Source organism: Eublepharis macularius, chromosome 3 (genome assembly GCF_028583425.1).
Source record: "Eublepharis macularius isolate TG4126 chromosome 3, MPM_Emac_v1.0, whole genome shotgun sequence".
Classification (NCBI taxonomy): domain Eukaryota; kingdom Metazoa; phylum Chordata; class Lepidosauria; order Squamata; family Eublepharidae; genus Eublepharis; species Eublepharis macularius.
Window position 1 is genome coordinate 187654121 of NC_072792.1, and position 70614 is coordinate 187724734.

General features: G+C 47.8%; 7 protein-coding genes across 7 annotated transcripts; 6 read left to right on the forward strand and 1 right to left on the reverse strand.

Annotated features, from left to right (window-relative positions):
- The first annotated feature begins 3757 nt into the window (after positions 1–3757).
- On the forward strand, positions 3758–4714 carry LOC129326138 (olfactory receptor 51H1-like). Its single transcript, XM_054974283.1, has one exon. It carries the CDS (start codon positions 3758–3760, stop codon positions 4712–4714), a length of 957 nt encoding a protein of 318 aa, XP_054830258.1.
- Positions 4715–13802: 9088 nt separating this feature from the next.
- LOC129326137 (olfactory receptor 51G1-like) lies at positions 13803–14762 on the reverse strand. Its single transcript, XM_054974282.1, has one exon. It carries the CDS (start codon positions 14760–14762, stop codon positions 13803–13805), a length of 960 nt encoding a protein of 319 aa, XP_054830257.1.
- Positions 14763–24171: 9409 nt separating this feature from the next.
- LOC129326387 (olfactory receptor 52K2-like) lies at positions 24172–25137 on the forward strand. Its single transcript, XM_054974544.1, has one exon. The coding sequence runs from the start codon at positions 24172–24174 to the stop codon at positions 25135–25137; it is 966 nt and encodes a 321-aa protein (XP_054830519.1).
- An 8929-nt stretch (positions 25138–34066) lies between these two features.
- Positions 34067–35014, forward strand: LOC129325923 (olfactory receptor 52K2-like). Its single transcript, XM_054973925.1, has one exon. It carries the CDS (start codon positions 34073–34075, stop codon positions 35012–35014), a length of 942 nt encoding a protein of 313 aa, XP_054829900.1. The 5' UTR covers positions 34067–34072.
- An 11115-nt stretch (positions 35015–46129) lies between these two features.
- On the forward strand, positions 46130–47182 carry LOC129326388 (olfactory receptor 52K2-like). The gene has a single exon (XM_054974545.1). It carries the CDS (start codon positions 46130–46132, stop codon positions 47180–47182), a length of 1053 nt encoding a protein of 350 aa, XP_054830520.1.
- An 11998-nt stretch (positions 47183–59180) lies between these two features.
- Positions 59181–60146, forward strand: LOC129326389 (olfactory receptor 52N4-like). Its single transcript, XM_054974546.1, has one exon. The coding sequence runs from the start codon at positions 59181–59183 to the stop codon at positions 60144–60146; it is 966 nt and encodes a 321-aa protein (XP_054830521.1).
- A 6640-nt stretch (positions 60147–66786) lies between these two features.
- On the forward strand, positions 66787–67737 carry LOC129326390 (olfactory receptor 52P1-like). The gene has a single exon (XM_054974547.1). It carries the CDS (start codon positions 66787–66789, stop codon positions 67735–67737), a length of 951 nt encoding a protein of 316 aa, XP_054830522.1.
- Positions 67738–70614: the final 2877 nt, after the last annotated feature.

Genomic DNA, 70614 nt, shown 5'->3' on the forward strand with positions numbered 1-70614 from the left:
CTAATTTGTGTCCAGGCCCAAATCAAAGTGCTGGTGTTAACCATTAAAGCCGTGTATGGGGCTTTTTGGAACAGCAGCAGTGAGAGTCAGCTGTGTTTGTGGAGGGCTCCTCAAGACAGCTGTTCTCTTCTGTCTGGAGGGAATCCAGACTTCTGGACTCCTAGCGGGGCTTTGGAGAAGACCCCTGAAACTTTGGATGCTATTTGGAAGAGATCCTGGGATGCAGCCGAGGAAAATCTCCCCGAATCAATCCTTCAGCTCAAGACGGAGGCAGAGCCATCATGGCATTTAGCTGCTAGCCCCCGATAAGTCACCTTATCTTTCTCTGCAAAGACTTTCTGCTTACAACTGCTACTGACAGCCTCCTCTGCGGGATGTATGAGTTTTGTTAATTGGTCGTGAATTGTTTACGAGATTGACTTTATGGCTTAGTTAGTAGATAATTCAAATTACATTGGGAAAAAAGAAGATTCTGGGAATGTTAATATAACAACTAACCAAAAATTGCTGAAGCTTGGTATGATTTTAAGGCGTATGAGCTCCTTCGTTATTGCTTCTGCTGTTATCTCCCCCATATGCTGTATGTGCAAATGAGTGCTGGAGGGAATTAATGACCTAGAGATATTGGAGACAGGAGTGTAAGGAAAATGGAATTTTAAGGACTGCTATAGAAGAAAATACAGGGAAAAAGGGAAATCATTTCTGTCTTTTCTTCTATGGAGAGAGTTCCAGCCCCCGCTTTCCTCATATCATTGGACTAGATAGCAACTTTCTAAACAGAAACTACGTATGTTGATTTATTTAACCAATATTAACCCCACCAGATTGGACTTTCTCTACTGACATCTGCTGGAAAAGGAGGGATAATGGAATTGATTTGCTATGTTCAAATGATGTACCAAGTTGAAAACTTAAAAATGGAAATAGTAGAGCTGAAGGTGATAATGAATGGTAAGAATTCCCAGCCTATTGAATTCCAAGAGGTAGCAGACCTGAAACAGGGGACTGGTATACAAACACAAAAAGAAAGAGCGCGTCAACAGAAATTTAAATGGAAATATGAAAAAGAACAGAAAATAAAAAGATTAACAAATAAACAAAGGCAACAAAAGGGATCCGGAAAACAAAGAAAAGGTATAGAGGCTAGGGCAGCCATGGGTCTCGCAGCTCAAAATCAACAGCAAACAGCAAACTTGTCTACAACTGCAGGGTACACGGTATACTCCTGCAGAGGTGAGGGGGGTCTCTACTGTCTTTTGCTGATCGTAGCATCTGTTGTATTTTTCTGGTGGGTCTGAATACCACTTGAAGGTTGTGCTTTTTCATAAGCTTTCCCATCTGATCAGTGATTTCTTTGATATATGGCAAAAACACTTTTCCTGTAGGAGACAGTTTTTCCCTGGTTGTTTGATTTATCCTTGGTTTAATTGCTCTTCTGATTTCATTTCTGGAATAGCCATTTGCTTGAAGTGCGTGGTTTAGATGATTAGTTTCCTCGTTGAGAAAGTGCGGTTCACATATCCGTCTTGCACCATCTACTAATGTTTTTATTATGCCTCTTTTCTGTCGAGGGTGGTGATTGGAGTTTTTGTGTAAGCACTGATCCGTGTGAGTTGGTTTCCTGTAGACCTTGTGACCTAACTGAAAGTTTGCTTTGCGGATGACCAAGGTATCTAGAAATGGAAGTTTACCCTCAATTTCTTTCTCCATGGTGAATTGTATGTTCAGGTGGATATTGTTGAGGTGGTTTAAAAACTCCATCAATTGTTCCTCACCGTGGCTCCATATGATAAAGGTATCATCCACAAACCGGAACCAGACTGTAGGTTTGTGGGGTGCTGATTCTACAGCTGTTTTTTCAAAATGTTCCATGTAGAAGTTTGCTATAACTGGGCTGAGCGGGCTTCCTATGGCCATCCCATCCATCTGTTCATAGAATTTGTTATCCCTGCCATCCCTGCCAAATTACCTGCCATCATCTTCTCCACACTGTGACACTGAGAGATCTCTGTCTTTTGGTGCTACACCTCTGAAGATGCCAGTCACAGCTGCTGGCGAAACGTCAGGAACTACAATGCCAAGACCACGGCAATACAGCCCGGAAAATCCACAAGAACCATAAACAGGTTTTATTTGCATATATACAACTTTTGCTCAGGGCTGCCACGAGGGGGTTACAGGAGCTCATGTGTACCAGATTCTCCAAACCCCCCTTTCTGTACTAGCCTCTTCCCTCAAGCACAGTGGCAGTCCAAGATCTTCTCCCCTGAGCCTAGTCTTCCTTCTCAAATGCAGGCTGGAGGACTTCCTGAGTGATCCATCCCTTTCGCGTGCTGCGCTTCCACTCTTCATTCAGTCCCCAACAGCAGGAACTGTTTCAGAACCAGGACAGATGCCTGGAGTCCTCTGCTCCCCCCAGGGAATTCTGGGAGCCCAGGGTGAAGAGCTGAGGGCTGCATCTCCCTTGTCTCTTGGTATGCAAAGATCCCAGTGTGCCGTTCCGAGGCCGGATCGCCTGGCTCTTCTGCCACAAGCTCCACAGAGATCCCCTAATAATTGCCGCTGGGACCTGCAGGACCTGCTCCCACCGGTTTGTTTCTCTTTCCACTTCAGCATTTGGGGCAGCCCTTCTCCGAGAAGTAAACATTAAAGCTCAAACACAGTATTAAGCACAGGCAGTAATCTCCCTTGCAAAACCTCAGACAGAGTCGCCCTCTGCAGCTGAGGAAAGCAAGACAGGTTCATGCTCCGCAGTGCTGTAAGGTAAGCACGAGAAACTGAGATGACAAGGATCTTTTGGTTTCCTGGACTGACTTCAGGAGCATGCCAAATCCTGAACTATCAGGACTCTTCATCAGCCAGAAAGCGAGGAAAAAGACAGCGTTGGGTGTGAGGGATGTCCCTCCTTGCTCATCCAAGAACTTTTACATGCTCCCATCAGTGTTGGACCCCTTATTGCATTCTTTAACAAAACCCCAAGTTCTTTTGCAGCATGTTTACCCCTTCTGTGCTTCCCCTTGGCATGTTCTAGTGGACATCTGGTCAAGGGAAACAGGATGGTTTATTAGAGGCACCCTTGGAACGATCTGGCAGGGCTCATCTTATCTTCTTGGCTTCCGAAGAGTGGATTTCTAAGTATAAAATGGACGTGGGTGTGTATGTGTATGTTCAAAACACAATCCTTCAGTACTGGTTTTGATGCTTGGGTAGAACTTTTAAGATCACAGGGCTGTGTTACAGGAACAGACACTTTTGCTCATTCGTGGATCTGTTGTGACAAAGGGACTGAACCCCGATGGCAACTAATTTATTTAGTTAGTGAATTATTTTATGGCTAAGCTAGCTTTCCGTTAAAATATTCATTAGAGGTTATAATAATAGCATATAGAACCAACATCTAAACCTAAGTAAGTGGTGTGTGTGTGTTTGTATGTCTTGTCAAGTCACAACCAACTTAGGGCGAACCCAGCAAGGGTCTTTCTAGGCAAGTGAGAAGGAGGGCTGGTTTGCCATCGCCTTCTCCTGCAGTGTTTTCCTTGGTGGTCTCCCATCCAAGTACGGACCCTGCTTAACTTGTGTGATCTGATGTGACCGGGCTATACCATGCCACCTTCCTTCCCCCAAAGCACTATACAGACCTAAAATGTATATAAACTGGGGAGAAGGGGGCTTAGGAACTGCTGCAAGTTTTCCTGTGGGACATTTTACGTCTACTCAGAATGATGGTGAATGTTTTACAGAACCTCACAGTACAAGAATGTCAATCATCAGCGTCAATGTCAGCGCAACGAACCACCAAACCTTTCTCCTAGTTGGCATTCCTGGCATGCGGGAGTATAATTCTTGGATGACCTTCCTTCTCTGTGTGCTCTACATCCTAACGCTATGTGGGAACTTCACTATTCTCTATGTCATCAAGACAGAGCAAAGCCTCCATGAGCCCATGTACATCTTCCTCTCCATCCTCGCCTGCTCAGATCTGGGCCTCTCCTTGTCCACCATGCCAACAATGCTGAGTGTTTATTGGTTTGACTCCAGAGAAATCTCATTCAATGCCTGCATTACTCAGATGTTCTTCATTCACACATTTGGAGTGGTAGAGTCTGGCATCCTTGTGGCGATGGCTTTTGACCGCTTCATTGCTATACGGGACCCCCTGAGATACACCTCTCTCCTCCAAAATCCAGTAATTGGAAGAATTGGACTAGCTGTCTTGGCCAGAGGGGTCTGTGTTTGCTTTCCTGTCCCCTTCCTTATTAAACGGCTACCCTTCTGTAGGTCCAATCTGCTCTCTCACTCTTACTGTCTCCACCAGGATGCAATGAAGTTGGCCTGTGCAGACACAAGAGTGAATGTGTTCTATGGACTGATCATAGTCGTTTGCACCTTGGGGTTAGATGCTGTGGTCATTCTGGTCTCGTACATTCTCATCCTGAAGATCGTTCTGAATATTGCTTCCCATGAAGAACGCCTGAAGGCTCTCAACACCTGCGTCTCCCACCTGTGCGCCATCCTGATTTTCTATGTTCCCCTGATAGGTGTCACTGTAGTCCATCGATTCGCAAGGCTCCTCCCTCCCATAGTTCATATGATGATGGCCAACATTTACATTGTGGTCCCTCCTGTTCTTAATCCCATTGTGTACAGTGTGAAAACTCAACAGATTCGACGAAGGATACGCAAAATGCTCCAGCAAAAGAAAATCAGAAGTTGATATTTCCATTAATCCAGTGTAGTGTGGTTAGAATATTGGACAGAGCACATTGAGGCTTCTCTCAGCTTAACCTACCTCACAGGGTTGTTGCGAGGATAAAATGGGGGAGAGGCAATCCATGTATGCTGACATAAGCTCTTTGGACAAAAGGCAGGACAAAAATTCACAAAATAAACAGACCTTTCTGCATTATTGGGATACTATTGTACTTTTTATTAGTTGGGCGCATTTGCTGTGTTCATTCTGCTTTTTCCAAACTCCACCTTGCAACTGGGGGAGGGTAAAGAAGGGGGAGTTGGTTGCTTAAAAACAGAAAGGATAATCCAGAGAGGAAGAAAGAGGCCTCCCCCTGGATCACAGGCAATGGAGATTATGGCCGATTCTGCACGTCTTGATAGAAACGCCAAAATCATGGTATTCTTGCGGCTTCTCCAAACAGTTCCACATGCCAGTGTTTGCCAGCCATGCATGTCCCGTCCATTTTATGCTTTACTTGCGCTCCTTCTGCGAACGCGTTTTTTCCATTTCTAAACTATTTGCGCTTGGGTTTCTCATGGATCCAGCTGTTCTCAGCGTGGGATAGAAAGTGCCTCGGAAGACAACACCCACACAGACAGCCACTCCTCCTTGCGTTATCTCCTCCCTCCATCACGGATGTTATCCAGGCACAGCAATAAAGGGACCACACTGGTCCTTTAAAAAAAAAAAGGTTTTCAACCTTGATAGCACTATTGCGCTGAGAACTCCTTCTTCAACAACCCATTTTCAAACGTATTTGTCAGTGTGTCCGTTTGTACACTTTTCAGAGCCTTTTTGTCTAACTCTGGAATGTGGATTTTTTTTAAAAAAAACCTTTTTTTGCGCAATAGCGATATTGTTACATTAAAACGCAATTTTAAAGGGTGATAATTTTTTGCACAGGCACATAACGGACATAGTACTTTTCTGCGCACGCACTTATTTCTCCATTCATGATTTCAAGAAAATACCGCCCATCCTTGGGTTTGCCAAGCAAATCTCACCACTGCTCATGTGCCAAAGTTTTTGGCACGTTGGCCGGTTTGGTGTAGTGGTTAAGAGCACGGGACTCTAATCTGGAGAGCCGGATTTGATTCCCCACTCCTCCACGAAGCCAGCTGGGTGACCTTGGGCGAGTCACAGTTCTCTGGAGCTCTCTCAGCCCCACCTACCTCACAGGGTGATTGTTGTGGGGTAATAATAACACTTTGTAAACCGCTCTGAGTGGGCATTAAGTTGTCCTGAAGGGCGGTATATAAATCAAATGTTGTTGTTCTTGTTATTTGGTGGCAATTTTGGATAGAGCAACGGTTGTCACCCCGCAAAGAGAGGAGGCCATCTTCATTTCGGAACTGTCTTTGGGCAACATGGCTGAATCAAGCAAGCACCCTGGGGTGAGAAGGGTTTCCTGGCGAGAGGAGGTTTTGGATCTCCTGTCCCTTTGCGGAGAGGAGAAAATACAGGAGGCACTGCATTCCTCTCACCGTCACTATGACTGCTTCAAGAAAATAGCTGAACGATGGCTGCTAGAGGACACAAGCGCTCTGCCCTTGAATGCAGGACAAAAACAAAGTCCCTGCGGCTGGAGTGTAAACGTGTGGTTTGCTCACAACTCAAGATCTGGTAATGCGCCAACAATATGGCCCCTACTACAGAGAGCTTAGCAGCATCCTCCGCGGGGACGCAAGTGTAAAGCTGAGACGTGTTTCCAGGAGCATCAACCTGGGTGTTGCGTTGGGGCGACCCACTAATCCATTGGTGCTGCAGGAGGGGTCTGAGGAACTGTTCTGCAATGACATGATCAGAATTGACTCTTCACAAATAATGACTTCTACTCCAAGCTCCCCGGGTAGGTGACCGTCCTTTTAGAGTATATCCAAGCACATGAATCGTGACACCTCAATTTTGAGCTAACATTTTTTCTAAGCTACTCTTTAAATCATCTTTTGACCATGCAGGCATGCTGGGGGATCTAACAGAGGACATACTGGTCGACCTTAATGTGGATTCTGATGAAACAAATATGGAAGGTCTGGGGGAGTCTGGTAAGCTTCGAACAACAGCTGCTGTCTCTGCACTAACTGGTTTGTTAATTGGAAGATCTATAGAAAATGAACATTGATTGTAGGTGTTTTTTTAAAGAGTGTATTGTTTTCAGGAGTCAGAGTTGTGTTAAGAAACCATATGGTGTCCTTGACAAAGAGGACTGCAAGACTGGGATGACTAAAGGGACACTTCAGATTTCGCAGAATTTCTTCCTCAGGAGCCTGGTGTAGGAGGACACTTATCATTGCTGTTACAAATCACTGCAGTAATGTTCCCGGATAGTGGCGGCTGTGTCTTCTTAGGCGCCCGAGGAAGAAATTCTGCGAAATCTGAGCTTTTCAGCCGGCCCCAGATTGGGCGTAGGGCTGTGATTTGCTAAGCTCCACAGCAGCTATTGTACAAACAACTAAAGAAGAAATAGGACACACTATTGCTTTTGGCACAGTCTTTATTTTGAAAGAAGCAACTGGACATAATAATTGCCTTTGGCAGAGACTTTGTTTTGGATAACGGGACCAATTACACCCAGAGAAGATACGGTGTGGTCTCCTTTTGTGACTCTCCCGGACTTTTGTTTCTTTGCTTGCTCATATGAATGTTTATACGAATGTTATATGAATACTTACGATATTGAGTTCTCTTGATATAATTTGGTCATCCTATTGGTTATATATGAAACAATAGAAGTGACTATTAGCATTTGTGCTTTAAACTGAACCAAGAGTTGTATTATTTTCTTTTCTCCCGTGAGGGTTTCCTTCTTTATCAGCAGTTTCACACGGGAGTTGCCACTGTTGTTTGCTCCAACCAATTTCGGCATCAACGATTCTGCCAGTGTGGTCCACGGTTCCTTGGAGAATGATGGAAGAAAAACGTTTTTGATTTCCATACTGGTCAGGGCAACCTTGAGGACTGCATAAAAGAATGTGTGTGTTCCGTCTATGGCCCCAATGCAGTGAGGAAAACCGAGGGATCCAAAACCATCCGTGATCTGCAAGTTTAAAATAAAAAATGAATCGATTACAAAAATTCACCAGAGCCACTGTCACAGATTAAAAAAAAACACTTCCACGTCTGATAAGTTTAAGTAATAAACATTGACCAACTTATTTTGAATGAAGGAATAACAAAATAAAGAAGGAATAATAAAAAAAAAATATATATATTTTTTTGGTAAGCCACTCACCTTCCTAATGTCTCTTCTAAAGCACACAATCTTCTGCAGCAGCTCCACCCCCATTGCCAAACAGACTCCTCTGTCTCTGTCTCTCCAACAGTTGACAGTCCGATTCTGAATTGGTCACGGACCCTTGTGTGGCCACTTCCATTGGCGGGGTACCACAGTACAGCAGCAGCTCTCTCCTCCACGGGTTTTGGGCTTCACATCGAGGTGGACTGCCGCTGTTGTCTCAGTCGAAACACCTCCACAAGCTCAATAAAAGTCTGTCTGGTCACATGGAAGCTCTCCAGCCACTGACTGTCGTCCCATATTTGAAGAGCAAACTTCTCCCACCACTCAGAGCTGCGGGGATAGACCCAGAATCGATGCGGTACATGCTGCTGAGCCATGGCATGCCAGCATGCGCGAAGTCGGTTGCGGCAAGAACATCCCAATACGGACTCATCACTGCTTCTCTGAAGGGAAGATCTTTTGAACTCGTACAGAGTCTTCCTTTTACTGTTAATGTACCGTTGGTACACAAGACAGAGAAAAATAGAGCTCTGGATCATAGCGATAACTGCCTGAGCCGTAAGCGCAAAGGTAGCGGCCTGCGGTGCCATGCTCGTAAACAACCTCCAGCACGCAATCACACCTCCAAATCTGTTTCCAGTGGTGGGGGGCATCTAACAACATCCAAATTTGCAGAAAAGAAGGCTACACCAATGAAATCGAATTATTTTTGGTGGAGAAACAAGTAGCCAATTATTACTTGTTTTGAGTGGGGGGTGGAGTCGGGAACCTTGATGATCATCGATATAGCGATATACTTTGTGCATCCAAAAAAAGGGGGGGGCAGGTCGTTGATGACGTGCTTCCTCCTGTTGTGTGGGAACGACTAGCAGGAGGAGTGCATTTGCTGTGCCATATGGAATCTCTGAAGCGCAAAACGCGCGCATGTGGTCGCAGTGTTTGAACGGTCCATGCTTATCGCGCAACTGACAGATTCAAGGCACACAAGATGCGTGAGATTGAGACTGTGCAGAATCAGCCAACATATCTTTCTTTCCCTCTCACATCTCTCCCCTCTCCGCTCTCTGGACTCTGTCTTTTTGGGGACTGCCGGCATGCTCTGGCAGTTGCTTTTGGAGTGCATCCAAAAGGTGCCCTAAAGACCTACCACAAAATCGGGGGGGGGGGCACCTGAGAGTCTCTCTCTAAAGGTGTTTACAATGGCGTTCAGGTCTCCTCTTCGAGCTATTTTTCCTGAGGAGTTAATAGCAGGGACAATTTGCCATTGATGAGAAAGAAGTTTGATCCAATCTACATCTGGAAAGTGCCACAGCTTGTGAGAACAGATGAAGCTTTTTTTCATCAAAGATGAGCAGACACAAGATCACCCCCCCCCCTTCTGCCTTCCCTGGCCTTCCCACCTCCAGCTCCCTCTCTCTGGCTTCCAGTGGTGTCACCAGAGCCAGCCTTTGGAGTGAAAGTTGAGGGGCTTCAGACGGAGCCCCCAAAGCCAGCCATAACTCAGATCTGCTAAGCTTTCACTTCTGAGGAAATATACACAGAATTAAGTTGCACCAGGCAAGGGAAACAGTAGGCTGGGATGACACAAGCTTGCTAAATGTTCAATCCGTGCATCCCATTTTGATTCATACACTTCCATCAAAAGGAGGGAGGCCCATAAGGCCATCAAGCCCAGAAGGCCAACTCTATGATTCTGTAAGTCCAGAACCAAACTTTAACTAAGAGCCAAACTAGAAGTGATGCCTGACACAGGTTGGACACATGTCAGCTTCCCTCAAGTTTTGATGGGAAATGTAGGCAGCTTGGCGGAATGTGGGACAAGTGACAGTTGAAAAGTCCATTGGACAGCAGTCAGAGAGCCAAGATGCAAGACCAGGATGCCTACATTTCCCATCAAAACTTGAGGGAAGCTGACAAGGGTCCAACCTGTGTCAGGCGTCACTTGTAGCTTGGCTCTCAGTGTACCACTACTGTCTCCCCATTCTGTTCTTATCACCTGGTAAACTAAGAGAAAGAGGGAGATTAATAAATAAATGAAGAAGACAAGCAGCCAAATCTGCAGTGAGGCTTACGGGAGTTCATTCATTTCTGTAGTGTGTGGGATAATGCTGTGTTGTAGAAACTGCAAGCTTGTGAACCTTGTGTCTGGGGTGGCTGATGCAGGCCAAAGGCAGGCTGCTAGCTCACTTCAATTGCTGTGGGTCCCAGAGGAGGGAGGAACACCAAGGCCCAACTCTACGGGCCTGCAGAGTAGCCCTGGGAGAAGCTGCCCTGGCTTTCGGGACTTCTGAAGGCCCTCCAGAGATGGTGAGAGGGGATTGTGGAGTCCCAGGCCTCCTTTCTCTCCCCAGTGCTTGTCTGCTGTTCATTGTTGTAACAAAGGCTGAGCGTTTGTCTTCTGCATCTCCAAGGTCAGCTGGTGGAGGGGTGGGGGGAGATACATGTAAGACGACGGCCCCTGAAGGGTTGCCAGGCCCCCTCTGGAACTGGCAGAGGGACTTACTGGGTTGGGGGGAGCTCACCAGTGCCATCGTTTGGTTGCCCAAATGACTGCCCACGTCCACCCCAGGAGAGGTCCCTGCGAGCATATCCAGAGTGCACACTGGCACCGAAAGGGTTAATGTACAAACCCAGGTGTACTTCTGCATGTATCAGGGTCTTGCGAGTGGTACTCACCCTGACTGTAACTCAATGGCAAGGAGAGAAGGGGGAGAGAAGAGAGAAGAGGGCCGTGATCGGCTGTCTCCTCTTCACCACCAAGTAAACGCAGTGCTCGTTTACACAGCACAGAATGCCTACAGTCTGGACCAGGGGTGAGCGAAGAGTTCAGGGATTGCCCGGAAGGCTGTGGAGCGATCTGTGGGGAGGGACAATTCAGGCCCCACTGGCAAATTTTGGTCCACAGAATGTCTCATAAATTGCGCTGGTGTTTTGAGAGTTTGCGTTCCTTTGGGATAAAGGATAACTTTGTACGTGAAACAGACACCGTCCATTTGGGGTGCAAATTGTGGGTGTGTCCATTCATTGGCGGGGATGAGAAGTCAGTCCTCTCCCACAGCTGCTCTTTCAAACCTATGTTGTCTCCTCTAATGCAACGTACTGCAAATGATGTCAGTCACTTGGCCTTTGAATCTTGTGCAAGGTTTGCCTCCATGCCCTGAAATGAAGACCTCAGACAAAATGCATGGGCTAAACTAGGGTTTATTCATTACAATATGAATTGCACAGTAAACTCACCCACCTCTGTTGTGTGGGCTACCTAAGCGGCTGCCCATTGGTTTGCTAGCATTTAGGCAACCCGCCCTGGCTCAGATCCTGATATGGACACAGACTTTGCCTGTTTTCCTCACCTGCATCAAACTTCTGCAGAGAGATTGCCTATCAACCCCATCCAAAAACACCATGGTGACCACACTTCTAGGCAGATTAGTGCCCGTTCAGAGCAGAGAACAAAGTTAGTGTTATTATTATCCCCATAATACAGATGGAGAGCTGCGGCTGATAGGAGCAGCTTCCTCAAGGCAACCTGCTGAGCTTACAGCAGGACTGGGAGTCGAACTGGCAGAGTGTCAATTCGCTGCCCAACTACATAACCCTATGCTACTGCAGCTCCCTTATAATAATAACTGCACTTGCATACCTCTCTTCTAGACAGATTAGTACCCCATTCAGAGCAGTGAACCGAGTGTTAACATTGTCTCCACAATACAGCTGGGGAGCTGGGCTGAGAGGAGGAGCTTCCCCAAGGCCACCTGCTGAGCTCATGGCAGGAGTGGGAGTTGAACCAGCACAGTGCGGAGCCACAGTCCAACCACTTTATCACTACGTTGCCATATAAAAGTCCAAGCACTGATGCACAGCCCCAAAGGATTAATCCGCATCAGCCCCCCCCTGCAAAAGCAACACGCTCCTCATCTGCACAAATCCTGTCACAGGAGGGGGCTAGCACGCTTAGCTCCTCTCTCCCCACACTGTGAGAAGAACCCAAACAGCAGCAGGCACAAGTCAGTAAAAGAGGGCATTGCCCGCATGAGACAGTGACTTCCATTCTGAAGAAATGAACTATTCACCCCTTGCATTGATAGTTTTTATTCTTTATTTTTATTTTGCAAAAAAATATGCTGGGTTGGTTTTACTGAATGGCCCAAAGGGGTCTGTCTGTCTGCTTCCTTGCTTGTGTGTCCTTCTGGAAGAAGCCCTGGGAGCTGGTAGGGGGGGGGGGGTTGCACAATCTGAGCACCCTGGACTCTGACCACATGCCATCTTTTCGACAATCTCAACCCCTACTCGTATAGTTGGCTCCCAAAAGTAACAGCCCGAGCCTAATTGATTTTCCATTCCATGACATTTTGCTCCTTCAGGTTTGCTTTGCTTTCATATGAACCAGTGACTCAACAACCTTAAGTAGCCATTTTTAATTTTTATTCCTTTAGCCCAAGAGGACATGATGGAATGGGTGGAAACGGGGGGGGGGCAGAATTTTAGAAGCCTGGAGTGTGTTTATGGGCCCTGAACACCTCTGAGAAGCAGCATAAAACTCACATAATAATATGTTCAGCATTACTTGACTTGTATAATGTATTTTGATGAGACTATTTGACATTTTAGTGGCGGGGGGGGGGGCTTGTTGAAAGCAAAGCTGGTTAAGAAAAGCAGAGCATCTCAGTGAGCGCCGCTTAGCATGTGCGTGCATGCTGATGAGGCAATAAACTTACACTGTCGACTTGCTTTAGAAAAGAAAATAAAGAGTCCTTTTATTTTAGAAACTCCACTCAGGATAGGAAAGAGGAGAGACCGAATCTATCTACTTAGTCAGGATTAGACATGGGCATGAACAGAACCCCCTCCCCCGAACATGGTGTTTGTTGTTCGTTGCCATCCACGAACAATGAACATTAATGAACATGCCCTGTTCACGAACATGTTCATTGTTCGTGGGGGCCAGCGGACTCTCCTCCAGCCATCAAGAGCCCTACCGCACCACTCCCAGAAACCCTACCTGAGCAGGCAGCAGGAAAGGTACCAGTAATAAATAATAGCTTGGCCCAGAGCCTGGCAGCAGCCCTGGAACTTGAAGAGGTAGATCCCTTTCCCACCACACACAAAGAAAATTCAAACTCCAATTCACTCTCCCTATCTCTCTCAAAATGCCAACAGCAACTGTCTCTCCCTCACTGCCTGCAAAACCAGAGCTGGGAGCTCCCCTCCCCCCTGCTCTTTGCTCCCTTGTAACAAATTTGGAGCTCCACACTTGAAAGGAAGACCTGCCTATCAAGCTAAATTGAGCTTAGATTGGGGTTTCCAGGGCAACAGCAGGAATTCAGACAGAGTTCAGACAATCCCTGCCTAAGTTGCCAAGGGAATTGATTGCCGGTGCCAGATTGTGTGGCTTGACGAACAGCAACGAATGAGGCTTGCAATGAACACCTGTTTGTTTAGAGTTCGTTTAGAATGGGGCCTCACGGACAGCTTGTTCGCGAACAGCTGATTTGGGCTGTTCGTGGCTTTTTAAAGTTCGTATTGCTGTTCATGCCCATCTCTAGTTAGGATGCTGGTGGGTGCAGGGAGCAAGCCCTGCGCCCTCCATGGTGGCAAGAAGGAGCAGATGTGAGTGTGCAAGCAAGCGAGGGAGAAAAAGGCATGGAAGTTCCCTGAGAGGAGCAATCTACAGATCAAAGGGATCGCATCAGACAGAGCAGTATAGCACGTCATCCTCCTCTCTCTCTATTCTCTATAGTAAGCCCCTCTTTAACCTAAGGCCAGGCACAAGGAACGGCATACAAGTAAATTCTTACACATGTAAAGGAAAAAAAACCAATTGGCCGTTTGTCCCTATAACCGGAGGGTCTTCCTGAGGCACAGCTTCTTGAATATGCGCTGCCGAATCTGCTTCGTCTTGATGCTGTACACAATCGGGTTCATCAGCGGTGGTGCCAGCAAGTAGACGTAAGACATGAGTATGTGGACGATGTGCGGGGCCCGTTCCCCAAAGCGATGGATCAAAGACAGGCCAATCATGGGTACATAGAACAAGAGAACGGCACAGATGTGGGAGACGCAAGTGTTGAAGGCCTTCAGGCGCCCCTCTTTGGAAGCGATGCCCAGAACTGTTTTCAGGATGAAGATGTAGGAGACGAGGATCAGGAGGGAGTCTGTTCCTACTGTGAAAGCAACCACCGTGAGTCCATAAATGTGGTTGACGATGATATCCGAGCAGGCCAGTTTCATGATTTCCAGGTGCAAGCAGTAAGAGTGGGAGAGGACATTTGTCCTGCAGTACTGGAAACGGCGGAGAAGGAAAGGCAGGGGGAAAATCAGAGCAAAGCTCCTGGAAACAAAAGTCAGTCCCATCTTCAAGATCCTCTGTGTGGTCAAGATCGAGCCATATCTCAGTGGGTTACAGATGGCCACGAAGCGGTCAAAGGCCATGGAGAGGAGCACAGAGGACTCCACGAGAGACAGCGAGTGAATGAAAAACAGCTGGGCAAAGCAGGCATTAAAGGGGATCTCGCGGGAATCGAACCAGTATATGCCCAGCACGGTGGGCAAGGTGCTGAGACACAATCCCAGGTCCGTCAGGGCCAGCATGGCCAAGAAATAGTACATGGGCTCGTGCAAGGTCGAGTCCGTTCTTATGACGTGGAGGATGGTGCAGTTCCCCAGGATCACGGTCAAGTAGATGAAGCAGAAGGGGAGAGAGATCCAGCGGTGGGCATATTCCAGCCCAGGGAAGCCCGTCAGAAGGAATGTTGTGGGACTGAAACTTGTGTTTCCCAAAGGCAAGGCGCTCATCGTGTTTCCAGGCAGGCTTTGTTGTGGAATCCTGGAGCGGGAGAAAAGGTCATGGCTGATCACTTGATACGTTAATCTGCCCTTGGCAGACATTTATGGCTCGTGTTTTATGGGGCTGTTTAATGCCTTTTATCTTTCTACGACGACTGTAGTGTGTATCCAGCCATCTGTGCAGGAATGCAGGTTCCCCCTGCTTTTCTCTCCAGCCCTGCAGCCCTTTCCGCCCTCCAGAAAGATCATTCCCAGGGTTGTGGGCCCCACATGGAGGAACAGCTACATGGGTTGGCAATCTGGGACAAGGGGATGAAACTGCTCCTCTGCCCTTTCACTTCCAGCTGCTGGGGTGAAAGTGATGTCAGCCCATTGCCCTCCTTCCTCCGTCTTCCTGACCTCAAGTGGCCAGTCCTCTGTAGGGGTTCCAGGATCCCAGGAATGATCTTTCTGGGGGTCGGAAGGGGCTGCGGGAAGAGAGAGGAACATGGCGAATGTTGGCATGCCTTCCCTACATGGATGGTTGGATGCAAGCCATGGATTTCTGGATTTATTGTACATCATCTTGGATTATCCTCCAAGAGCAAGTTGGCCTGTAGTTTTTTTTTTTTAAATGAAGAGATAAATCCCTCAGCAGTGTCAAAAAGGTCGCCAGCCCCCTTTGCTTTGGAGGATCCTCTTTCCATAGCAACTGAATGATTCAAAAGGCTCAAGCAACAGAGAGGCAGGTTGTTCATTCTCCAGAGAGGGGCTTCTAGGAAGGTTCCCGCTGGCTGCACGGCTTCTCTAGACAGCCTGCTGTATGCAAGGAGCCAGTGTGGTCTTGTCATGTCCTTTCTGCCCAGCAAGTGCCAACGCAGACTGTCCATGACTGATGCAAGAAGGGAGTCCTGGGATATCAGGAGGCAAAGAATGGGGGGAAGGCAGGGGGTGCGTTGGAAACGGGGACTGGGAATTCCAGCAAGTTCCCAGGTGGAGAAGTTCTGCCTTGCTGGCTGGGGCCACCAGACGTCTCCGTTCCTCTCCACCATTCCAAGATGCTGATGCCATGGGAGAGGGGGGAGAACGGGCAAGCCAGGTAGAGGCCTTTCCTGTCCTTTCTCGAGCTCCCTCCTCCTTACCTCGCTTCCTCCATCACTCAGCTCTTCCCCTGGGTCTGTTTCTTTCTGACCTCCTCCTCAGCCATCTGCTCCAGAAGGAGATCACAGACAAACTATTTGTATTGTTCTAATTGTTGTACATTTGCAAGTATACAAACTTCAAGGAGCCGGGTGTCTTTGTCCAACATTGTGGTAATTGGGCACTGTGCCCGTGAGTGCCTGCTGGGGTGTGCCCTCCCATCTCCAGCCCCTAAACGGTTGCTTCCAGCCTACTTGTACCTACCTTCAGTGGAGGGGCAGCTCCTCTGCCTCAAAGGAGCGACGAGGCTGCCCTGGTCTCCAGCCATGGCCAGTTCCTGACCTAGGTTCTCAGCCCCCAGGCTCCCCTCGCCCAGCATCTCCTCCTGACCCTCTTTGCTCCCACCAAGAGCAAGTGAGAGAGAGAGAGAGAGAGAGAGAGAGAGAGAGAGAGAGAGAGAGAGAGGCGGCTCCTCATGTAAAAAGTTAATATTATGTAGTGGTTAGGGTGCTGGACTAAGATTTGGAAGAGGATTTCAAATCCTCCCCCTAGGAAGCTTATGGAGTAACCTTAAGCAATACCTCTCAATCTCTCCCCCCACCCCCACCCCAAGACCCTTGAGCTAAAATATGAATATGGAATAGGAATAGGAACCTCTCTAAACTTTTGAGAGGAAGAATTAAAAGGAAACCCTGTCCTCAAGTCACAGCTGGGGTTTTCATGGTAAGAGACTAACAGAGGTGGTTGGCCATTGCCTGGCTCTGTGTAGCAGCCCTCGTCTTCCTTGGAGGTCTCCCATCCAATGGGTAACCCAGGCCGACCCTGCTTAGCTTCTGAGATCTGACGAGATCAGGCTCACCTGGGCTATCCAGGTCAGGGCTTTTGGAGGAAAGGGAGGATAAAAATGTCCCAGGGAGATGGGCAGCATGCTGTGCTGTGGGAGAACATGGGCAGAGACAGGGTGGCCACGATCTCTGCTTCCCCGTTTCCTTGTCCCTCATCACAGCCTGCAAATGCATTGATTTTTTTTTAAAAAATGGCTTCAATTGATTTACACAATAGGATTCTCCTTTCTGTCTGATGGGCCCCCAAAACAGCTTTGCAATGAAGTCTAACTAATAGAAGCAATAAATCGTAACACTAGAAATCAAGGCAGGAATAATAATTAAACTGAAGAACATCACACAAAAGTAAACAGTGATACATTGAAGAACATCCAGAGGAGTTCGCCGTGTTATTCTGTAGTTGCAAAATAGTAAAGAGTCCAGCAGCACCTCCAAGACCAACCAACTTTATTGCGGCATCTGACGATGCATCTGACGAAGAGAGCTGTGGTTCTCGAAAGCTTATGCTACAATAAATAAAGTTGGTTACTTGTAAAGGTCCAATCAGATAGGTTAGGCTGAAAAATGCTGAAAGCTGGAGGGGGTGTGTGTGCGTGCATTTCTCATCCTTTCACCCCTACATTTCAAGCTCGCGTCTCCTTTATACAAATCAAACCTGTGGTCATTTTTCTTCCATTTTCAATTTCCTGCCCTGAATTTCCCCCATAAAATGTATCGATTTTCAACATTACTGTGCCCACGAATCAGCCATGTTCATTTTATGTACGACTGATGTACACTGTTTATACATTGAATTAAAAAACCAAGCCTTCTGTGTTTGGTTCATTTGGCATCATCTTTTATTCTGCCTCTGCTACTGCCTGTGGGAGGGGGAGGGGGAAACAGCGCTGCAGACATACAGCCCTGCTCAGCGCCACTCAGGGGGTCCTAACCTACTCCTGCCCAAACCTGTTGGAATGCTTTTCATGCAGCACTAATTCCTGCACAGTTCCAAGCTAATCTATGTAGCCATGAGGTCTAGAAACTTGCCAGGGCTCTTGGGCTGCTCAGCTGTGCACCAGGAGACCCCTGCACTCAGAGCCTTCTGTGCACCGTATACAGCCTCTTTTGGCAAACAACCCAGCTGAGGAAGCGAGTGCCCATCCGCAGCCTTTCAGGAGGCCTGTCTAGCCCACTTACTCATGTCCAGGGGTGCGTGATGGGAGCCGCTGGCACCGAGATTCTTCCAAATGGAGGGGCACGAGAGCAAACAATTGGACTTATGAAGTCAGCTTTATAGAAATTGCAAGGCGTCTCTTGGGGGAAAGCAGGGCTGGAAGTGAGACTCTCGGTGCCAGTGGACAGGGGGCTTGGGGAATATTGTTGCTGTGCTTGCAGAACACAACAAAACACCACTGCTGTTTTGAGCAAAGGCAGATGAGCAAAGGCAGGCCTTCAAAATCCGGGAGGAGACCTGCTTAGAATCATAGGGCTGGAAGGGGCCTATGAGCAAAGGCAGGCCTTCAAAATCCGGGAGGAGACCTGCTTAGAATCATAGGGCTGGAAGGGGCCTCTGAGGCCATCTAGTCCAACCTCCTGCACACTGCAGGAAATTCACAACTACCTCCCTTCCACACACACCCAGAAGATGGCAAAACACCTCCAGGATCCCCAGTGAAACTGGCCTGGGGAAAAATGCGACCTGACCCCAAAGCGGCAATCGGCATTACCCTGGGTGTGTAAAAAGGGGCCATGAGAATAAGCACTGGTTTAACCCGTCCAGCCCTCCCTCTCATGATCTGCCCAGGTTCGTAGAATCAGCATGGACCTGAATCTTGCTCTTCTCTTACAGTGAAGAAGAAAGGGGGCTGCACCAAGGCCAAACAAAGGCAAAACAGCAAAGGGTGCAAAGGGAAGAATCATTAATAACAGTATAACCCCTACACGTTTCGCATACAGCTTCGTCAGGGATCTGTCAATTAAAACAGAGCATAAATTGACAATTAGCGCATCATCTTAAAAATAATAAAACTTGTTGTTAAAACACAGGAGAATTGTACAGAGCATGTACAAAGTGCAATTCACATTACATAGTATCTGGATACCTGAACCAACATGAGCACAATTTCAGATAAAGTTTCTATTCAGTGTCTTTTCTATAATTGTAAGGAGTCAGATGATGAAGAGAGCTGTGCTTCTCGAAAGCTTATGCTACAATAAAGTTGGTTAGTCTTAAAGGTGCTGCTGGACTCTTTACTATTTTGCAGCTACAGACTAACACAGCTAACTTCTTCTCTATAATTGCTCATAGATCCAGAGGAGTTAGCTGTGTTAGTCTGTAGTAGCAAAATTGAAAAGAGTCCAGTAGCACCTTTAAGACTAACCAATTTTACTGTAGCATAAGCTTTCAAGAACCACAGTTCTCTTCATCAGATGCATCTGACGAAGAGAGCTGTGATTCTCGAAAGCTCATGCTACAATAGTCTTAAAGGTGCTACTGGACTCTTTTCTGTAATTGTTATAGCTTATTTCTTCCAAGGCTTTATACAGAGGTTAAATAACACGGGAGATAAGATTGCACCTTGTGGACCCCCCCCCCCCAGGTAATCCCCACGCGGAAGATAGCTGCTCTCCACTAACAACCCTTTGAGTCCATTCCATAAGGAACAATTTAAACCATTCTAAGTCACGGTCCCTGATGCCTCCATCTGCCTCCAAACACTTCAAAAGGAGGGCATGGTCTACTGTGCTGAAGGCTGTCCGATAGATCCAGGAAGAGCAACGACAAAGCACAGCTTTGAAGGTTATCAACTAGAGCCAGCACAGCCATCTCTGACCTAAACCAGACTGACCTAAACCAGACTGAAAAAGGCCCAAGAGCTGCCCAAGAAGGCTCGAAGTTGGTCAGCTACTGCTCTGTCAACCACGTTGCCCAGAAAGGGCAGATTAGAAACTGGGCAATAATTGGCCACCTCATTTTTCTCCAAGGATTTTTTTAAAGATGTAGGCAGATGACTGCCTCTTTGACGGGCTGAGGGAAGATGCCTTGAGTTAGTAACCGATTTATGATAGACATCAAGGACTTCTGTATGTGGCCTTTACAGGATTTTAACAGCCAGGATGAGCAAGGACAGGATCAGCATCTGGCCTTCGCAGATGCTAATTCTGTCAATATCCATCACTGTGATTGGATCGAAATGACTCAGAAGTGGTCTGGACGGTGTGTTAAGCGTCGCTTATGGCTCATCTATATTAAAGGCGGCATCCAGATCAGAGCGTGTTTGAGCTACTTTATCAGCAAATAAAATGGCGAAGGTGATACAGCTAATTGTTTATTCCTGAACCAGAGAAGGTTCAGATTTAGGGGTCAAAAGATGTCAGGATATTTTATACAGTTGGGATGGACATGAACTGGCTGATGTAACGGTTGCAAGAAAGCGATGTTTCTTTGCTCCTATCACTACTTCTTCATAAGTCTTCCAAGGGCTCTGTAGCATATGCTCTCAGATTCTGCAGGAGTTTTCTGCCAGTGACTTTCCAAGTTTCCAGATGTCTTCTGGTCCTCTTTAGGGAGGCCAGTTTGATGTAGTGGTTGAGTGGCAGGACTCTAATCTGGAGAGCCGGGTTTGATTCCCCACTCCTCCACTTGAAGCCAGCTGGGGGACCATGGGCTAGTCACAGCTCTCTCAGAGCTCTCTCAGCCCCACCCAACTCACAGGGTGATTATTGTTGTGGGGATAATAATGACATACATTGTAACCCGCTCTGAGTGGACGTTAAGTTCTGAAGGGTAGTATATAAATTGAATGTTGTTAGTTAACAGTGGTTAAGAGCGCAGGACTCTAATCTGAAGAGCCGGGTTTGATTCCCCACTCCTCCACTTGAAACCAGCTGGGTGACCTTGACTCAGTCACAGCTCTCTCAGAGCTCTCTCAGCCCCACCCAACTCACAGGGCTGTTTTGTTGTTGTGGGGATAATAATAATATGCTTTGTAAACTGCTCTGAGTGGGCATTAAGTTGACCTGAAGGGCGGTATATAAATCGAATGTTGTTGTTGTTGTTAGATCATCCTGCTCCGTGGTGAACCCTAGGGCTGGTTTCCACTGCAAAGGAGGGAGGGGTTGGAGAAGAGCACTGCCCCAGCCGTGGGGCAGTCCGCATGGATGTTGAAGTCCCCCCGAACTATCAGTCTTGGTGTCTCCAGCACCATGCCCAAGAGCACCTCTGCCAGCTCAGAAAGGGTGCTTGTTGGGGATCTAGGTGGCTGGTAGACTAGCAGAATACCCATGCTGTCCTTAGTTCCCACTGTAAGGAGCATACGGTCAGTGCCTGCTATATGGTCAATGCCTGTGGAAATGCTGTGGAAATTGAAAGTATCATGGAGTACAATAGTAGCACCACCTCCCTGCCTGCTGGGGAAGGTGGTGGAGGACCACATAATCAGGTAGAGTTCGCTGGGACAGGGATACCACAGCGTTTTATTCCAACGATGTCTCGGTGATGCAAGCCAGGCCAGTTCTCTTCTTCTGCAACAACACGGTCAGGCGGGCAGATTTGTGCTTCACTGGTTTGGCCTTGCATACCATTAGAGGACAGGAGGGCCTCGCAGTGCCTACTCTAGGAATGCTACGGGGGTTGAGCAGCCAGCGCGCCACCTTGCCTGACATTGGCCATCTTGGATAAACTCCATCCCCATATCTACCAGCTCTCATCTGTACTGGAATAGTGTATGCACCACCACCACCACCACCATCATCACATTCAATTTATATACTACCCTTCAGGACAACTTAACGCCCACTCAGAGCGGTTTACAAAGAATGTTATTATTATCCCCACAACAAAACACCCTGTGAGGTGGGTGGGGCTGGGAGAGCTCTGAGAAGCTGTGATTGACCCGAGGTCACCCAGCTGGTTTCATGTGGGCAGAATGGGGAGGGCAGAATGGGTTATGTCAGGATGCTGGCTAGTTTAGCCCTGAGCTCACCGATGTATTTTGCTAAGGCACATTTCTCTTTCTCATCATAGTAATAACGTACCATGTGATCTCCCCCCTGTCCTAAGGTTATTGGAATAGTGTGGAAATCCAACCGTCCTGGGCAGTCGGGTGCCTGTGGAGTTTGAGGTAGCCTCAGCACCACTGAGTGCACTGCCTGTGGCATGTGTTCAACAGCAGACAAAGGAAGGCCTTTAGGCTGCAGGGGAGCCATGTGTTGTCACTGATGGACACTCCAACTGACTTCCTGACAGCCAGTTTCATTCCATGGAGACTCTTCTTCTCTCCCCTGTCGGCTATGCACATCTGCAGTCATGGGACGTGCGTGTGTGCATGGTGTGTGGCTATTCTTGACTGATTATGTCATCCTGATGGGAGTTCCTTTCCTTCCCAGCAAGAGGTATAAAACTCTCTACATGAGCCTGTCCCTTTCCCTTGACTCTCTCCTGCCATCTGTCTGGCCACGACCATGAGGAAACGTTCTCCTCTTCTGCGGACACAGAAGCAGGTATATGCGGGAGACGGACTGGCGTCCATGCCATCCTCGGATGAGGGGTGACCAGTTGGGACAGAGGAGGGGGGACTGTCCATGTTTACCAGGACATTTCTCTCACCCAGGGAAGGGGGTGGGTGTCCCAGAAATACTGCCCAGGGAATGAGGCAAAATCTCACGCAGGGGTCCCACATGTCTGAGGCATGGGTTAGAGCAGAAAGAATCTGCCCCCGAGAAGCCCTATGGAGCAGATGCAGCCGATTCCTCAGAAGGCAGGCATTCCTTGAACTCATTAACTGGTTGCTCAAACCGGGCAGGCCTGAGATCTGTTATGCCTGTCCAGAATATGTATTGATATTTTATTGTTTTATATAATTTTAAACTGTATTTTATTGTGTTTATATATATCCTCTTGAAATTGTGGTTTTATGATGATGTTGTGACCTGCCCTGAACCCACTTGCGGGGAGGGCGGAATATAAATCTAACTAATACATAAAGTAAGTGAATGGGCTGGCAAAATGTGATTACCAAAGGTAATTTATTGGCACTATAGAAAAGAAAAGGTGAGCATAAAGCAGGATCGTTTTTAATGCCACCGCCTCTGCCTCGCTACCCCTTTGCCAGCCAGTTTCTTGTGTACCTGCAGACCCTTGCCTTCTTCATGGTCTGATTTTTGTTTGTATGTAGTGCCCTGAGGTGGAAGAGCCCACCTAGCCGTTAGAACAAAGGCTTCCAACGGTCAGTTCCTGGGTTTGACAAAAGGTTCGATTACCTTGATTGGTAGCTGCCGGGGCGTGTGAAAGCAAATGTAAAATGTGCTCTAGCACTTTATGCTGATGAAGTCCACCGGAGCTAAAAATGAGTTTTGGTGGGGACTGTACTTTCCCAGGAAATACTGTATAAACTTATGAATGTCATTTGATTAGCTCCTCAGTCATGGATAGGAGATCTCATCACGGAAGAAGGAAAAGGAATGTTGTCGAAGGCTTTCACGGCCGGAGAACGATGGTTGTTGTGGATTTTCCGGGCTGTATTGCCGTGGTCTTGGCATCGTAGTTCCTGACGTTTCACCAACAGCTGTGACTGGCATCTTCAGAGGTGTAGCACCGAAAGACAGGGATCTCTCAGTGTCAAACTCTCTCTCTCTACAATGCCAAGACCACGGCAATACAGCCCGGAAAACCCACAACAACCAGGAAAGGAATGTGTTAAGTGGGAATGATTCTGCAAGACCTTTGTTGCGCTGGGCACCGGTGGGGCTGGGATGGCAGTAAATCCAATCAAGCCGCCATCCGCATTCCAGGGCAGCATTCCTTGCATGCCAAGTTCTCCCGGGCAGGTTTCAGCAACTGCTGGAGGTCCTCTGGTGGCCACACAGCAGCCATTTTACCTCCAGAGGCCTGAACATTTTTAATATTACAAGCAGCCATATATAAAGCTGCTATTGACATGGCGGAGGCCGGGCCGACTGCTTACATAGTGAATAACATCCCAGCTGGAAAAAAACAGTGACAGTATGCTGTTCCTTCAGAATCCCCAGATTTGAAACCGAAATGGAATTTTTTTCAGCATCCATCCCCATTTGCCATCCTTCCTTGCTGTGGGCTGTTGTTTGTTTGCTTTCACAATGTGCAGACCCTCTCCCCAGTCCTGTTTCCTCACAGCTTGGTTCTGAGGATGGAACAGGGAAGGGGAGAGAACCAGGCATTGTCAGCTGAAGCTCAATAAAGGAAAGGTGAAATAAAAATGTCCCAGTAGACGCTGAAATCAGATTTGCAATGTATGTCTGTTGTGATGTGATGCCTATGTTTGCATTGTGCCCTTTACCAAGGAGCTTGAACTAACTCCCTGTCATCTCTATGACACGATCTGGGGATAGATGGATGGAGACTAATATGGCTGCTCCTTCAGAAACGTCTCATCTGATCACTCTTCTAACTATATCCTTCTCTACAGGATTGAAGAGAACAGCCATCATTCATAATGTCTGCTGCTAACTGGACCTTCTTCCACCCCTCCGCTTTCATCCTCGTAGGCATTCCAGGACTGGAAGCCTTTCATGTCTGGATCTCCATTCCTTTCTGCTCCATCTACATTTTCTCTGTTCTTGGGAACTGCCTTCTTTTGGCAGTGATTAAGACCGAGCCAAGCCTCCATGAGCCCATGTACCTGTTCCTGTCCATGCTGGCCGTTGCTGACCTGGTTGTCTCCACCACTACCTTGCCCAAAATCTTGAGCATTTTCTGGTTTGCGGACAGAGGCATCCATGCCGATGCCTGCCTGGCCCAGGTTTTCCTGATCCATTCCTTTTCCACCATGGAGTCGGGGTTCTTTGCTGCCATGGCCTTTGACCGCTACGTGGCCATATGCAACCCGCTGAGACACTCCAGCCTCTTGACCAGCGCTGTTATTGCCAAGATAGGCCTGGTGGTCGTGATCCGTGGGGCCGTGCTTCTCTGCCCCCACCCCTTCCTGCTGAGGAGGCTCCCTTACTGCAGAGGCAACGTCATCGCTCACACCTACTGTGAGTTCATGGCCTTGGTGAAGCTGAGCTGTGCTGACACCCAGGGACTCAAAGCCTACAGCTTGACAGTAGCCTTTCTGACTGGAGGGCTGGACTTCATCCTCATCATCCTCTCCTATGTCCTGATCCTGCGGACTGTCTTCCAGCTTCCCTCCAAGGAGGCGCGGCTCAAATCCCTGGGCACCTGTGGCTCCCACGTCTGTGTGATCCTGGTGTCGTACACTCCCGCGTTCTTCTCTTTTCTGACGCACCGATTCGGTCACCATGTTGCTCCCTGCCTCCACATCATTGTGGCCAACATCTACGTGCTGATTCCACCCATGATGAACCCCGTTATCTATGGGGTGAGGACGAAAAAGATCCGGGAAGCCGTCCTCAGAGTCTTCCATCTCTCCTCTCCTGGTGATGCTAAAACGGGCAAGTAAAGGCCCGTTTAAAAGGATTTTGCCCCCTGCAGGGGCAGTTTGAACACGTGAATGTGAAAACAGTGATCTGGGAAAGACCTTTTATTTAACAGGAGAAAGTTTGGAATAAATGAAAATTCACAAAGAGAAAGAGATGAACAGATAGATACACAAAGTTTAACAGCTGTGGAGTCATCACGACTCTCTCTCTAGGAAGCTAACGAGTTGTCAGTGCCATACGCATTTTCAGCACACATTAAATACCTTTACAGATAAAACATGTAAGGACTGTGATAGATCACCGGGTTACGTTATCTCTTGAGCTAAGATCAAAACGGCAAGTTCACTTTCCTGGTTTTATCTAACCACTCTGTCTGATTAGAAACTCTATGTCTTGTTTAGGGGTGGACGTGACATTTGCAATCTCTGCTGTGACAAGCAACAGGACAAAGAACATATTACAAAGAAAGAGAAAATAAAGGGGCCACATCACCTGTTGTGCTCAGTGCACGCTGCACTTCTGTGGTCAGGATGCTGCCTTTCCCCACGCCCAGACCTCGAGGCTGCCTCCAGGAAAAATGTGACGGATCTTTTAGGCTTCCTCCTGCGTTCACCGCTTTCTCTATTGCTGTGTGTTAGTACATGGGCACCAAGTGGAGATGCTGTTTCTGTCTGATTCAAATGGTGATGAATTACGCCCCCCAACACACACATTTCTGTGAACATAGAATCATTGGGTTGGAAGGGATCTTTAGGGTCATCTAGTCCAACCCCCTGCACAATGCAGGAAATTCATAACTACCTCCCCACACACCCCCAGTGACCCTTGCTCCATGCCCAGAAGATGACAAAAAACCCTCCAGGATCTCTAGCCAAATTGTCCTGTGGAAAATTGCTTCCTGACCCCAAGGGGGCGATCAGCATTACCCTGGGCATGTAAAAAAGGGGCTGCAAAAACTAAGCATTGATGTAACCCTTCCTGCCCTCCCTCACGTGATCTGCCCAGGTTCACGGAATCTGCATTGCTGTCAGGTGGCCATCTAGCCCCTGCTTAAAAACCTCCAAAGAGGGAGAGCCCACCACCTCCCGAGGAAGCCTGTTCCACTGAGGGACTGCTCTGTCAGGAAGTTCTTCCTCATGTTTAGCCGAAAACTCTTTTTATTTAATTTCAGCCCATTTGTTCTGCTCCAATCTTCTGGGACAGCGGAAAACAACTCCGCACTATCTTCTCTATGGCAGCCCTTCAAGTTCTTGAAGAGGGTTATCCTATCCCCTCTCAGTCGTCTCTTCTCTAGGCTAAACATACCGAGCTCCTTCAACCTTTCCTCATGGGAAACCACATGAAATAGCTTTAATAAATGTGCTTAATATTTTCAGCAGACTTTCCTCTCCACCAATGTATAATCGCAGCGCAAGAATGCTTGACTTGAATTACATCCCTCAGTTCCTGTCGGTACTGATGGTGGCATGTCGTGTTCTAGGTGACTCAGGTCAACCCTGATTCAGATAATAAGTGTGCACTCAAGAGGGCCCAGATGTCTAGTTACCTTTTCTATATCAGCTCATTTATGGCGCAGCATGGTAAGTGGCAGTATTGCAGCCCAAGCTCTGCTCACGACCTGAGTTCGATCCCGGTGGAAGCCATGTTCAGGCTCGAGGTTGACTCAACCTTCCATACTTCCAAGGTGGGTAAAATGAGCCCCCAGTTTCCTGGGGGTAAAGTGTAGACGACTGGGGAAGGCAATGGCAGACCACCCCGTAACAAAAGTCTGCCAAGAAAACGTCGTGATGCGACGTCCCCCCATGGGTCAGTAATGACTCGGTGCTTGCACAGGGGACTACCTTTACCTAAGAGGTAAGCCCAATGACTTTTTAAAAGTTCATCGTCAGTATAGTGCACAAATAAAAATACTACTAGAGAATCCTTCTTTCATTCCATCCTTTTATAAAAACATAATTTTTAATTTTATTTTATTTATGCTATTTATTTCTCATTGAGAATCAAGGGAAGATTGCACAGTGTAACTCAATGCAAAACAGATGGTATGTTCTAATGTATATGTAAGAGGATCAAAACCTGAAACAAAGCTGAAATGAAGCATAATTATCAATACGATAGGAAATTTCAAAGTAGGGTGATACATATAGCCACAGAGAGTACATGCTACACACAGTAGTATAGTCCACAGTCCCTTTCTGACCATTCCATTATAATATAACCCTAACATCTGTGTAAAACTGTCCTGAATAATTCAGTTTTGCTTAGTTTGCAGAAAGCCAGTTGAGTGGGGAGCTGCCATAGCCATTCCATGAGGTGGGGGCTGCCATAGAAAAGGCACATAGATGGCCAATAGTTGATGTTGCCAACGTGCAGGGTGGTACGTGCAGCAAAGCTACACCCTGTGGAGCCCCACAAGATAAATCCCATGCTGAAGACAGCTGGTCTCCAACAGCAACTCTTTGAGTCCATTCCATGAGGAATGATTGAATGAGTCCGAGGTTGGTTCCTGGTGTGTGAGGGGGGCACTTCTTCCTTTGTGCTCCCACTGTGCAGCTTCCTGCCCTTCCAGTGTTATTTCTGGGTTTAACTGGAGGTGATGGGGTCTCACCTGGGCTGATACTTTGCTATGTGCACCAACCCGCTGCCCCGCACACACGCACATGGACTGGCATCCCTAGATTGGCAGTACAGATTTTTAAAAAATTGCTACAGAAACAGTGGACAGCACAGCCCAAGGATCCACTGCATTTAGGGTTTCCGGGTGGGCTCCAAGAAAATACTGGCCCCTGGGGAGGCGGGCACTCACCTCAAGAATGGAAGTGACATCATTGCCCCAGGCTGCGCAGCCCCCCCCCCAGCCCAAGTTTCTCAGTGGGAGGGACTTGTAGCCGGGGGAAGGCAGTGAGGTGCTGGCCTGGCTAGCGTAATCCTCCTGCTGGCACTCCTTGACAGGTAGTGGAGAGGAAGGGGCACTGTGGACCCGCCCTGTGAGCAGTGCAGCCCCCCGGGACAAGGGCTACATCAGTACTTAGTCTTTGTGGCCCCTTCTTACATTCCCAGGGTAATGCCAATCTCCACCTTGGGGTCAGGAAAAAAATTTCCCTAGGCCAGTTTGGCTAGGGATCCTGACAGTGTGTTGCTATCTTCTGGGCACGGAGCAGGGGTCACTGAGGGTGTGTGTGTGTGGGGGGGGAGGTATTTGTGTATTTCCTGCATTGTGCAGGGGGTTGGATTAGATAACCTTGGAGGGCCCTTCCAATCCTATGATTCTGTGATTCTAAGTCCAGCCTTTTCCGCAGCAGTTAGCCGACCAGCTTCCTCTGTGCTGCTCCGTTCTCTCCCCCTCCTCGTCTTTCTCTCCCCTTCCTCCTCTTCTCCTCTCTTCCTTCAGCCCAGTGTCCAGTATTTTTAGTACATTTTCCCCAGACAGTCCAGACTGCCCAGGTGCAAACCAGACACCTTGCGACCCTAAGTGCGTTACTGTTTGTGCACATGCAAGAAAATATGTTCATTATTAAAGGCATCATGTTAAACAGAGCTTTTGCCCGAAATGGTGAAGTGCTAATATTTATTTGATTATAAAAGTATACATAAACTTTTTTCATCGGTTTTATGTTGTCGCTACCTGGTTCAGTGGTGATCGATTCAATTGGTCTGGTCACGGACATAATGAGGAATGTTGGGTTGGCAACCAGTGCCCTGGAGATCTCCCAGAATTACAACTGATCTCCAGACTACAGAGATCGGTTTCCCTGGAGGAAACGGCAGCTTCAGAAGGTGGACTGTATGACATCACACCCCTTTCAAACTCCCTCTGCTCCTCAAAAGTCTGTTCTCTGCAGGCTCCACCCCCAAATCTCCAGGAATTTCCCATCCCAAGCTTGGCAATCATATTAGAATGGCAGGAATTTTTCAGGTTTCTGCAGTGCGAGAAAGGAAACGGGTGACTACCTGAAGGCAATTGAAGATGTAGAATTGTTGATGAGGCAGGTCCACCGTTAAGTGGAGATGGCAGGAGGTTTGAGGAGGGAATGCCTTTGGTTCTGAGCATCATCATCATCATCAACAACAACAACATTCGATTTATCAACCCAAACCTTCGCTGCTGGAGCTCCACATGCAGGGTGGGAGAGGGGTACCAACTCTTGCCATTGTTTTTTGTCCAAGCTGGGATAAAGTGGGAAGCCAGTGGGAACGCAGGCCGTGTTTGAAGCTGGAGTGGGTCTGCTCAAAATGCTGGTAGCAACAACTGCTTACTTGTTAGTCAGCAAACAGCATTCAGATTTATGGGATTTATTATCGATGCAAATGAGCCATTAATAAATACTAGTTACTTTAACCCAGATATTCATGCCTAATTTCTTCCCTTTGGGTGCTCCACAATATTGTGATATATATGATAAGGAACCATATATGGGACGAGAAATGCCAGGTGTTCAAGCTGGATTCAGAAAAGGAAGAGGCACCAGAGATCACATTGTGAATTTGCAATGGCTAATGGAACATTCCAGGGAATTTCAGAAGAAAATCAGCCTGTGTTTTATAGATTTCATCAACACTTTTGTTTTGACTGTGTGGATCATGAAAAGCTATGGAGAGTCTTAAAAGAAATGGGGATGCTGCAACATCTTATTGTTTTGATGTGCAACCTGTACTCTGGACAAGAGGCTACTGTCAGGACAGAATATGGGGAAACAGAATGGTTTCCAACTGGCAAAGGTGTCAGACAAGGATGCATATTGATGGTTGTTGTGGGTTTTCCAGGCTGTATTGCTGTGGTCTTGGCATTGTAGTTCCTGACGTTTCGCCAGCAGCTGTGGCTGGCATCTTCAGAGGTGTAGCACCGAAAGACAGGGATCTCTCAGTGTCACAGTGTGGAAAAGGTGTTGGCAGGTCATTTATGTCTACTCAGGAGGGGTGGGGTTGAGCTGAGTCATCCTGTAAGAGTTTCCCAGGGTGTGGAATGCTAATGGCGGGAGGCTTCACTGTATCCTGAGGAGGTTCTTTTGCATATGGATTGGTGCTTGATGTGCTAATCTTCTCTGCAGGGCTATTGTCGGGGATAGAATGTTTTGTTAGCCTGGTGTTTTTCAGAACTGGAAACCATGCTCTATTCATTCTTAAGGTTTCTTCTTTCCTGTTGAAGTTTTGCTTATGCTTGTGAATTTCAATGGCTTCCCTGTGCAGTCTGACAAAGTAGTTGGAAGTGTTGTCCAGTATTTTGGTGTCCTGGAATAAGATACTGTGCCCTGTTTGAGTTAGGCTATGTTCAGCCACTGCTGATTTTTCAGGTTGTCCAAGTCTGCAGTGTCTTTCATGTTCTTTTATTCTTGTCTGGATGCTACGCTTTGTGATCCCGATGTAAACTTGTCCACAGCTGCAGGGTATACGGTATACTCCTGCAGAGGTGAGGGGGTCTCTACTGTCTTTTGCTGATCGTAGCATCTGTTGTATTTTTCGGGTGGGTCTGAATACTGCTTGCAGGTTATGCTTTTTCATAAGCTTTCCCATCTGATCAGTAATTCCTTTGATATATGGCAAAAACACTTTTCCTGTAGGAGACTGTTTTTCCTTGGTTGTTTGATTCATCCTGGGTTTGATTGCTCTTCGGATTTCATTTCTGGAGTAGCCATTTGCCTGAAGTGCGTGGTTTAGATGATTAATTTCCTCATTGAGAAAGTGCGGCTCACATATCCGTCTTGCACGATCCACTAATGTTTTCATTATGCCTCTTTTCTGTCGGGGGTGGTGATTGGAGTTTTTGTGTAAGTACCGATCAGTGTGAGTTGGTTTCCTGTAGACCTTGTAACCTAACTGAAAGTTTGCTTTGCGGATGACCAAGGTATCCAGGAATGGGAGTTTTCCCTCGATTTCTTTCTCCATTGTGAATTGTATGTTCCTGTGGATGTAGTTGAGATGATTCAGAAACCCCATCAATTCTTCCTCCCCATGGCTCCAAATGATAAATGTATCATCCACAAACTGGAACCATACACTAGGTTTGTGGGGTGCTGATTCTAGAGCTGTTTTTTCAAAATGTTCCATGTAGAAGTTTGCTATAACTGGGCTGAGAGGGCTCCCCATGGCCACCCCATCCATCTGTTCATAGAATTCGTTATCCCATTGGAAGTAACTGGTAACTTTTGGTGCTACACCTCTGAAGATGCCAGCCACAGCTGCTGGCGAAACGTCAGGAACTACAATGCCAAGACCACGGCAATACAGCCCGGAAAACCCACAACAACCATCGTTCTCCGGCCGTGAAAGCCTTCGACAATACAAGGATGCATATTATGTCCCTACCCGTTCAAGCCCTATGCAGAATATATCATAAGGAAAGCTGGATTAGATCTAGAGTTTTGCAGATACTATGGACAACCCAAAAGATAAATAAGTGGGTTCTCGATCACATCAAACCTGAATTCTCCCTGGAAGCTAAAATGACAAAAATGACTCTATTGTACTTTGGTCACATCATGAGAAAATAAGACTCACTGGAAAAAAAAATAATGCTAGGAAATGTTGATGGCCTTGAGAAAACAGAGCCAAAATGAGATTGCTTGACTCAGTAAAGGAAGCTACGGCCTTCCGTTTGCAAGACCTCAGCAAGGCTGTTAATGATAGGACATTTTGAAGGTTGTTAATTCATAGGGTCGCCATGAGTCAGAAGTGACTTGATCGCACATAACACACACACACACAGTGTTGTTTATAATTATTATGATTCTCCCGTGCTCTGTGGTGTCCTTTTCTTCTTTTCCATCTCCAGATGCTAAAAATAGCCCTGCAATTGTCTAGTGACAATTAGGACAATTCTCTAGGGACTTCACGACAAAAGCTATAACCCTCCTTGCTCCTGTGCTTCTTGTTAGCAATTTCCGCCATTTCTCTTTGGGTATTCTTTGGGTTCTCTCCTCCCTGTTCCAGACAGTATCAGGCAAGTGGGCATAATGATGCAATCTTTAAACTGGAAGAGAAAGCACTGGTTATTCCGGACAGAGGCAGGTATCTAAAGATGGCCTGTAGGTAACTGGGCCATGTTTCTGCTTAGGAAAAATGTGCATTTGATCTCACTTTAAGGTTGCGGAAGTTTTGGAGAAATGATTATTGGAGAGCTATATTACTAAACTATCATTTCCTGTTGGAATCAGAAGGAAGAGGGCTCCAATTTTACTTTGCCCTAAGAGCCATCAAAATAATTTTCCAGTACCAGGATGGCCAGTTATTTCTGGACTTGGGTCCGTTACCAAACCCCTGGTTCTTCATGTGGATCATTTTCAGAAGCCATTTGTCCCTTCAACCAAATATTATAAAGATATAGTGGACATTCTCAACAACATTAAGTTGGATTTGAAAAACATCATGTTTGCCAGTACTGATGTGGTTTCTCTGTACACAAATTTCCCTCAGGTGCAGGCTTGGCTGCTGAACTTTAAACAACATCCAACTTTTAACTTTAAACAAGCTTGGCTGAAACAATACCAAACACTCCCAAATAAAAAAAATTGCCTCCTAAAATTTCAGGAGTATTTTTGGTTTGGGAGAGGCTACAGGAGAGGTGAAGCCAGAGAGGGGGAGGAGGAGGAGGAGGAGAGAAGAGAGAGAGAGAGACCTAGTTGGGCTGTGGCAGCAATGCCGCTATGATCCTTCAGTGTTAAAGATCCTCTGTGGTAGACTTGACCTAGTGAATCCAATGGGGGGCAGACCTGGCTCCCCCCCTGCCAAGTTTGGAAGCCAAGGTGCAAAAAATCCCTTAATTTTTATGTTAATCGTTCCTACCGGGCTTGTCCCAATTTTGGCATGCTTATTGCCAAATACAGAAATGAAGGATTAGTTGAGAGTAACTTGCTTCCAATTTTGGACAAAGATTCCTTCCGAAGCCAACAATGAGTGACCAAGGTGAATGAATGAAGTATGTGAAAGACAATCAAGAAAATTCTAGTTGTATGTTCCTCCATGTGCTCTTGAGGGAGAATTGTTGGGGATCTTGGAATTCAGAATTAACCATTTTCGTGTACTTCTCTGTTAGACTGTTGTAATGGATTTTTATCGGTGGCTTACTAAGGTTTCCACAGTCTCAGACTAATGGTTTATCTTTACTCTTGGACAGCTTTCAGCACACGGTTAAGACCAGAAAAACAGTGCTTGGTTTTTAAGCAAAGCTGCTTATCAGCACAAAATTTTATGTATAGGGATCTTCTTGCAAAACTTTTCCCCTTCAAGACACGGAGAGTCCTTTTAGAGTTTCTTTTTATTGAAATACACTCTAGTCCTTTTAAAGAAGCAAGATATCAAAACATATATGACATAAATCCTACAAAGATGGAACACGGAAAAGCAATAAGGTTTGCTAACATTTCCTAGTTAATTCTAAGTTTAAACAATCAAAGTGTCTATGAAATGCATTAAGATTCCCATAACAATGGTAAAATTCTCACCTCGGTCCTCATGAGATTTCTTTCAGTCAAAAGCTCTGAGTTGGCAACTTTTATAGGCTTATGCAAAAATCTAAGATCTTTTTTATGTAATAGCATATATAAACTATGATTGGTTTAATGCTTAATTAAATATTCACATTTTCTATTGTATAACATTCTAATTAGCCAAAAAGTGACGTTATGTCCAACTGGCAAAACAAAACTATAAATCTGTGAAAAATGACAGCAAGAGCTAAGTGAGTAGATCAGCACTGATCTATTTTGTGTTTGGGAGGCATTAATCTAGATACCGTCCACTATTTTTAATTAGCTGTCAAAGATGAAAGTATACCTGCATTGGTTATACAACAAATGAGAAAAAAAAAACTGCAATGTACTTGATGCAGAGTTCAGAAGTTCACAAGAATACATAGGTCTTGCTTTAGTATAAGGTGCCCTAATCTGTATTACTGAGACACCCTAACATAGAGCATCTTACTTTCAGGCGCCTGAAGAATGCTAAGGAATTTTACCTGCAATGTCAGCTTCTAACTGGACTTTGGTACACCCTTCCACCTTCTTCTTGATAGGAATACCAGGCCTGCAACATGCTCACCTTTGGATTTCTATCCCTTTCTGCTGCATCTACATCCTGACATTCCTTGGGAATTGCCTCCTCTTGGCAATTATCAAGGCTGAGCCAAGCCTCCATGAGCCCATGTACCTCTTCCTGTCCATGCTGGCTACAGCAGACTTAGTGGTCACGACCACGATCGTGCCCCAAATCCTGAGCATTTTCTGGTTTGACAACGGAAATATCCATATCAACGGCTGCCTCCTCCAGATCTTTTTGCTCCACTCCGTCTCCACTATGGAGTCGGGCTTCATCCTGGCCATGGCTTTTGATCGATATGTGGCAATATGCAAGCCATTGAGGCATTCGGCACTTCTGACCAAGGACGTCATTTCAAGAATCGGACTGGCCGTTGTGATACGGGGAGCCCTACTCCTGAGCCCCCACCCCTTCCTGCTGAGGTGGCTCCCTTTTTGCAGAGGCAACGTCATTTCTCACACCTACTGCGAATTCATGGCCCTGGTGAAGTTGGCCTGTGCTGACACAACTGCCCAGAAAGCCTATAGCCTCACGGTGGCCTTCTTGACGGGGGGGCTGGACTTAGTTTTGATCATCCTGTCTTACATTCTCATTTTCCAAGCAGTCTTCCAGCTCCCTTCCAAGGAAGCACGGGTCAAATCTCTTGGCACCTGTGGCTCCCATGCCGGTGTCATCCTAGTATTTTATATACCCGCCTTTTTCTCCTTTTTGACACACCGATTTGGCCATGTGGCTCCCCATGTCCATATTTTAGTGGCAAATATGTACTTGCTTTTCCCTCCCTTGATGAATCCCATTATCTATGGGGTGAGGACAAAGAGAATCCAGCACGGCCTTTTAAAGATCTTGTGCGCCAAAACAGCATGACCGTTGTTTGTTGGATGTGCTTTGTGCGTTATGTGCTGTCAAGTCACCTCCAACCTATGGCGACTCTATGCATGAAAGACCTCCAAAACATCCTATCATTAACAGAGATTCTGCAAACTGGAGGACGTGGCTTCTTTTATTGAGTCCAGCCCTCTCGATTTAGATCTTCCTCTTTTCCTACGGCCTTCCACTTTTCTTAGCATTATTTATTTTGCCTCAGGTCAAACTGACAACTTGTTCTTCCTCTCCCCCTCCCCATCCTGTGTTCATGAGGGCTGGATGAGAAGGGCAGTTGGCCAGCAAAGAGAATTCCTAGGAATACACCTATCTCATAATCAGTACTTACTGACTCCTGTAACTACGAAACGTTACGGAATACATGCCTTAGTTTGGGAGAGGTCTTATGTCTGTGGCCCTCAGTAGTCAGCAAGGCACCCCTTCCTATGTAGGATCCTATTGCCTTCCCCTTCATTTGGAGTATTAGGAGCTACTAGTAGCCACAAAATGGCTGGTGGACAATGGCGAGTGTGGACTTGCACTTGATTTAACTGCCCCCTGATTTTGTTCTCACAACCATCTTGTAGAGTAAGTTTCGGGTGGGTAGCTGTGTTGGTCTGTAGTAGAAGCACAAGATGTGGGTCCAATAGCACCTTAAAGAAAGGGCCGGTGCCAGAGTTTCTGGCACCCGAGGCCAGGGGCAGCTTCAGGGCTGTTGCCGCCCCCACGGATGCATGCTTTGCACATGCGCGTGCGCACCCGGACTACGTTAGCTTGATAAAGCCTGTGTGCAAAATGAGAAAATTAGCATCTGTAGTGAGAGAGAAATCCTGTGTCCCGATTCAGCCCTGGGGGATTCATTGTTCCAATTTGCAAATAAACAATTTCAGCAATCTTGCATTGTAATTTTCCTTTAATGCTTCTCTGCTTGAGAATTGCTACACTTAGGCCAGCACTGGAATGTTCTCACCAGTTGGAGAACATTTCAGTCTGCCATACATATGCCCTCTGTTTGGTCTGGATTGGTATAATTTTGCCTGAAGTCAGTGATGGTCAACCTTTTTTGGCATGAGTGCCACATTGTGTCTAAACTATTAGACAGACAAAGGCCACCAAACATGGTTGTGCTGGTGTTGTCCTCCAGGGGTCAGGGGATGAAGTCTGGAGTCCAATCACAACCAGGCAGAGTAATCAGAGTCCAGTCCAAAGGTCAGCAATTCCAGGAAACTGGCAATCTAGTTCAGCCCAGGGTCAAGAGGTCCAGATAACAAGTTCGTGTCCAGGTCCAAAAGTCAGGTCCAATCCAAGGGTCAGAGTTCCAGAGAAACAAGTCCAGATCCAGTCCAGGGTCAGAGATTCCAGAGAAGACAAAAGTCAGGTCCAGTCCAAGAGTTAGAGTTCCACAGGCTGGGTAACAGCCAGGACAATTGTAAAGTGTACTTGTTGTGTCCACAAACTGCTGCTTCTTCCAGCTGTTTTTATAGCCCAGTCCTAGTGAGCTAAACTCCCAGCCAATTACTTGACAGTCATCCCGAAACTACTCATCCATCTTGGTAGTTGAGAATGGATGATGGCTCATGAGTCTTGCACTCCTCCTACGTTCTTGCAGTTCTACAGATCTCTGACAGCGTCGGTGATGCAAGGGTGTAGGAGAGCTGGGTGGACTGGGGGTGGCCTCTGCAGCCTTGTTGTATGCTTCAGATTTCCCTGATGCTGACTCAGTCTCAGCTGTAGGCTGTGCTTTTTCCAATTAGCAGGTAACCTGATATACTAAATGCTCTGTTTAAGGGCAGCATTGCCCGTACCTATTTCCTGTTTTCCTTGCTGCAATGGACTATGCCATCCCTGTCTGTTTCCTGCCTCCTTGGGCACCCATCTCACCTGGGCTCAGCTGCTAGCAGCACAGTGCCAGCTGGAGGGAGCCTCCACGAGCCTGGCCAGGCACCCCCTGGCTAGTTCCCGCGGAGGGCCTCCTTGCAGGATGGTCACTGAGCCTGCCCTCGCCATGGGGCAGCCTGCTAGCAAGCCCAAGCCGTGCCAAGGAAGAAGCCAGGTTCTCAAGCAGTAAAGAGCCAGCCTGGACAACTTACTTCAAGGCTGCCATTTCGTGGAAGCGAGCCGGTCTTGTCCACAGCGGCCAGCCTCGCCCCGCTCTGCATATCTTGCAAGTCGCCCCAGAATGGAAGCTAAGTGCCAATCTGAAAGAGGGACTCTGGTATAGCTGGTTAAGGTCTGCACTAATTAAAATCCAGACTGCAAGCTAATTCCCCCATTAAAAGAGCAGTTCTGGTAACACCAACTGGTATTAGGAGTGGAGCAAGCAGCAATGCACACCCCCGCCTTAACTCAGCTAGTATTAGGAGCAAAGCAGGAGGCAATGCCCACCACCCTCCTGATCACAACTGGCATTAGGAGTGGAGCAGGTGGCTATGCCCACTCTCCACCTTAACCCAGCTGGTATTAGGAGTGGAGCAGGTGCCAATGCCCACTCTCCACCTTAACCCAGCTGGTATTAGGAGTAGAGCAGGCACCAATACCCACCCCCTTCACCCAGCTGGGATCAGGAGTGGAGCAGGTGCCAATGCCCACCCAGCGCCTTCACCTGGGTAGGATCAGACACAGAGCAGGAGGCAATTCCCTTCTGCCCTTCACCCAGCCAGGATAAGAAGTGGAGCAGGTGGCAATGCCCGCCCCCTTCAACCTACTGGAATATGCCACTGAGCAGGCAGCAATGTCTATCCCATCTTCACCCTGTCAGAATCAGGCACCAAGCAGGCAGAAAAGCCCACCACGTAGCAAGGCCCACCACCTGCCTTTTCCTGTCTGGATCAGGCAAGGAGCAGGAGGTAATGCCCGCTCCTTCCTTCGCATAGCAGGGAACGGGTGGCAGTGCCCACCCCTCTTCACTCAGCAGGGATCAGGCTTGGAGCAGGCAGCAATGTCTACCCCTCTTCACCCAGTCGTAATCAGGCACAGAGCAGAAGGCAATGCCTGTCTTCCTTTCACCCGGCTGGGATCAGAAGCAATGCCTGTCCTCTTTTACCTGACCTGTATCAGGCATGCAGCAGGCAGCAAAGCCCACCACCCCTTCACGTTGTTGAGATCAGGTGCGGAGCAGGTGGCGATGCCCACCCCCCTCCTTCATCGGCCGGGATCAGTAATGCCTGCCCCCTCTCCCCTTTCTATTTTTTCCACAACGGGCTTTTTTTCTAGTCTTACTATATAACTGAGTAAGCGTGTTTCAGACAACTCACTTTATACCCTGTTGCACCACCAGAGGGCGATGCTGCAGAGGAAAGCCCAGGTAACTCACCACATCACTCCAGAAAACATGTCATGGTGGGAAGCCCAGGCCGGGAACAGGAGCAGAGCAAGTGGCAATGCTCTCCCCGCGCCTTAACCCAGCTGATATTAGGAGTAGAGCAGGTGGCAATGCCCACTCCCCACCTTAACCCACATGATATTAGGAGCGGAGAAGGTGGCAATGCCCACCCCCTTCAGCCAGCTGGTATTAGGAGTGGAACAGGTGGCAATGCCCACCACCACCTTAACCCAGCTGGTATTAGGTGCGGAGCAGGAGGCAAAACCCACCCCCTTTGGCCAGCTGGGATCAGGAGCGAAGCAGATGGCAATGCCCACTCTCTGCCTTAACCCAGCTGTTATTAGGAGCAGAGCAGGTGGCAATGCCCTCCCCCTTCACCCAGCTGGGATCATGAGTGGAGCAGGTGGCAATGCCCGCCCCCTTCAACCAACTGGTACTAGGTTATCTTATGCATGTGGAAAGAATTTTTCTAGTTTGGCTTGTTTTGAACCCAAACCCCATAATCAAATCCAAACTTAAGGTACAAAGCAACCTCCAAAAGTTCTTACTTTAGGTGCACAAAAAAAACCTATGGGAGAGCTGGCAGAAGTCTGCAACAGTTTGCCTTAAGCATAAATTAAGTATAACTAATTAAAGAGCATTAAAATTAAGAAAGAAATCTGGTTTTGACATATAAGACTAATATAGAGAAAAACCTGCACTAGGTGAAAGTTCACTCTTTCCCCCTCCCTTCTAGCTACGCAGGGAAAGATAGTTATTTTCATTATAGGTAAATTCCTGATAACTGCATTCCAATAATTCTGTGAAAAGTTCCAAAAAGTGACTCCTAGTCTTCAAGGACGAGCACACCTGAGGAATTTCAGAAGTGATTTCATTGGCTGGCCAGAGTCACCTGGTCAGAAGTGTTACTGACCAATAGGGATTCGGGAAAGTTGGAATGACACCTGCACTAGGGTAGCAACACCCAATTAACCTGGAAACCAGGTGACAGCCAATCAGCTACCAACCAATCAGAACATTGGGGATTTTCCTATAAAAAGACTAGCACAGCAGCTAGTCCCTTGCCACTTCTTGGGGAGACACACGCATCTGTGTCTGCCAACAGGTGGTCTCTGGGAAGCCCACAAGAGACCCAAGTTGGTCCAGAGGGGCTTTCCAGAAGGGGACTTCAAGTACTTGTAAGGGGATTTTGAAAGCTAGTTTTTTGGAGTTAAGTGTTAGAATTTTTCTGTGTTAAGGACTTAGTTTAAAGTGTAAGTTATAGTTAAGAATTAAGATCTTAGATTTCTTTTAGCTGTTAAGTTTTATATAGGGGTTTGTTTTTAGGACTGTAATATTCTGCTAAGATAGATTTCTCTTCTTTTGTTATAAGGTTCATAGGTTAAGACTCTATCTCTGTACTTTCTGTAACCATTGCCTGTCCTGCCCAGCACCTGAATTCTGTACGGGCAGTTTGACTGAATACCATCAGAATTCAGAACTATATGTAACATTCCACTGTGCCATTTTGTTATTCAAAATGCACCTTGAGGATAGTTAAGAGCCTTTCTGTGGAGGGTTGTCTGCTCACGTCACTGTGTTAGACCGGCGAACGGAGAGAGAACGGGGGAGGTACGTTACTTTTGATTCACACTCCCCCGGGGACCTTAGTGAGTGGTCTCAGAAGCCATAACGAACCGAGGGAAGCTAGCCTCAGAAAAGAACCGAGGGGCTGCCGGGGGGGGGGGAGCCGGGACACCCCCCAATCACCAAAATGCAAATATCTAAGATCTTTTCATGTGATAGCACAAACAAACTACAATTGGTTTGATGCTTCATTAGATATTCATAATTTCTATTGTATAACCTCCTAATGAGCCCAAAATGATGTTAAAGACACAGTCTGCAAAAATGTAACATAATGTAACGTTTGTAATGAAGGGTTTTGATGCACTGTAACTTTAAATTGAAACAGATAAAGTGTGTAATTGGCTTGTGGTTCCCTTATGACAGGGGTGGGCAATTGTTTTGGCTCGGGGGCCACTTTGTGGGAGCGGAGGTTAGCGGAGGGCCACACCTTTTAAAATGATTGCATTCATTAGTTAACTTTGCATTTCAGAAAAGGTATAAATTGTATCATAAAAATCAATAAATTAAATTAAATAGTGGTAGTTTTATTCAATTTATTTATTGTGCTAATTTCATATCATCTATAGCTGCAAGCACATTTAATTTTAGAATCAGTTTAATGAAACAAATGTACCCTATCACACTTTCCTACAATTTTTCTGTCTTGGCGGGCCACAAAAAACTCTGTAGCGGGCCGCATGTGGCCCGCGGGCCGCAATTTGCCCACCCCTGTCTTATGACATTGTTCTGTGAATAGCTTGAGGGAGTCATGAGTGTTTAAATGAATTATGGTGACCAGTGAGCATTATGTACTGAAGAAATGTTTTAATGTTTGTACAATTGACGTGGTTTTGGGTATGAATTGTTATTGCATATGTATTATACTCTTTTACAGTCCGGATAGACATTATTGCTTGATGAAGTAACACTTTACGAAACGGGTACTGAAAATTGCTGGCTAAAACCCGTAGCTGAAGGCTGCAGAATCTATGGGGCTCCAGCACACACATTGTCTTCTGGATTTGGAGGCCACCTTTGGGCCATTGTGCAATATACCTGAATATTAATTCTCAGGGACTCATCTATCTCTGTGCTTGAGGACTGGGTTACAATTGTTCATTAAATGTTATAGGAATTATTTGTATAGCACTGAGCACTGTTGCACCTTGAATTAATATAAATACCCAAAAAATTATTCAAAATCATTTATTGAAAATTGTGACCGTGTATTTCCTATACACTGGCGTTTTTGGTTGTGTCTACAACCACGTTGAATCCTCACTAGGCAGAGAATGCACCGATCACTTGAGGAGTGAAACAGAAGGCCCTTCAAAGCGCTCCTCTGGTCAGAGCACCTACGGCCCCAGGGACCAGAAGGGGGCTCTAAAGGTCTGGGCCAGTTTCTAAAGAATTGGCCCTGGAGCGAGGCGGTCACTTCCAGGTCACAGCGGAAGGGACATCATTGACTGGGGTCTCAGGCACGTTGGAGAATGCGGACACACCGAGGCGAGAGGTGAGTGCTTCCTTCCCTACCCCCCCAACACCCCCCACCAGTGGCCAGGAGACCCGGCAAGCCTCTCTTTCATGTGTGAATTCTGGCTGGGTGGGTGGGTGGAGACAGGTTTGGTTAGGGTAGGTTAGGTTAGATGAATCGCATCGGTCCTGCTCCTGGTTGGCCGAACTCTTCTAAGGCAGGAGCATCTGGAGGTGAAGCTGGCAATGGAACTGACACTGGAATTGGTGCTGGAGCTGGAGAGCGGACCCTCAGTGGGACAGGCTTCCTCGGGAGGCGGTGGGCTCTCCTCCTTCCTTTGGAGGTTTTTAAGCAGAGGCGGGATGGCCACCTGACAGCAATGCTGATTCTGGGAACCTGGGCAGATCATGAGGGGGAGGGCTGGAAGGGTTTTGCCATTTTATGGGCATGGAGCAGGGGTCACTGGGGTGGTCGGGAGGGGGTTGTTGTGAATTTCCTGCATTATGCAGGGGGTTGGACTGGATGACCCTCGAGGTCCCTTCCAACTCTATGATTCTAGCGGGAACACAGAGCTTGCACCTAGTGGACTGGTTAATCCCTTTTAAAAGTAGGGAATCCAAAAACAACATTCACGTAATATCTTTCATTAAGACGAACACAAATGACACAACACCTTGTGCATAACAACAGCAGCAACAATAATAGTGTGCTTATATAATGTATTGTTATTTTGATTCGTTTTAATAAAAGACATGATGTGGATTCTGGTTTTGGTCTTTAAACAACGGGTTTCTAAACTTCACTTGCCATTGCCAAGTATCTGCAGCACCTGAACTCAGACCCCCTGTGGACCATTAGAAGGCACACAATTAGAGTGTGCAGCAGTCGCCCCCCCATCTCCCCCAGGCTCTGGGGCTTTCATCTCCAGTGAGAATACTAAAAGCGGCCTTGCAGCTCTCCCGTGACAGCCACGGCTGTTCTTTCGGCAAAGGCCAAAACTCTCCCATCTGCACAGCCCTTCCTAGAGGCTTCCTTTGGCTGCGCGTCTGGAGAGAGGGCAGAGAAACTCCTGACGAGAGGGGAGCAGGTCAGCGCTTGAGTGTGGGTTAGGGAGCCCTCAAAGTGTTGCTGCACCACGGCCCAATTCTGCTGTTCTCTATTGCTTTGAAAAATGGGGCTGGGGATTCATATTTCAGGCATGACCTGGGTGGCCCAGGCTAGCTCAGTCGTTCCATATCTCAGAAGTTAAACAGGGTCAGCTGCTATTAGTACTTGCATCGGAGACCCCCAAGGAGGACCAGACTCACTATGTGAGAGGACAGGAATGGCAAACCCCCTCTGAACACCTCTTGCCCTGAAAACTCTATGGGGTTGTCATAGAGCGGATGCAACTCAACAGCTCTTTCCACCCCACCACTCTGTCTCTTGCTTTGCTCTCTCCCCCTTTCTCCTGCCCCTTCCAGATGCTGCTGCTCACACTGTGAATGATCTCTAACAGCAAACATGGCAAAATAGTTTGGATGCAATGCCTCTTTGTGCTTGGCTACAGACCCCAGTTTGCGTTCTCTCTGTCTGGACTGGAACCTTTGATGAGAAGGTTGGGCTTCCCTCCCCTTCCCAATCCAGGCCGCCTGTGCAGCAAGACAGGATTTGGTGATTTATCATGCTGTGGCCAGTTCGCTCTGGATCCCTGCAGAATCCTGCAAGAAAAGTTGGGCCTGCTGAAGAAGCAGTAGGAGAGGGGCAGAAAAGGTTGGGAAATTTCTCCCCTCGGTATCAGACAAGAGAACTTCGGGGCTAGATCCATCGCTTCAGCAATTCCTGAGCTTCAGCAGGCCAGAGTTCTTGATCTGTGGCAAGCTCAGCTGCAAGCGGCTCAGCCACGTCTGAGGGGTAGAGTGCAAGAGAAAGGGGGGGTCGGCTTTTGCAGCAGCCCAGCACAACACAGTTGTCTGCAGGATTCGGGCTGAGGAAGCAGTGAGTTGTTCATCTAGCCCCATATCTGAGCAGAGCATCGTGTGTGCGTGTGTGTTTGTGCCTTCCCATTGCTTTGTGCCATGAGACGGGGGCTTAAATCCCCAGACATATTTCCAGCCCCCATTCCAGGTTTCCTTAAGCACTGAGGGGCAGAGCTGAAAGAGTCCAGGGGAGGGGGATTATTTGGGATCAGTTTTCCTCGGAGGCTTAACACTCCATGCGAGGCTAACTTAGTTCCATGAGATCTTAAAAGCGTTAAGCGTTCAGTACTTTGGACTTAGGAAAGAAAAGCAGAAAGGGTAACTTCAGACCTCGCCCTCCCTCCCAGAGCCCAGGCAGGCGAATTCCCACCCAGCCACCCACCCCCAGTTTCCTCCCTCTAAGAGGGCCTCACAGTCCAATGATCATCTTTATCCTTTGACAGACGGTTGGGCATCTCTTCCTGTTTTCTTTCTCATTTTAAACCACCTTGAGAACTGATTAGAGCTGTTTGGAAAACCCCTCCCTGAGCCCACTCATGCTCGAGAAGTTCTGGCCAGTCTCCCATCTTCCATTCTTGCACAAAGTGCTGGAACGAGTGGTGGCTTCTCTGCTCCAGGGGCTCATAGAAGAGCTTCTTTTTCTGGACGCATTTCCATCTGGCTTCAGGCTAGGATTTGGAACCGGGCCTGTGTAGGTCACCATGGCTGATGACCTTGACCATGAACTAGACAGGAGACATATGATCCTGCTACACTTGCTGGATCTCTCAATAGCCTCAGATACCATCAACCATGGTATCCTTGTGAACCACTTCTTGGTGCTGGGACCAAGGGGCACTCTGTTGTGGTAGCTGGAGTCCTGTCTGGGAGGTCAGTCTCAGAAAGTGGTCCTGGAGGAATCCTTCTCTGCCCCTTGGCCATTAGTCTCTACGATTTTATCTCTAAGGCTATTTACTAGCTAGGTGAAGCCACGAGAGAGGTCACAAGAGGTCTTTGATGCAGTATAGCCGGATGATGCCCAGCTCAACCTCTCTGTTCTCCATGTAATTCCAAGGACGCTATTGATGTTCTGATGTGCTTGGAGTCAGTAATGGGCTTGAGGAGGGCGAACGAGCTGAACCTCAATCCTGGCAAGACAGAGGTTCTCTGGCCTACTAGGAAGACACCCCAAGGACACCCCAAGGACTGTGTTACACTCCCCTTGAAAAGTCGGGTTTGGCGTCTGAGAGTGCTGCTTGAAACAGCAATTGCCTTAGAAGGTCAGGTGGCTTCAGTAGTTCAGAGTGCTTTGGGCCCACTTCGGCTGGTGCGTCAGCTGCCCCTGTTTCTGGCTCAGTCAAATGTAGCCACAGTGATCCAAGCCTTAGTTACATCTAGACTGCTCCAATGTGCTCTCCCTGGGGCTGCCCGTGAAGAGTGTGCAGAAGCTGCAGCTCTGGAGAAAGCTGTGGCTAGACTGCTGCTCGGGGCCAAATACCTGGAACATGTGACTCTGATACTACTGAGTTTTGGGTGGGTAGCTGTGTTGGCCTGCAGTAGAAGCCAAGATTTTAGTCCCATAACATCTTAAAGACCAACAAAATTTCTAGGGTGTTTTTGTTTAATTCTCTTCATTTACACCCCACCTCTCTACACAATGGGCACCCAAGGTGGCTTGCATAATTCCCCTCTCCCCAATTTCATTATCGCAATAACCTTGTGAGGTAGGTTAGGCTGGCGGTGTGTGATGGGAGTCAAAGCTCCCTTTGTCGGATGCTACAGCAATTACATTGGCTTCCGATCTGCTCCTGAGCACAATTCAAGGAGTTTGCTTTGTCCTTTCAAGCCCTACATGGCCCAGGAGTTAAGATCATAGGGAAGGGCCTTCCTGACGGTCCCATCAACCAGAGAAGCTTGCCTGGCAGTTACATGAGAGAGGGCCTTTTCGGTGGCAGCCCCACGATTGTGGAAGAATCTTCCTCGGGAGGTGTGCCCGGCCCCCTCACTGCCAATCTCCAGGAGGTGGCTGGAATGGGTGTACTATGGATGACACTTGATTCATTTTTCTAACTATTGGTAGTTTTAACTTGTGGTTTTAACTTGTGGTCTTTTAATGTCTTTTTATGTTGGGTGTAAGTGGCCTTGCATGCTGCAAAGTAGAGAGGCAGCTAAGAAATGTTTTAAATAAATAAATAGCATATTTCCCAGTGTTTCTAAGGAGCTAACCTTCAAGAATTCCTCTGCTCCCATCACCATTGCAACATTCAATTCTCTTCTGCTGATGTGACCGTGGATTCCTGAAGGGGGTGGAGGCATCTTCGTCTGGTGTCTGAGCTTTGGCTGTTCCCCCTTGAGTGACCCTTCCAGGATTTTAGACTCTTGTCTTGACCAAGCCTGCGCTCCTGACGGTGTGGCTCTCAGCTTCACTGACACACCCAAACCCCCTCACTGCGTTAAGGTGTGTATCCGAGAGGGAGGATATTAGCCTACTGAAACATTTTTTTTGGTAAAACTGGCATGTGGGTTTACTAGGACTCTTGTTAAAACAAAAAGGTTGAATGTCTAAGAAAAATCTGTAAATATGATTTGTCAAAACTGTTTCATGGAGACCCGGTGAGCCCCTGGGCTTCCGTCTTAGGGGTTTAGAGGTGAAAGGGGAATATAGATCCACTCCCATGCTTTTCTTAACTGAAATGTAATATTTTTAATTTTTTGCCTTCAGGCTCAAAGGGGCCTCATGGCTAATCACTAAACCGTTCCAATGATTTCCATGCACAATGTTCACTTCCAACTGGACCTTGCTTCACCCCTCCAAGTTCCTTCTGATAGGAATACCCGGCCTGCAACATGCCCACCTCTGGATCTCCATCCCCTTCTGCTGCATCTACATGGTCACCATTCTCGGGAACTTTCTCCTTCTTGGGGTTATCAAGACTGAGCCGAGCCTCCATGAGCCCATGTACCTCTTCCTGTCCATGCTGGCAGGTGCTGACCTGGTGGTTACGACCACGACTGTGCCCAAAGCCTTGAGCATCTTCTGGTTCGAAAATGAGGACATCCATATCAATGGCTGTCTCATGCAGCTCTTCTTCCTCCATGCTTTCTCCACCATGGAATCGGGGTTCATATTGGCCATGGCTTTTGATCGCTACATGGCGATATGCAAGCCCCTCAGACATTCTGCCGTCCTGACCAAAGATGTCATTGCAAAGATCGGCTTGGCCGTCGTCCTTCGTGGGATTCTCCTCTTCTCCCCTCATCCTCTCCTCCTGAAATGGCTCCCGTATTGCAAAGGCAACATCATATTTCATACCTACTGTGAGTTTATGTGTTTGGTCAAACCAGCATGTGTGGACACCACAGTACAGAGATGCTATGGCCTGGTAGCTGCCTGTCTAACGGGTGGGCTGGATTTGATACTGATTATCCTATCTTACATCCGTATTTTGCAGGCTGTGTTCAAACTTCCTACCAAAGAGGCCCGGGCCAAATCCCTCGGCATTTGCAGTTCCCATGCAGGGGCCATCCTGGTGTCTTACTTCCCAGCATTTTTCTCCATCCTAACGCACCGATTTGGTCACAGTGTGTCTCCTTGTGTCCATATCATCATTGCCAACATCTACGTCCTTCTGCCACCCATGGCCAACCCCATCATCTATGGTGTAAGAACAAAAAAGATCAGAGAAGGAGCCCTTAAAATCCTGTCACGTTCCTCTGTCCAAGTTCAGAAAGCTGAATATAAATCTTCAAAGGGAGAGAAATGTTGGGACGCTGCCCCTGCCCTCCCACATAACTACGGTGCCTCCAGTTTCAGCTTCTTTCCTGAATAACAGCAGTATGGCCCCGATTTTTTTCTTCTGTATCCAGGGTTGACGTTGGCAACCCTGGATACAGGGTGGGGCCTGGAGTTCTCCAGGAATGACAGCTGATTGGCAGGCTGCATAGGTCAGTTCCCCTGGAGAAAGTGGTAGCTTCTGGGGAAATGGTTTCTGTGGATCACACCCTTGTGGCCCTCCCTCCCCCCCCAGTCCCCGCCCTCTAATGGCTCCAGCCCCAAATCCCCAGGAATTTCCCATCCTGTTGCTGGCAATCCTACCTGTACCCTGGGCTGGGCATTCAGATATTAACCAACCAAGACAAACCTGATTATGGCTACGATCCTAAGCGCATTTACTCAATGGGGCTTACTTCTGAGTAAGCATAATTAGGATTCCCCTGCATGCTCATACGCAACACAAGCAGGGGCTGCCTCACTTCCCCCTGTAATCCCTCCCCCTCTTTCCTCTTTCCCTTCCCTGGCAGACCCCACACCCTCTCCCCATTTCCTGCTTCCTTCTCTCCTTCCCACCCACCAGCCAACCTTCCTTTACCTGGCCACCTTGTAATGGATTTTTTACCCATGTCCTACTAAGGCTTCCGTTATCCCAGAAGAAAGATTTATCTTTACTCTTGGGTAGCTTTCAGCAATTAGTTAAGACCTGTCACCTGAGGATTGTTCTTTGAACAGCTTCTGCTTATCAGCACATTATTTATAGGGTGCTTCTTGCAAAGTTTTCCCCCACCAGGGTACACAGAAACCTTCAGGAATTTCTCTTTCTTTTTATTGAAATACACTCTAGTCTTTGAAAGAAGCAAGATGTCATCATAACATATATGGTTATTAATATAAATCCTACAAAATAGAACACAGAAGAGCAATAAGAATGAGGTTTGTTAACATTTCCTAATTAACTCTTTTCTTTAAAACAATCAAAGTTTCTACGAAATGTGTTCAGATTCCCATAGCATACAATGCAATGATAAAATTCTCACCTGAATTCTCATGAGATGTCTTCCAATTAGAACTCTAACATACTATCTGAATTTGCATATTTTATAGGTTACGTAAAGGGGGTCCCCTGTGCAAGCACCGAGTCATTACTGATCTATGGGGGGACATCGCATCACGATGTTTTCTTGGCAGACTTTTGTTATGGGGTGGTTTGCCATTGCCTTCCCCAGTCATCTACACTTTACCCCCACGAAACTGGGTACTCATTTTACCAACCTCAGAAGGATGGAAGGCTGAGTCAACCTTGAGCTGGCTACCTGAACCCAGCTTCAACCAGGATCGAACTCAGGTCACGAGCAGAGCTTGGGCTGCAGTACTGCAGGTTACCACTCTGCGCCACGGGGCTCTTTATTTTATCGGTTATCTTATGCAAATATCTAAGATCTTTTTCGTGTGGTAGCATAGATAAACTATGATTGGTTTAATGCTTAATTAAATATTTAGATTTTCTATTGTATAACATGCTATTTATTTATCTATTTATTTTATGTCATTTATAATCCACCTTTCTCACTGAGGCTCAAGGCAGATTACGTAGTATGAGCTTAGTACAATCAGTAGCAAGTACATTTCCATACAGTATCAAGGACATTTCCATAAACAATGCCATAAGATAAATAGATACACATTTAAAAACACATAGCATTAGCAAGAATGCAATACAGAGTAGAAAAAATACTGAAACAGAACATAATCAATTCTGACATCAGGACTGACATCAGGCAACATGGAGCACAAGTGGTACATAGGAGTACATATTTAAAGCATCAGATAATACCTAAGGCAATATAGTGATGAAGTCTCTGGTCTCTAACTCATTAGAGAAGCATTCTGAGACCCCCATCCCTACAATAACAGCCCTCCCATTTGAGTAAAAAGACTTTTTGAATAGTTCAGTTTTGCATCATTTATGGAAAGCCAGGAGAGTGGGGTCTCTTCTGACTTCCTCAGCCAGGTCATTCCACAGGGCAGGGGCCACCACTGAGAAAGCCCGTGTGCTATTGATTTCGCTATGTGATTTTGCCAAAAAGTATCCAACTTGCAAAACTATAAATCTGTGAGAAATGACAGAAAGAGTTGTTGGTAGATCACCACTGGTCCATTCTGTGATCGGAGAACATTAATCTAGGTAGTGTCCACTATTTATAATTGGCTGTCAAAGATGAAAGCACACCTGTTTTTGTTATGGAACTGTCTGGAAAAAAAACCAGAAGACAGTTCACGCAAAGTGCATAAATTCACTTAGAATGCAAGTATATTGCTTTGTATAACGTGCTTTAATCTATATCAGGGCTTTTTTTCTGGGAAGAGGTGGTGGAACTCAGTGGTGGAGCTCAAGACCGCCCAATGACGTCACTTTGGGTCAGCTGGAACAGGGGGGGGGGGGTTAAAGCTTAAATTGCCCTCTGTGAAAATGGTCATATGGCCGGTGGCCCCGCCCCCTGATCTCCAGACAGAGGAGAGTTTAGATTGCCCTCCGCGCAGCTCTGTCTGGAGATCAGGGGGCGGGGCCAACAACCATGTGACCATTTTTAAGAGGTGCCGGAACTCCATTCCACCACGTTCCCGCTGGAAAAAAGCCCTGATCTATATTACGGGAAACAACAAAGGGCGGCCCCAGTACCAAATTATAGCGAAACAACAAACCGGGACTCCACAATATTATGAGCCAGAATGTAATCTAATTTTCTGTATTATAAAGTGCAAAGGTGCTATAAATATCGACATAAATACAGAACACGTTATACAAAATCGTCTAGAAGTGCAACAATACAAAGTCCAAACATTTACAAATGTATCACAATCCTTTTGCTGTCCGGAATAATCAAAAAATTTTTAAAGTGCCAGTTGCCAATATTTTCCATAGAGCCGGTAGGTAGGGAGTTGTGCACAGTACTATTTATTCACAGTCCATAAAGTTGGATGTAATTAGACGAACGCCGACGGGGGTTTGCAGGCAAATATCATTAACCCGTTTCGTGAGTAACACAACTCACTTCCTCCTGGGCATGAAGCAATTCGGACTGATCATACTGCGAAAGAAAATTAACTGTAAACATCTAGCAAAAACTTCTATAACATAAAATAAAGAAGCCAAAAAACTCACAGTATGTTACAAGCACAAAGGCATACTCTCCTACCGCTCCACAGGGTCGTAATTCACGGACATGTAACAAGTGAAACGGACTACCGGTTAAAATAATCAAAAGGAGGAGGGGCCAATCACAAATTGGAGGAAGGTCTTTGCAGAGATTCAAAAAACTTACACTAAGCCCATTTTAGGTGGGGAGATTATAGGAAACAGGAGAAGTTAATTTCTGAGTTCAAACCATGAGGTGACAGCGAGTTTAACTGAAAAATCCATTTGGATTCTAATTGCAGCAGCAATTTAGCCTGATCCGTAGCAAAGGGGCGATCAAGTTGTTCAATTACAGAAACACTGAATTCATTGTATGGGTGTTTCTGCAGATGAAAGTGATTAACGAGGGGCGCCTCCCAAATCTGATTCCTGATCCTAGATTGATGTTCCTGGATCCTAATCCTTAAAGGGCGAGTCGTGCTCCCTATGTACAACAAGGGGCACTGACACTGAATGACATATATCACATTTTCAGACTTGCAGTTCGAGTATCCACGGGAAAAGTGATCAGGTATTATTTGTTGTACTTTAACCACTGCATGAGCTGCATATAAAATGGCCCTTTGGCAGAATGACGCGGGGTGGATTATTTGAAAATTCTGATCTCATCACTATATCCCCAATTGACCGTGTGCGTCTATAGCCGACTGATAGTCCTGATTCACAGCCACGGACACCACTCCTGATTCACAGCCATGCCAGTGTTGCCTAATGATCGATGTTATTTTGGGGGCCAAAGTGGTGTATTCAAGACCCCATTTGATTCTACTGTCCACCCTTCTTGGCTTGGGTGTCAGTAAATTGGCCCGATCAGTAGTGTCGGCACATTGTCTAGCGTGCTCAATAGTATGCCGAGGATATCCTCTCGCTCCAAAATTTTCCCCCTTAACTCACGGCCACTAGATTTATAGAAGCAGGGGTTAGTTGAGTTCTGCTTCAGCCGCAGGAATTGTCCCAGAGGGATATTATCCCTGAGGCTCCTCGGATGAAAGGACTGGTAGTGCAAATAGGAGCACCGGTCCGTCTGCTTCCTAAAGGGGCATACTGCCAATCTATTGTCTTTTTCAAGGTAGATGGTAACGTCTAGGTAGTGTAAGCTGCTGGTGCTACCAGTCCATGTTAATTCGATGTCAGGGTGGAGGGAATTAAACCACCTCCCCAGTTCATCAGCAACATCCCGCTTCAGTAGGACAATGATGCCATCTATGTACCGCCTGTACAAAAGGATTAAGTCTTTAAAGGGGTTCTTTTCATCATCAAACACCCATTTGCTCTCTAAGGTGGACATAAAGATATTCGCGATACTAGGAGCAGCCGCACATCCCATAGCCACCCCCATAGCATTTGTTAGCCTGGTGATTTTGCAGGTGGGATCTCGTTTTAGTTTTTTGTAGGTGGAGGGGTCCAGGAGTTCCTTAATCTTCTTTTTGTATTCCTCTGTTTTCATGATCATCTCAACAACATCCACCTGAACATACAATTCACAATGGAGAAAGAAATCGAGGGAAAACTCCCATTTCTGGATACCTTGGTCATCCGCAAAGCAAACTTTCAGTTAGGTCACAAGGTCTACAGGAAACCAACTCACACGGATCTGTACTTACACAAAAACTCCAATCATCACACCCGACAGAAAAGAGGCATAATGAAAACAGTGGATCGTGCAAGACGGATATGTGAGCCACACTTTCTCAATGAGGAAATTAATCATCTAAACCACGTGCTTCAGGCAAATGGCTACTCCAGAAATGAAATCCGTAGAGCAATCAAACCCAGGATGAATCAAACAACCAAGGAAAAACAGTCTCCTACAGGAAAAGTGTTTTTGCCATATATCAAAGGAATTACTGATCAGATGGGAAAGCTTATGAAAAAGCATAACCTTCAAGCAGTATTCAGACCCACCCAAAAAATACAACAGATGCTACGATCAGCAAAAGACAGTAGAGACCCCCTCACCTCTGCAGGAGTATACCGTATACCCTGCAGCTGTGGACAAGTTTACATCGGGACCACAAAGCGTAGCATCCAGACAAGAATAAAGGAACATGAAAGACACTGCAGACTTGGACAACCTGAAAAATCAGCAGTGGCTGAACATAGCCTAACTCAAACAGGGCACAGTATCTTATTCCAGGACACCAAAATACTGAACAACACTTCCAACTACTTTGTCAGACTGCACAGGGAAGCCATTGAAATTCACAAGCATAAGCAAAACTTCAACAGGAAAGAAGAAACCTTAAGAATGAACAGAGCATGGTTTCCAGTTCTGAAAAACACCAGGCTAACAAAACACTCTATATCCGACAATAGCCCTGCAGAGAAGATGAGCACATCAAGCCCCAATCCATATGCAAAAGAACCTCCTCAGGATACAGTGAAGCCTCCCGCCATTAGCATTCCACACCCTGGGAAACTCTTACAGGATGACTCAGCTCAACCCCACCCCTCCTGAGTAGATACAAATGACCTGCCAACATCTTTTCCACACTGTGACACTGAGAGATCTCTGTCTTTTGGTGCTATACCTCTGAAGATGCCAGCCACAGCTGCTGGCGAAACGTCAGGAACTACAATGCCAAGACCACGGCAATACAGCCTGGAAAACCCACAACAACCAGAAAATAAGAAACTTGCACTTAGCTTAGGTTTGGAAAAGAAGTAAGAGGTTTTTATTATAGGAACTCCATACTCTGATAGGAAAGAGGTAGGATGGGGATGGATGGCAGGATAAGTCCTGCATCCATAGTGCAAGATGGACAGAAGGGATAGTAGTATGTCTAAGGGAGGAAGAGAAGGATGTCACGAGGAAGAAGTCCTAAGATTAGCAACCTACACATCAAAGGATAGTTTGGGGCAGTAAGGAGTGAACAGATGCCTCCTGACCTCTCGATCTTTCTAATTCTCTGGTTTGTCCCCCTCTGAAACCTGAGGAAAGGGACAGCAGTAAGCCCTCCTCTTCTAACAGAACTCTGACACACCACACCAGCAGGAAATTCTTCCTCAAATGTCTTCAAGACCTCCGTTGCAGTAATTTATACCCATTCGTCCAAATCCTGTCATCCAACGCAGCTGAGAACATCTGGCCCCTCCTCTGCCCCATGGCCAGCCTTTGGGTATCTGAAGGTGGCAAACCTATTCCAAGCTCCTTCTGTCTCTCCTCATAGGACTTCCCCAGAAGGTTGGACCAGAACCAACAGCACGAAATTAAAGCAAAAGAGTTTTCAGCTAAACATTAGGAAGACCTTCCTGACAGTGAGAGCTGTCCCTCAGTGGAACAGGCTTCCTCGGGAGGTGGTGGGCTCTCCTCCTTTGGAGGTTTTTAAGCAGAGGCTCAATGGCCACCTGACAGCAATGTGGATTCTGTGAACCTGGGCAGATCATGAGAGGGAGGGCAGGGAGGGTTACATCAGTGCTTAGTTCTCGTGGCCCCTTCTTACACGCCCAGGGTAAGGCCGACCACCACCTTGAGGTCAGGTCGCAATTTTCCCCAGGCCAGTTTGGCTAGGGATCCTGACGGTGTTTTGCTATCTTCTGGGCATGGAGCAGGGGTCACCAGGGATATGGGGAGGGGAGGTATTTGTGAATTTCCTGCCTTGTGCAGGGGGTGGGCTAGATGACCCTATAGGTCCCTTCCAACCCCATGATTCTAAGATTCTATAACATGTTATCCCAAACTTTCACTAGCTTCGTTGCCCCACTCTGGACTCGTTATTGTTTACTAACATCCTTCCTAAACTATGGTGCCCCAAACTAAACACAATACTCTGGGTAAGGCCAAACCAAGGCAGTGTACAGTGGTACCAATATCTCATCTGACCTCATTGCTACGCTTCTGCTAATCCAGGCTAGTATCAGATTAGCCTTTGTTACAGCTGACTTATGGCAACCCTGTAGGTTTTACAGGGCAAGAGATGAACAGAGGTGGTCTGCCATTGCCTGCTGCTTCTGCATAGCAACCTTGGGCTTCCTTGGTGGTCTCCCATCCAAGTACTAACCAGGGTCGGCTCTGCTTAGCTTCCCGCATCTGATAAGATCTGGCTACCCTGAGCCATTCTTTTCACAGGTGGTTCTACCCAGCCAGGTTTCACCTATTCTACAACTGAATTTTATTACCCAAGTGCAACACTTTACACTTGTTGCCATTAAGCTTCATGTTATTTGCCTGGCCCCAATCCTCCACTCTATTCTGGTCCAGCTGCATCCTAGTTCTATCCCCCAAAGCATTAACTACCAGTGTAGTAGCATCTGTAAACTCAATGAACATATTCTGTACCCCGTCATCTAAGTCACATATAAAGATGTTAAACCACACCGGCCCCAAAACAGAACTCTGAGGTACCCCACTTTTCCCCTCCCTCCAGGCTGATGGGGAACCATGAACTATCACCCTTGGAGGGCGTTTATAGATTTAGAGCAACCGGGGGCTCCCAGACCACATCCCTACAAAGGGCCAAGCTACAAGTGACGAATGACACTTGAATGGCAAGTGAACAGACTCACATGTAGTCCCCCCTGTTCACTTGCACTCCACTTGCCCTCCACTCAATCACTACTTGAGGGCAAGCGGAGCGCAAGTGAACAGCGGGGAATACACGTGAGTCTGTTCACTTGCCGTTCAAGTGTCATTCGTCACTTGTAGCTTGGCCCTTACTCTAAGTCAAAATCCCTCTACTTGTTTAATCCCTGCCTCCTCACCCTATATACTAGTTCTTCTTCAAGAAAAAATGAAATAAAATAAAAATTTAAAAATGCATCCATTTCACCATCACTTATTAAAACTTGCCCATCACCTCCCCTAAATGGACCTATTGTTTCTTGTTCTTCTTCTCACTTCTAAAAATATATTTTTTTAAACCCTTCCTATTATTTATTTCTCTCTCTAACCAAAACTCATTTTGGACCTAAGCCTTCCTCTCTCTCAACAGAGCTTAGCTATCGCACGATATTCGTACCAGTACTGCCTGCCATCTACCCTCTATCCTTAACCTCCTTAAATTATCAGCAAGTCCCCTATGAAGCCAGTTTGATTTTGTGTGATGCCTCGTAGGAATGGATTGTGACTGTGGTTTCAGTCTCCAGCCCCTCCTGAACTTCTTCCCCTTGAAGCAGTCCACTCCATTTGGGACTTACTTATGTTATTTATGGTCTGCCTTTCTCACTGAGACCTTTTCCACACTCAGCTTTTTCATCGCTTCTCCCCCCATACTGCATCGGTTTCTCTCCAGACTTCTGCGCGCACAGTCAAAATACCCCAGTTCAGTCTCCAAACTGCTTTGCAGGCTGTTTTGGTGTTTTGCACAGAGAAAGACTGCATCTGTCACAGAATCGATCTTTCCCTGGTTTTTTTGCAGCGATTCTGCAGAGATTGGTCCCCCTGGAGGAAATGGCAGGTTTAGAAAGTGAGCTGTATGGCCATGACGCCCCCACTGAGCTTCCTCTTCTGCCCCAACTCTGTGCTCCCACGCTGGAGCTGGCAACCCTACCTGTCCCTATTCCCTTTTGGGCCTGGAGTGGGCTCTGGGGCCAGGTCATACCCAGTCCTGGGAGCTTACTGGTTCCTAGCTGGAACATCAGATTCCTGGCTCAGGTCCCAGGTGCTATGCTACAGGGAAGGCAGAACCAAAACACAGAGCGCTGCCTGATTCGGGGTGTCCCGTGGAACTCTGGCTCTGCTCTGCTCCCGGCCGCCCTGGATGCTGCCTCGTGGCTGCGCTTGTAGCCTTTTATATTGCAGTTTTACTACTTGATGTATGAGGCCCTTCTTATGAATTTTGTGATTTTAAACTTTGTAACTTTATCTTGTTTTAAAACTATATTATTTTTATAGTGTGAGTTGCCCTGAGCCTGTTTGTGGGGAGAGCAGGATATAAATATAATTAAACAGAAAGACAGACAGACCGGGACTCTGAGGATGGTGGCTGGGGAGGGACCATTGAGAATCGATGGTAGACTGTAGAGTTTGCCTTCTGAAGCTGTCATTTCCTCCAGGGGGACTGACTTCTGGAGCTTGGGAATCAGTTGTAATTCTAGAGCTCCAGGCCTCACCAGGAGGTTGGCAACCCCACTCTGGTACCTAATCTGCTGGTGGAAAGTAATCCCATCTGCCAGGAACTGGGGGCATGGGCCATTGTGCAAGAAATCCACTTAACCACATATTTCATAAACATCCCATTTCAGGGAATCGAGGAATTCCTCCTGGCCCAGATCTCCGAGCGTTACGCAGAGGATCCCGGCAGGCAAGCAGGCGAGGCCAGCGGAACCCCCCCCCAGGGATCCTGAGAAGAGCCTTGATAAAGAGGGGAGGGAGAGGCAGGGGCTGGTCAGCTCAGCAGGCCACACCACAGCCATCCTGAGCACAGAGTCTGGCGTCTTCCGGGTGGCGGTAAGAGAAATTACGATGCATTTGTCAATATTGTGCACACTGCTGTACCCAGCACAAGACGCCAGAGGTTTGCACTCTGCAGTTTAAGACCAGGATGCCAGCGGGCAGCAGGGAGCGGAGAACCAGGGGAGGACTCTGCCTTCTACTTAAGGCCACATTCAAGGCTGGCGGCGCTCCGAGGGGCAGGGGGGGTTGTCTTTTTGCTCATCAGTTCATCAGAGGCTTTTAGAGTGATCCGTTCAGAAGTGCCATCAAATCAACAAGATCCTCACTTCTTTTTATGCTCACGAAAGCTCCTCTTCTGGCGGGGTGGGTGGGGGATGGAACACTCTTGCAAATATCTGGGTGGGGGTGGGTTGTCCTGCCAAATGGTCTGGCGCAGGCTGGCAAGGCTTTTCTTCGCGTTGTCCAGATTTGTCATGAGGTTTACCCTTCTTTTCAAACCACCTTCACCGACTTCCACTTTACGAGCCCCCTTCTCAGGTGGCTCTTTGCTTCTCTCTGCATTTGTGACGCAATTTATAAGCGACGAGCGCACCACCTCACAGGGGGCTTGTTGGGGGATAATAATAACAACATGCTTTGTAAACCGCTCTGAGTGGGTGTTAAGTTATCCTGAAGGGCAGAATAGAATATAAATCAAATGTTATTATTTTCCCCCACCCCCCATTCAAACTGTTCCAGATCAGAAATGTCACATCAAGTCTCTTGCAATGAACGACCATAACAGATTCCCCTTTGCACTCATTCCCTCTTTGGTCCGGCGCTGCTTGATAGTTTTTGATGTCTGCCCAGAGCCAGCATCAGCACGGGGGTGGGGGGGCAGCTGCCTGGGGGCCCCTGCTGCTGACTCCCCGCCTGCACACCTCCTCTGCTGCCTGCTCTCACACACTTCCATTGCCTGCTTGTGCATGCTTTGTCACCTCCGCTCCCAGCTGCATATGCTGCTCTGCGCTGCTGGAGAAGGGCGTGTGGCTGGTGCACAAAGCCTCAGCGTTCTTGGTGGCCATGGCAGGGGCATTCCCAGCAGCACCCAGTGCCATCGGGGAAAGGGCATGCAGGCTGTGTGGGCGGCCGTGACTGCAAGTGGTGGGAGACCTTGTGAGTGGGACAAGCGAGGAAGCACAGGTAGGTGGGGGCATGTGGGCGGGAGGCCAAAGAGGAGCATCTCGTGGTGGGCGTAGAGGGCCCCGAGTACTCTCTCTCTCTAGCCCCCTCAACCTGAAACCAGCCCTAGTCTCCCCCTCCCCTCAATTCTGGTGTGGGGAAGGGTCCGTTCTTGTTTTAGTCAGGTGTTGTCGGCTTTATTTGCAGTGCCGGGTGCCCTTTGATTCTAAAATGTCCCTGTCTGAAACAGTTTCAGGCAGGTAGATGTGTTGGTCAGAACAGTAGGATTTGAGTCCAGTGGCACCTTAGAGAACAGCAAGGTATATGAGCTCACACTCTCAGAGTCTTGTTGGTCTCTCAGGTGCCACTGGACTCAAATCCTGCTGCCCAAAACAGCAACTGCAGCCACAACGGCATCTGAAGAGGGCCCGGTATCTGAAGACTCGACAGTGTGGCGGGGAGGATTTTATTGCTTTCTCTAGCTCAGCAGGAAACTTTCCCTTGAATGTGTAAAGAATGTAGATGAGTACGGTGCGTACGTCGAGTGCTGTCAAGTCACAACTGGCTTATAGCGACCCCTGCTGGGGCTCTCAAGGCAAGCAAGGGAGGTTTGCCAGGGCCTCCCTCTGCAGAGTCTTCTTTGGGGGTCTCCCATCCAAGTGCTGACCCTGCTTAGCTGCCAAGATCTGACACAAATTGGGCTAGACCATCTCACCTTTCCCACTCAAATAATACAGCACCCCTATGAATGTCTTTCATGGATCCCAAACTAGAAAACAAACAAAGGAGAAATAATTTAGAACAGCAAGGATGAGTATCAGTGTATTGTCAAAGGCTTTCACGGCCGGAGAACGATGGTTGTTGTGGGTTTTCCGGGTTGTATTGCCGTGGTCTTGGCATTGTAGTTCCTGACGTTTCGCCAGCAGCTGTGGCTGGCATCTTCAGAGGTGTAGCACCAAAAGACAGAGATCTCTCAGTGTCACAGTGTGGAAATGACCTGCCAGATTTGCATCCCAACCGCTTCACCGTTACGCTACAGCCGCACTGAGAGATCTCTGTCTTTTGGTGCTACACCTCTGAAGATGCCAGCCACAGCTGCTGGCGAAATGTCAGGAACTACAATGCCAAGACCACGGCAATACAGCCTGGAAAACCCACAACAACCATGAGTATCAGTCTTTTTGGGAAGTGTAACATGTCACACTTTGGGGGAAAATGCCAAAGCTGATTGAAAACGACATATATTGCTGAGATTGCATTCAACTTAGGTAATTATGGCCGTAAATATTTTGACTGGTTTCTTTGTGTCATAATTTTAACTGCTTAGGTTTGAGACTGGAATATGACCGTCATCAGCCCAGCATGGCAAGTCCCAACGAAACCAGCCAGATGTTCTTGCACTTTGTCTTGAATGGGATCCCAGGTCTGGAACATGCTCACATCTGGATCTCCTTCCCGTTTTTCTCTATGTACTTTATTGGCATGGTGGGGAACTGTGGGCTTCTCTACCTCATCTGGACCGAGGAGGCCCTGCACAGGCCCATGTACTACTTCCTCGGCATGCTTTCCGTCACCGACATCGTGATGGGCACCTCCACAATGCCCAGTGCGTTCTGCATCTTCTGGCTCAACCTCAAAGAAATCCATTTCAACTCCTGCCTGATCCAAATGTACTTGGTCCATACCTTCACGGGGATGGAGTCTGGCGTCCTGATGTTGATGGCCCTGGACCGATTTGTCGCCATCTGTTATCCGCTCCGATACACCACCATCTTGACCAACCCCATCATTGCTAAGGTGGGCCTGATCACCTTCCTCCGAGGCGCAGCCCTCATCCTTCCCTTCCCTTTCTTGGTCAGGAGACTCCAATACTGTGGCACGAACATCATCTCACACACCTACTGTGACCACATGGCGGTGGTGAAGTTGGCGTGCAGCAGTATCCGGGTCGACGCCATCTACGGCCTGACTGTGGCCTTGTTGATTGGAGGCTTCGACATCTTCTGCATCAGCGTGTCATACTTCATGATCCTGAGAGCTGTTGTGGGCCTCTCCTCCAAGGAAGCACGGAGCAAGGCCTTTGGCACGTGTACCGCTCACATTTGTGCCATCACGATCTCTTACACACCTGCTTTTTTCACATTCTTTGCACACCGCTTTGGGGGTCACAGAGTTGCTCCTCACGTTCACATTATTATGGCCAACCTTTATCTTCTTCTGCCCCCCATGATGAACCCCATTGTCTATGGAGTGAAGACCAAGGAGATCCGGGCAAGCGTTGTCAGGTTGCTCCTTAAGGGAAAGGCTGTGATTGTCCATAGCCACTGAAGACACATTAAATGTAGGAAGCTGCCTTATGCTGAGTCTAGACCAGTGGCATTCACTCAGTGGCCACATGGGGCTCCTCGACAGGCCATCCGTGGCTCCTCTGAGCACCGTTCCCCAATGTGGCACCGCCCCGTGTTCCAGGAATGTGAGCTTCTGGTTGGCAGGTGGTTCACACCACGAAACAGCTGCCACTGGAGGCTGCAGGCCTCGTGCCAGAAATGGAATTAAGGGGCTTGCCCTCTCCCACACCCTCTCGCTCTTCTCTGCAGCTCCTGTGCTCTCATTTCACCACCTGGGTGGCTTTTGACATAGAGTCGCCATTATTTTTTAACATATAGCCTAATAAAGAGTTTGGGAGAACTCAAAAGGTTGCACACTGTTTTGTGGTCTGAGTGTGAAGCTCTCCCCCTCCCTCCAGATGTACAACAGCTGGCGGTGGTTCAGCAGTGGTGGGGAGAAACAGCCCTACATGCTCAGAGGTACCCTGAGCAATTACCTCGGCAATTAAAAGGTTATAGTTATGTCATCCTTTTAGTCTTAAATGACCCAGTTTAGTAGATGCCCCATTCAAAACCTGAACTTCTCTTAAACAAACAGTTTTTATTTACAGGTTAGGAGGAAAGGGGTACAGAACTGCGAGTTTAACAGAAGCATGTCAAAATATTTTGAGCAGTCCAAAAGTGTGGGTGGAAAGAGGCGCAAGTCCCTGAGTTTTCTCGGTTCTAACCTACCAACTCCAGGAAGGTCTGGAGGCCTGGCCAGGCCTCTCTCTGTTCCTGGCAGACTCTGAGAAACAGGTTTTTTCTCATGGCAGCAGCAGAAGCTGCATAAACAGCGTGGATCAAAGGCCAGTGCCAGCAGATGGCAGGTCCTAAGAACCAAAGACCAGGATCAGGCCAGTCAGGGTCCATCGAGTTCAGCATCCTGTCTCACTCTGGAAGGCCAACCAGAGTGCATAGGGGCTGAGGCCTGGCACTGTCTCCTGGCACTGGTGTTAGAATTGCCAGCCTCCGCGTGTTGGACGGATGTCTCCTGGAATTACGACTGATCTCCAGCTGACAGAGCTCAGTTCGCTTGGAGAAAATGGCTACTGTGGACTCTATGGCATTATACCCTGCTGAGGTCCCTCTCTAAACTCTACCTCTCCAGGCTCCATAACCCAAATCTCCAGGAACTCTTTGATAAAACCATAGTGTTTCAGTGGAATCCTAAAGCGTCCAGCAATGCAGTGCTGTTGACGCTTCCCCTTATGGGGCCAAAAACACCATCATGAGGTTGCAGGAGGCTGTTCCACCCCCTCGTATTTTTTTCCCCTGCCACGCACCAGAGCACAGTGGCTTTTGGGAAAAGGTTCTAGACAGGCCAGGCCATGAACAGACAAAGACACAGGGACCCATCTCTAGCAGGCAGCACTTCTCCCAGTGTTCACAGTCTAAACTTTAGCCAGTTTTTGCTCCAAACGAATGAACAAAATTGGCTTCTGAAGTCAGAGTCACGGAGGGTGAACTGTGGCTGTTGGGCAGCAACATCCGGCCGCCTTGCAAGAACCTTTCTAGGTTTCCAAGAGCAGCCGGGGGCGTCAGTCACGGCTGGGAGTGGGAGATCAACACCTCACCTACAACTTTGCCCCCACTTCTCTCGTAGCTGTCAGGAAAACTCCAAATAGTGCACTTTTAAGAAACCTTTCTTGGGAGTAAACCATACTGAATACGCCTGAGTAGGATTCTGCGTAGAGCTCAAAATGTCCTACAGAATTGTAAGTGTCAAGCAGGCCCCCAAACCTTTTGAGCCTGTGGGCACCTTTGGAATTCTGACACAGGCCGGTAGGCGCAATTACAAAATGGCTGCCACAGGAGGTGGAGACAACCACAAGATGTCAGGGAGCGAGGCTACGAATACCTCTGACACTAACTGTTCAATGTGTTCTCAAGTAATTCCAAAAGATTGATGAGGCAGGACTTCCCTTCGCAAAGCCCTGTTGATTTCCCAGTTAGCAAGTTTTCTTTCGGTATGTGCTTAATAATTTTATCTTTATTTCTACTAATGTCCCTAGGATAGATGTTAGCATAACTTGCCTGTGATGCCTTAGGTCCCCTTTGGATCTTCTTTTAAAAAGTGGTGTAACATTTGCTACCTTCTGTTGCCTGCCATCTGATCCTGGAGAATTACTGTTTTCTAATCTGCCCCGTGGTTCTCGAACTTTTCTTGTCACCTCAGTTTGATTCAGTTCTTTGGATACCCTTCCCAAAAGCAATGACTCTGGTATGGCTCTGTCATGCCTCACATTTCCCACAGTGAACACAGAGGCAAAGAAGCCGTTCCAGTTTCTCGGCCATCTCCCCATCTTTATTAAGCAGTCCTTCTATTCCTTGGTCATCCCGAGGCCCAACTGCCTCCCTAGCCAGTTTCCTGTTCCTGGAATATTTGCAGAAATGCTTATGGTTTATTTTATTCATTATTTATTTATTTATCAACAAGATTTTTTTTACCCCGCCTTTCTGCCCTCACAGGGCCACCAGGGCCCCTAACAAATTTAAGACATACACATTAAAATATCTATCAATGAAGCTGTTAAAACCAAAACATAAATGCACCATTGTGTATGTGATATGCCATTAAGTCGCCTCCGACCTATGGCAATTCTATGAATGAGAGACCTCCAGAACGTCCTATCTTTAACAGACTTGCTCAGAGTCCAGCCATTGTCATGATCTGACTTGTTTTAAGCTGAAGAGACTCCATTTTAACTCTGTCTGTATTGTAAGCTTCTCTTTGCAGGTGGCAGGCTCTCGCATGGAAACTTCCTGATCACAGAGAACTGTTATGTCTACCTTCCACACTGTGCCTTCAACCTTGGGAAACTTTCGCTTTCTCACACACTAGAAGATTGTTTTGAGAACTATGGGGAGAGGATGGGGCCTAGGAGAGAATCTCTTACTTTGTACCTTAACCATTGCTTGCCATTCGTAACAATGTTTCATGTTAGCTCAGATCAATGAATTTGAGATGTGTACTCTAAGGGTTGTTTATCATCAGTAAAAGCCTTTTGGAATCTATGGACTCTTGTCTTATAGCAAGGGGCAGACTGGATTACAACTTTTAGCAAGCCACAGTCTGACATTTTGTTACGAATCACATCTGTTCCAGTGCCTCGACCGGAGGAAACGGATACCAAGGCCGTGCCCGTCAGGGACCCTTTGTTTGATCCATATGTTTCCAGCACGGGAGGAGTGGACCCTAACTCAGCTAATCAACCCGTTCCAGGGGGAGCGGAGCCTGATACAATGAATCCCCTCGCACCTGATAGAGCTGTGACCCAGGACGTCCAGATGTAGTTTTAAATAATTTCCAGGCATCCTGGAAGGATTTGCCTCTCTTCATTCTCCCGGTTCACTTCCTTCTGACTAGTTCCCTCAATTTAGCAAAATTCCCTCTTTTGAAATCAAAAGTGGTAGTTTTGGATTTAGGGAGCAACTTTATAATGATACGGATGCTGGAATTAATAACACGGTGGTCACTTTTCCCAATCAGGCCCCAACATCGGTATGAGGTTGCCAGCTGTGGGTTGGGAAACTCCTGGAGACTTGGGGGTGGAGCTTGGGGAGGCCAGAATTTGGGTAAGGAAGGGATGCAATACCATTGAGCCCACTCTCTGAAGTTGCCGTTCTCTCCAGGGGAAGATCTCTGTCGTCTGGAGATCAGTTGTAATTCCGGGAAAATGCCAGGCTCAACATGGAGGTTGACATCTACATCTCATAGGGTTGCCAGGCCCCCTCAATCTCCTGGCAGCGGCTAGGGGCCTGGCATTTACCTTGGGGGAGATGGTGGGTGCGTGCACGCGAGGTGTGCACGTGCGCTCCCACAAGCGTGATGATGTCACTTCGGGAGTGATGTCATCGCGCAGCCCCTGGGAGCGCGCTCAGGCTCTGCAGGGGCTCAAAATGGGCCTGATCCATGCCAAAAGAGGCCCGTTTTGAGGCACTGGGGAGCGCAGGCATGCTCCTGCACTCTGCAGCATCCGAAAACAGGCCCGTTTTGCTGTAGATCAGGCCTGTTTTCAAGTGCTGTGGAGTGCAGGAGCACGCCTGCACTCCACAGTGCTGCAAAAGAAGCCCAATCTGCAGCAAAACGGGCCCGAAACTAGCCTGATTTCACCCAAAACGGGTCCGTTTTGAGGCTCTGTGGCGTGCAGGAGCGCTCCTGTGCTCCGCAGTGGCCCCGATACGGGCCAAAATGGGCCTGATCCCGGCGGCTGCTGTGCAGAGGAGCGCGCAGCACCACAGGGAGCGTGTATGGCAGATGCACACCCCCACTGGTTAGGTAAGTGGGGGACGGGGTGTGGGGAGTGGGGGTGGGGGATCCCGGGGGTCTGGCATCCCAAAAATCTCACATTGCTGGAATAAATTTTCTGCTTTACCGTATGCAAAAAAAAATGTGTTATATTATGTGACCCTCTTTGGAAGCTGTAGTTAGTCAAAGTTGGAAGTTAGTTACTCCAAGTATGCATCTGACGAAGAGAGCTGTGGTTCTCGAAAGCTTATGCTACAATAAAGTTGGTTAGTGTTAAAGGTGCTACTGGACTCTTCAAAGTTGGAAAAGTTGCACATGGACGCCCCGTATAAATTTTCAGAATTGGTACCTATGTGACCCTTGTCTAGGCATATCCCTGGTTCTGAATTTTCTAAGGAAATTTCTGGCAAGCCGTAAGTCTGGCTAATGGGCTCGATAGAGACATGTTGAAGTTTCCCAAGGCAGTTCCGTACATCTCTAGCAAACAGCCAGAAGTTGCCATTGCATTTCTTCCTGACATTTGAAGAAGTATCTTACAGCCCCGATCCCTTGGAGCTCTGGAATTAGCCCCTGGGAATAATGAGCGCGCCCACACAGCTATCCCATGGGCTTTGGGCCACATTCACATCTGTTAATTGCGACAGTCTCTTGGTCCCTCAGGTGTTCTCTGCTCAGAGTAGAAAATGCTCCCTCCCTACCAACGTGGCTTTGAAGGAGCATGTGTGGGCAGTCAGTCACCAAGGCCCAAGAAGGTATGGCCCCTGTCACAGCAGCCAAGCCCAGGTGAGAATAGCCAAGAGGCACCTCCGCCAGCCACTGTGATCTGGGGGAACCTGGCTGAAACAGGAAAAGGGGAGGAGAGGAGAAAGCCCAGACCTTAAAAGCAGCTAGGAAGAGCAATGTCTGTCGGATGTAGACAAGCTTGAACGTGTCCAGAGGAGGGCAACGAAGACGGTGAGGGGTCTGGAGACCAAGTCCTGTGAGGAAAGGTTGAAGGAGCTCAGAATGTTTAGCCTGGAGAAGAGATGACTGAGAGGGGATAGGAGAACCGTCTTCAAGTACCTGAAGGGCTGTCCTACAGAGGATGGCACAGAGTTGTTTTTCACTGCCCCAGAAGGCCGGATCAGAACCAACGGCTTGAAATTAAATCAAAAGAGTTTTCTGCTAAACGTTAGGAAGAACTTCCTGACAGTTCGAGTGGTCCCTCAGTGGAACAGGCGTCCTCGGGAGGTGGTGGGAAGTATTTTGTGAATTTCCTGTATTGTGCAGTGGGTTGGACTAGATGACCCTAGAAGTCCTTTCCAAGACTATGATTTGGACAGTCAGCCAGAGAAAGCCTAACGACCAGATAGGCCTTCCATGACTGCTTAGGGAGGGGGGTTAGAGGTGTCGTAGGTCTACCAGCCTTTGGGAGGCCAAACCTCTTCTTCTGAGGCCAGACACGGGTGGGGTGGGGTGGGGTGGGAGGGCTCAGCTGTGCTCCAACCCTGCTGAGGGCGCTGATGCTTATATAAGCTGAAGCTGCCTGTGTTAGCAATGCTTGCTTGGACGGGCTGTTTCAAAGTGGCAGGGGAAACATCACTGCCCATTTCTTATTCTGGGGGCTGAGTCTCAAGCACTGGTGGTTCTGGCTGGGATCCCTTCCTACTGGCTGTTGACTGGTAGTTTTCGTGTTGAATCTCCCAGGCATCTGAGGGAGTTTACCTTTGTAAATTTGAAAGCGAGGGTTGGACTTAGGGAGCAGAAAGCCCTTGCTTTTGTCCTCCTGAGCAGACAGAGCTTGCCAAAGCATCCTCCTCCATTGGTGGCAGAGAAGATCAACAGAGAGCAACCGTCCCTTGGGCAAGAGCTGCAGTCCTTCAGTTGCTGCCTGGGGAGGCTGTGGAGCTGCACAGGCCTAGCGGAGGGGCCCTGCTGTTTTGCCTTGCAGGGGAGAGGGAGGGAAACAGAAAGAAGACTCGTTGATTCTGACTTGGGTTAGGGCTTCATGTTTTCCTTTGCTGGCCTGCATCTCTTGCTTTTGGAAGGTTTTGATTCGGCTGGGGAAGTCTCCAGATCTCAGCTCCATGGGGACCTCAACCCTTTGCAAAGGCGAGCAAGCAGCAGCGTCTGTGAATGTGCTTGTGTGAGCCTGTGAGGTCACTCGATTCCCTTTTGTCTCGTAGAGTGACAGGTCTGATCGGCCGGGAGAGCGAACGAAGCGAGACTCCACAGAGGGGCCTGCCCCCCTCATCTGCTCTCTTGGGTCTACGGAGCCCAGATTGAAATGTTTGCAGGTACCTCGGCTTCTCCTCCTCACACAAAGCTATCCAACTGTCCTGTTGTTTGGCTTGCAGTCTGGGCCCAAGCCATGCCACGTCACAATCACTCCAACCCCACCGCTTTTATCCTCGTGGGGATCCCGGGGCTGGAGGCTGCTCACTTCTGGATTGCCTTCCCCTTCTGCTCCATGTACATCGTCGCCTTGCTGGGCAACTTCACCGTCCTCTCCGTAGTCAAGCGGGAGCCCAGCCTGCACCTGCCCATGTACTATTTCCTCTGCATGCTGGCCATGATTGACTTGGTGCTCTGCACATCCACCGTGCCCAAGATCCTGGGCATCTTCTGGTTCCACTCGCACGCCATTGGCTTCAAAGCGTGCGTCATCCAGATGTTCTTCATCCACGGCTTCTCCGCTGTGGAGTCAGGGGTCCTGCTCGCCATGGCCTTCGACCGCTACGTGGCTATCTGCACTCCGCTACACTACACTACCATCCTCACCAGCTCTGTCATTGCCAAGATCTGGTGGGTGGCCTTCTTGAGGGGCATTGGCTTCATGACCCCTTTGACCTGCCTGGTGAGCAGCCTGTCCTACTGTGGCTCCAACGTCATCGCCCACTCCTACTGCGAGCACATGGCAGTGGTCAAGTTGGCCTGCGGAGACACCACACCCAACAACATCTACGGGATCACTGCGGCCACCTTTGTGGTGGGCTCGGATTCGATCTTCATTGCCGTTTCCTATGCGCTCATTCTTCGGGCGGTCATGGGGCTTTCCTCTAAGGAGGCTCGTCTGAAATCCTTCGGTACTTGCGGCTCCCACATCTGTGTCATCCTCGTCTTCTACACTCCCGGACTTTTCTCCTTTTACACCCAGCGCTGGGGGCACAACATCCCCACCCATGTCCACATCCTGCTGGCCGACCTATATCTCCTGGTGCCCCCCATGCTCAACCCCATCATCTACGGCATGAAAACCAAGCAAATCCGGGAGCAAGCCCTGAAACCATTCTTCCATAAGACCCTCCAAGATGGGTCGTAACTCTGGTTGTTATTCAAGATGGAGGAGACTGTCGGAACCCACGTTGGGTTCTCAATGGGAGAAAGACGGGGTATAAATGAAAGAAATAATAAAAACTCTGAAAGACAACTGCAGTGTAGGCCGTGAGATGGTTATGACTCCGATACCGACCACTAGATCTTCTTCCAGGCGGGATCTGAAAGGTCTTCCCAGTTCTGTGGCTTGAGCAATGACGTCTTAGGCCAGGTGTTCTTCCAGCCCTGCCAACCCCTTGGCCTTGCCTTCCAGCCGAGTTTTCCTTCTTCAAGCCCCTGCAGAACTCTTCCAGCTCTAACCTAATCATGAGCTATGAGACTATCCATCCCTTTCAGACCGTAAGCTTTCGAGCATCAGAGGTCCTTCTTCAGACACGTGTTTGAAGAAGGGAGCTGTGACTCTCAGAAATTTACACCCTGAAAATCCTGTGGGTCTCTGTGGTGCCACTGGATGAAAATCCTGCTGTTCTACTGCAGACCAACACGGCTACCCACCTAAAATAGGCCAAAGAATGACTTCCCTGGGAAGAAGTGAGCTGTGACTCACGAAAGCTCATACACTACTATAAATGTTGTTAGTCTTCTAGGTGCTACTGGGCTCTTGCTCTTTTCTACTGCTACAGACAGCCTAACACGGCTACCCATCTTGATCTATCCCCTGGGATTGTTGCAGGTTGGGAAAGGGACATGGGGGGAAGCTGGATTCCTTTCTCCATGCCTGCTCTGAATTGGGCACTGTGTATTTTTAGGGTTGCCAGGCAGTGCCTGTCAGTTGGCGGCAGCGTTGGGGGCAAGGATATGGGGGGGCTCATGGTCATCTGAGTCGTGAAGTGACATGGTGGTGCAGACGACACGCACATTTCATTTCTTTTTCTTCCCGCTGCTGCTCAGAGCAGCAACAGGCAATGAAGGCTGCCAGTGGGACGCCTTTCGCAATAGCAGGAGGCCTGGCAGCCCGACACGTGTAGGGACTGGGATGAACCTGCAGCTCCCACATGACTGTTATACAGGACATAATAATGCAGGGTCCCCGGAGCAGCCTGTGGAATCTGTAATATGCACACTAGCAGAATAGTGAATGTGATCGAGAAGAGACTTGGTTTTGTCTTCCAAATTGAAAGGTCCTCTTGTCATCGACCCGGCACATTTCCTAAGAGGTGCAAAAGAAATCTGCCTAGATTCTTGCACCAAAGCTTGTATTTTGCTTACAACAGAGGTTATTCTCTTGTCCCTCATGACGTGGTAATAGTTTAGATGGTTTGAAAACAAGGCTAGTCGCAATCATGGATGAGGAGGGGTCTCTCTGCAGCTGTTCCGACCCCCATGTTCGGATATCCTAAAGCAACCCATGTTCCCCTGAATGTTGGTTGCTTTGGGACAGCGGCAGTGGGAGAGGGCTGCTTCCTTCTTGCTATGTTTGTGGCTTCCGGGGGATACCTTCTCGGCCCCTGTGGAAAATTGGCTGTGTCTATGACGGGTCTGATCGAGAAGGCCCTTCTTGGGATCTCACATGAGAAGCCCTGAATATTCTTGAGGTTTCATTTCTAAGTATTTGGTCCTTCTGAGGAGCTGGTTTGTTCTGCAATCTGTTTGGTGCACTTTTATCCCGCCCCTCTTCCGAGGAGCTCAGGGGGGCTTACGTTGTTCTCCCCTCCTCCAATTTATCCTCATAGCAACAGCCCTGTGCATTAAGTTAGACTGAATGTGTGTGACTGACCCAGGGTCACCTGGTAAGTTTCCGTGGCAGTGGGGGACCATCAAACCCGGGTCTCCTAGATCCTCGTCCAGCACTCTAACTGCTAGGCCACACACTCGCTCTCACGGTGCCCTTTCTCCAAGGAGTTCAGGGAGGCCTATTGGGTCCATCAAATGAGCCTCCCTACTGGTCTCCTGCCAGTGGTGGTGGTGGTGGGGGCTACATAGTCATCTGCCGCCCACACATGTGATGTTACAGAGCTATATCAACTCGCACCCCCCTCCTTTTTATGTCTGGTGGACAGGGAAGAGTGAAGGGGGACCCATCTTGGGATGTCGGGATTTATATTATATAATGTGAAATACTGACAGATATGCTCTTTTGAAACTTCTGATTTTATTGTTTTATTCCTTGTATTTTTATTGTTGTTGTAACCTGCCCTGAGCCCACTCGTGGAGAGGGCGGGCTAGAAATCAAATAGTAATAAATAAAATAATAATAATATGTAGTTCTCCCTTCCCCATTTTATCCTCATAACAATCTTGTGAAGTAGCAGTGGAAAAGAGCCAGAGTCCAGGAGCATCTATAAGACTAACAAAATTAGTGGTAGGGCAGGAGCTTTCATGAGCCACCGCTCACTTCTTTACATACTGAAGAAGTGAGCTGTGAAGAAGTATCTGCAGAAGTGAGCTGTGGCTCACGAAAGCTCCCACTGATTTTGTTAGTCTTTTGTTAGCTCCTGGACTCTGGCTCTTTTCCACTGCTGCAGACACACACGGCTACCCATCCTGACCTGTGAGGTAGGTTAGGGTGAGAGAGAACAACCAGTCCAAGGTCACCAACAAGCTTAATGGAAGAGTGAGGATCTGGACCTAGCATCTCTGTAACAGACAACAAATATTGTGCAGCTATAAGAAACTACTATACATCAATACATTGACAACACCAGACAGAAGTGCTGCAGTGAGTCTACTGTGCAGAAAATCTTCAGCACCAATCGTCAAAGATTGGAATGCACCCAAGAGACTTGTTAGATACCTGAAAGGGACAGCGCAAGGGACAGCGAGAGGGGGTGTTAGAAGGGAATGCTGTCCCTTTCCTCAGGTTTTATAGGGTGGGACAAACCAGAAAGTAAGAAAGAGAGGTCAGAGCATATGTTCGTTCCTC

Coding starts and splice junctions, on each gene's coding strand:
- LOC129326138 (XM_054974283.1), top strand. CDS start 3,758: ATGTCAATCATCAGCGTCAATGTCAGCGCAACGAACCACCAAACCTTT.
- LOC129326137 (XM_054974282.1), bottom strand. CDS start 14,762: ATGAGCGCCTTGCCTTTGGGAAACACAAGTTTCAGTCCCACAACATTC.
- LOC129326387 (XM_054974544.1), top strand. CDS start 24,172: ATGTCTGCTGCTAACTGGACCTTCTTCCACCCCTCCGCTTTCATCCTC.
- LOC129325923 (XM_054973925.1), top strand. CDS start 34,073: ATGTCAGCTTCTAACTGGACTTTGGTACACCCTTCCACCTTCTTCTTG.
- LOC129326388 (XM_054974545.1), top strand. CDS start 46,130: ATGTTCACTTCCAACTGGACCTTGCTTCACCCCTCCAAGTTCCTTCTG.
- LOC129326389 (XM_054974546.1), top strand. CDS start 59,181: ATGGCAAGTCCCAACGAAACCAGCCAGATGTTCTTGCACTTTGTCTTG.
- LOC129326390 (XM_054974547.1), top strand. CDS start 66,787: ATGCCACGTCACAATCACTCCAACCCCACCGCTTTTATCCTCGTGGGG.